This window comes from Larus michahellis, chromosome 3 (assembly GCF_964199755.1).
Source record: "Larus michahellis chromosome 3, bLarMic1.1, whole genome shotgun sequence".
In the NCBI taxonomy this organism is placed as follows: Eukaryota; Metazoa; Chordata; class Aves; order Charadriiformes; family Laridae; genus Larus; species Larus michahellis.
The window spans coordinates 86,194,525-86,266,613 of record NC_133898.1 but is presented as its reverse complement, the minus strand read 5'-3'; the positions used below and the strand labels follow the sequence as shown (position 1 = coordinate 86,266,613).

At 39.4% G+C, this 72,089-nt stretch overlaps 1 protein-coding gene across 1 annotated transcript; it reads right to left on the bottom strand.

Annotated features, from left to right (window-relative positions):
- Positions 1-11,917: 11,917 nt before the first annotated feature.
- On the bottom strand, positions 11,918-47,539 carry MCHR2 (melanin concentrating hormone receptor 2). The gene is made up of 6 exons (XM_074578337.1): positions 47,200-47,539; positions 36,302-36,508; positions 28,664-28,873; positions 17,427-17,621; positions 15,240-15,359; positions 11,918-14,139 (listed from the first exon to the last, which is right to left on the bottom strand). Exons 2-6 carry the CDS (start codon positions 36,481-36,483, stop codon positions 13,815-13,817), a joined length of 1,032 nt encoding a protein of 343 aa, XP_074434438.1. The 5' UTR covers positions 36,484-36,508; positions 47,200-47,539; the 3' UTR covers positions 11,918-13,814.
- Positions 47,540-72,089: the final 24,550 nt, after the last annotated feature.

The following is a 72,089-nucleotide window of genomic DNA, read 5'->3' as shown; positions in this document are numbered from 1 at the left end:
TCTGGAAGCGTATAACTGCTCTTATCACTAGAGAAGAAGAATTTGCTACTCGCTTCATCTTCCTATTAAGCTGTCATCAGGAGAAATTGTTCATTCTTTTTTTCAAATACAGTTTCATTTTCAAAACACATTTCCATATCTAAAAAATTATGAGACTCTTAATGTTAACATTTTTGGCCCTGGGGGTAGTAGGAATGTGAAGTAAATATGCTGTTTTGCTGCAGTTGTTTTCAAGGCAGTCATTCTAGGTTATGGCTACTCTGGCACGTAGCCTGATGGATCCTTTCCCTCAGGCTGTGAAAAAACTCCTCTGTAACTTTGTCAAACTAAGCTGGAAGCAAACAGCTTAAGTGTATGCCACATAGTAAGTAACATTTTGCTTCTTTTGCTTTGTTTTGTTAACATTTTTCATTAAAATAATAATTTCAAGTCTTTTTAAAAAAATTGACAAATGATCTTCAGCCAGCTCTGCAGTGCAAAACTCACACTAGATGAGGTCCTGACATCAAACCCCTCCCTTTTAACATATTTACAACACCTCACAATGTTTTTTTCTCACACTTGTCTCTCTGAAATGCTGATCTGTTCTGCAGAATAATTTTTCAAAAAATGAGTTATTCCAGGGGAATTGATCAGGATTAAGTAGTGTTGAGATCTACCATTTGTCACTAATCACTTGCAGCACTGTTTGTTTGAGGCTAAGGGGCATTACAAATCTCAAAGAACCAGGCCAGGTAAAGCTGTGCCAAGATTTCTGCATCCTTATTAGACTTTATTTTATCCCTATGGAAAACCCTCATCATACAGCTATAACCAGACAAGGTGAGATTTCATTATGACCTTTTAAAAAAAGGAAAGTGCCAGTAAATGCTATTTCTACTGTAGAAGGCATTTTCAGCGTGTGTATTTCTTCCCAAAAAATGTCTGCTCCTGTGCATCTACTCACATAGAACAGGGAGATGAGAACTGGTTTACTTGCTTGAGATTAGACAAACTTCCCTCAAAGGGAATGCCCTAACCGTGAAGTTGTAGCCTGCTTTAGCTGGGTTTGGGTGTGAGGAGGAGAAAATGGAGCTTCAGAAGTAATAAGGTCAGAGGCAAAGAGAAAATGAGCACAAGCACCAAATCTGGTGGCTTCAGAACAGCTTAGGGATGATGTATTTCTAAATCTCTTTAATACAAAATACACTGATAGTCCCAGAAACAGATGCCAGAATCTAAGGTTCTCCTTCCAGTACAGGTCGCTAAACACCCAGCCACATGCTCCTCTTTGGCCAAGGGCAGCTTTAACTATTACATGTACCTGTAGGAGTGATGGAATCAGCCACTTCCTAAACTTTTTTCATATGGAAGTTTCCAGGTGTCTCTTCTGTGCAATGACAGTCCCAGCAGATCAAATTTAGTTAAAGAAGTGGGAGCTGCAATGAGCTTTTGAAAGCGGAATAGCTGTCTTCAATACTCAGTCTGGAATGGGATACTACTATCTGAATCCTGCAAATCTTACTTGGGACATTAATGGAGGCGGTTTGTGCTATTAATAGAGCAGCTGGTTCCCAGCACATCTGTGAAGAAACAGCCTCTGGAAAGCTGCTGCATGTGCTCCTCGGGTCTTGGCTGCCCACATGTCGCAGGTGGCTCCTTTTCTTTCTCCTCACCTGTTGGAAGTCCAATGCCAAAGTCTCAGAGTCAATGCCTGTTCCCACTTGTGCATGGCTTGCTCTCAGAGCCACTTTTGCTTGCTTGAATGAGCCAAGTCTTCCTAAAACAAGACTGTCAGCTATCTTTGAGACCTCTTTTTCCCACCTTAATGATCACATTTTGACATATTAGTTGTTCTGGACTGAAGCTGAATCACTTGAACAAGTTAAGACCTGTCTTTTGTTCATAAGCTCTGGGGTCAGTCCACTCAGCACTGGTGTGCCTGTCACAGTGTTGATAGCAAGGCTCCTTAATAGACCTGTGGCGTACAGAGAAAAACTGACTCATTTTGTAGTACAGCTCACAGTCACTCCAAACAGCATAACCCAGGAAGGGAGAAAGACTTTTTTACTGCTGTAAATCATGTCCATGTGGGGTTTTTGGCAGCTTGGTGGTATGAGTAGGTTAGCTAGTCAAGCTGTGCAGTGGTGTCCTGGGCAGTCATGTACAATACCTTGTTCAGGGTGTAGGAAGCCTTTACTCTTAAAAAGATGGGATTAATCTGCCCTTGAAAACTAGGGCACGCTTTAAATGTATTTACCTCATTTTTTTACAGCATGTCTTGGAATTTTTCTGAGGTAAAACATTTGCCCAAGCTGTTCAGGATGCAAGAGCAATTTTCCTGGGTTCAAATTGCACAAATTATCTTTGTTCCAGACTTGCAGTTTTACAGGGAAAGGATGCCCTGGCCATTTATCATCAAATGTCAAGTTGAAATACTCACATCTAACTGACTTATGACATTCTTGTTCTGCAGATTTGGCTATAGATTTTGGGAAACTCACAGGGCATGATAGCAAATGGACAGCACAAAAAATGGATATGGCAGAAAATGGATATGGCAGAGTGTGACAGTTAAAAAGGAGAAGCACATAATGACCTACACTTTCAGCTGGTGGGCTTTGTCAGGGCTTTCTGCAGAAGGTAGCCCCAGACCTGACCACTTGTTTAGTGACTGGTCATTAAGTGGGATGAAATATAGTGGTGGGTGATCCAGTGTGCAGCGTTCTTTGCAGCTGCAAGACAGGTGTCCCTTGAAGCTTAAGACGCGCAGGGAAGTTTGAATGAGGTTTTTCTATATATGGCATATCCCACTGCCAATAAATATCCTTTTCCTTTTGAATATCTTACAGGTTTATTATAACAATCTGCTCAAATCTAAACGCTCATTTCAAACAGCCATTGAAATCATTACCAGTCTTTTCCAATATTTACTTTCCCATATTTTTTAGGAACACTGAGGTAAGTCTTCTGATCCTCCACAGTGCAAATTGTCTCTTATTCTGACAACGCTTGTTCCATCTGTCTGCGAACACAGTTTGCTTTTCATGAGGTCTGAATTAGCATTAGGATTTCTTTTCACTTCACCAGTCTTACACTTTTCAACTGGTTACTTATATTAGCACAAATTATGTTTTTAAAGTGTCTTTGGGTGATTTGTTTTACCTCATAAATCTGCAATGCTGCACCTCATTTGCCCCGTGGTACAAACAGCTCAGCTCCCTTCATGGAAGTCTAGGTGCTGTGCCTGACCAGCATCACCTGCCAAAGGAGGGAACCCTGCAGAATCTGTGAGCTCTGAAGCACATTGAGCAGCTCCACTGAACTCATATGTGTAACAGTAGGCATATGCTTAAATTCTCTTTTGGAATTGTCCCAGAAAGTTCAGTGCTTTGGAAGACCAAGTCCAGAGCGCTTCAGTTCGCACCACACAAGCAAAGGGGGATGGCTGAGGTGTAGCAGAACGCACGAGCAGTGTCGATCTTGGCTCCTGGAGGCACTTTGCACTTTCTGTAGGAAGGTTGGGTGGAAGACGGAGGGGGGGCAAGCCTTCTCCTTAACCTGCCTGCCAGGTACACAGCATCAGAGATATCGCTGCCATTGCCACCCCTGCAGTTGTGAGAAGGGACCTTAAACTGTGATCTGGCCCTTAAAATGACCTTCTTCAGTATACAAATCTCTTAGTCTACACATAGCTAACTTTTTTTTTTTTTTGGGGTAGGTCCTGACCGATAGCAGAGTCACTTGGAGATCATCATAAATAACAATAAATACTAGTGTAAGTCATCAGCTATTAAAAATCAAGCTATTTTTACTTAGGTAACCACTTAAAAAATGCCTGCCTATTTCTAGGTGTCCAAGTGAAAAGATTGGCATGTGCTTTTTCTCCTGTTACACTTCCATGCGTGAAACTTCATCCAAGCATGTAATAATATATTAAAGAATATTTTTGCATGTATTTCCTAAATTTGTATTTAATTAAATCCATTTTGTCAATTAAAAATAGTTATTTTATGCTAGACAGTAAAGGAGTTCATCTCAACCACTGGATTTTGTATTGGGTAGACTCTTCAAAGCTGATTACTTGGTCTTTTTTATGTGCATGCTGAAATGCATGTGCATGTGTTGTGCATGCAACATTATAAGATTTGCTTCCCCAAGCTTAATTCCAAACCCAGCCTTCAAGGATCAAACATTTCAAACAGATAAGAGGTCAGTTTTTGTCTTTTTGACTGGATTTTTTCAGGACCCAAAAACTTGCTTAAAAAAAATTGAGTCACCATAGACATTTTGTGATCCTAACTGTATACTTAGTATAAATTCTCTTCTACTCTATTCTATTCTATTCTATTCTATTCTATTCTATTCTATTCTATTCTATTCTATTCTATTCTAGATTTCAGTGTCATCAAGATAGCATTTGAATGCTAGTAGTTCAGTAAATGACATAATACTTAGTACATATGGACATTCTATACATGTTCTACTCATAAGTAGACATATTAGGTGTGATTCATTTAATCAAATTCTGTATTTGTGATGCGTGTATCTAACCTGAACAGGCCCTTGCACTCCTTTTATAATCAGTGGAAGAACAGTAAATTGGTATGATTCATCTCATTCTAATACAGATGTCTATAATAAATCATATGAATTGCCGGAGTCATAGATTTTTCCCTCCTTAGCTCTAAAGGTTAGCAGAAGGATGACAAAACCTTATTGCCCATCTCACCACAAATCTTCTACCATAGTGTGTTAAATTACATGTTGGTGAGGGATGAAATAACAAATGGTGACTTGGTTCAAAGTGCAGTGCTGCTTTTCTATATTCGTTAATAGTGATAGGAGCAAACTTATTTTCCAGTGTTACTGACTTTGAGTAGTAGCTTGAATAGACCTTTTAGTATAAATAGGGTCATTCATGCCATACAGTATGAACTGAGTTATGGCCAGCTATTATATCAGGTTACTCATAAAATACCGCTAAGCTGCACTTGAGAATAAGCTACATACTGGCACTCTTTATGGTTGGTTTAGTCACCCTTTTATAGGGGACAACAGCCTCGTTCAAGTCTGCTGTGTAATGGTGGTCACAAGCTAAATATGGCTTTCCCATATGCCCAGGGGAATCTTAGGCATTGAATTAGAAATTCAGGTCTCCTTGGGGGAAATTGTTTAAATAGTGTTTAAACATGAAGTAGAAGAAGCAGACTCCCTTGCACAATCACTTGAGCCCATCACAACAGATCTTCTACCTGTCTGCAGATTGGGATTGCACCAAGGTTTTTCACGGATTTACTGAGTGCTTGTCGCCAGACTGTTCATAATTGTTGCTTGCAGCTTGCACTCACAGTAAATTTCATTACAACTTGTTTCTTTTCCAAGAAACAGAGGGGTTTTTTCAACAGAAGATAATTATCAAAATTTTTGGAACCTGTTATAGTAAAACAGAACTGTTCTTTGAGCTATAGGTACTTTTCACTTTATTGGAGTTTTGAGCTGACTCACTGAAAATACTCTAGTTTTTGAAATGTTTTTATTCATGTTGATTTTTGGAGAAAATGGCTGATAACTTAGAGTGGGGGGTGCACCGTGAGCTTTGCCCACATGAAGGATCCTCCGCTGCAGAAGATGAATACTCAGAAACTTGTAATAACAGTCTCCCTTAAGATGCATAAACGGGGGCTAAACTCACAACATCTAGATCTGCAAAGAATTTCTGAAAATGTATGGTACTGCTTTTCTATTTAGTTACATGCAGCTCTGATAAGTGGCTAGTTATCTTACTAAAGGTGAATTAAATGTACTGCCACAGTGGTTTATTTAAAAAAGCTCATATTTCAGAATTCAGTAATGAAATATTGAAACTTAGAAAAAGGATTACTAGGTCATTTTCATTTGTGCTTTGGTGCTGGAGGTAGTTGGGTAAATTCACAAAGTTTTCCTGTGCTGTTAAATATACAGCGAAAAGGAGGATTTCCTACTGGAATAAAAAAGTCATATGAATTTTGCCCAATATGGTCTATGAGAGAGCTGGTTGTTAAAGTAGTGCAGAGACCCAAAAGGCACAGCAAATATGTTCGGTGAGGACAGCCCATGCTACTACAGCTGGACTAGAGCTGGTATTCACGTTAGTTGTCTCTACTTGTAGTACAAGTTGAACTATAGGCAAAATCTAGCAAATGTGGTGTTCAGCAGGATGTGTGGCAAAATGCCAAGCAGTGTGTACGTTTTTTCAAAAATTTGATTACAATTCAGCAATTAATTTTTTCTCCTCTAAAATCCAATGGAAAAATTGCAAGGTTAAATATTCTGTTGATGCAATTGTAGCTTCATAAGGATTAAAGTCCAAATCCTTACAGGTTTCTTGTACAGAGGAATCCTGAATGAGATATCATTGGAAAAAAGTAAATGTAGTTCTCCATCCGCGTGTATAGTTTTACTTCCAAAGCAAGAATATCACTATTTCAGTAGTTACATTGCTTTTTTCATCCACAAAAATCATAAGGTGTAGAAAGCAGTGCTGAAAAAGCCAGACCCTCCCATCCTCTTATTTTTTTGTGTTCTGCTAATGCTTACTGGATTTTTAGACTATACATATAAACTTTAGAGAAAATGGCTTATGTCCCAGGAATGCAATTGTTAGTTCTCTCTCCAGCTAAAAGCAAGGATTTAATTTAATGTTTTTGGTTTGTGAGACTTTACCCCAATTTATTTAAATAGAGCAGATTATGAGACTATTCAAGTTACTTTTGTTTTCTTTTGCTGCTGGTCTAATGAATGGCAGCAGTTAAAAGCACCACTAATGAAAAAAATGGAAAAAAATCCTCCTCAAGTTTAAATGAATGCATTTGTTATTAATTATTTTCTCTCTGTATTTTCCCTCTTCCTTAGTGAAAATACTTTCAAGAAGATGGTGTTCTGATTCTTCAAATACCAAAGAATTGCATTTTCCTTCTTACTTTGTCTTATCTGCTCTCTCCCATTCCCCTGCCATGATTTTCCGAATCACAGAAAAGGAGAGGGAGATGAATTTTGGGGGCTGCAACTAAAAAGGGAGAGGGCTGAACTGTATGAAAAGGCATTTCTCTGCTCCCTTCCCAGAGCCCAGAGCCCAGAGCCCAATGCCAGCCCAGACCACAAACCCTTCACCGTCCTTCGGTGGCTGGAAGATGTGCTGGTAAGGGCTGTCTGCCTGAAATACCTAATATTGTTGATTCTCACTTGTCCTCCTCTTCCTACCCCTCAGTGACATTGCTTTTAGCTTCTTGACAATGGGTCCTACTTCAAAGTTATCTTTCTCTGCGGTGTTTGTACGTGAAGGAATTAGGAAATCCAGGCTCACAAGCAAGGCTTCCATTTTGATCCCACATCTTAAGCCAGACAAATGGCTTGAATTCCGGTCAGGTGCATCTTTGTTCAAACGTCAGCTTTATCCAACTAATTTGCTGAAGTGATGGGTGCAGGTTTTAGTGTCCTCATTCTTCCCACTTATCTTGTGGCTCCAGAGCTGGCCAAAGCCCCTCCAAATCTCAAACTACGCAGGAGACAAAGCAGTACATCATATCACAAAGCAAAGATAAAGTTTCATTGTCTTCAAGGGGTGATTTACAAAAAGCTGAGGAAATAGCTCTGATATTCTCATTTCTCTACAGGAGACCAGAAGATAGATGTCAAAGCATTCAAACATACTCCTAAATCCAGATGAATTAAGGAGTCAGAAGCAGGTGCGCGAGTATTCTACTATATCAGAGCTGCAACTACAGTATATTTAGAACAGACAATATTTGCAATATACAAAGATCTATTTTTCTAAAGTGACTGTGTCCATGGAAAGGTAAAGGACGTCTCTACACAGTCTGTAACATGATTTATTAAGCATTGAGAATATCCCCCAGCAGAGTTTGTTGCAGTGCTCAAGAAAACAAGGAAGTGCAGAGACATGGTTATACAAATCCCATGCGGAAAGAATTCTTTAAAAAGAAAACCTCATTGAGCCAAAATGTCAAAAACACTTATGATAAAATGAAGAAACCATTACTTTTGTCTTAAAGACTTTATTAAAAATACTTTTACTAAGGCTTTTAGTATTTTTTACTCTCCAGTACAAAAGGCCTAAACAAAACACTATCTAGCCTTTCCATCCCTTCTGTTACATAGAGCATTGTACGAAAATGACATATGGAGCAAGTTTGAAGCTTGAGCTGAGACTGCAGCTATTGGCCCAAACAGTTCATACAGCTATGGCGTCACTTTCAGAGGTGCTTCTTTTCAGTTTGCAGGGTAGGACACCCAATTATAAAATAGGTTTTTTTTTTTTCATGTCTAACCAAACAGAGAAAATTATTATTTTATTTAGCATCAGGAACAGTCCTGGGCCATTGTTAGCAACATGATAAAGATTCAGCAGTATGAAGTCAATCTGCAAAAGGACAAAACTAGAGCTTCCTTCGGTATCAGAAGTCTTTCTGGTGTATATGCTACAGATCTTGGGGATTAATTCCAATGACATCCTTTGAAATGGGAAAGTAGAATGGTAAGTAATGGGCCCGTCAACTTTATCGCCTTCCCTAGAGCAATGGAAAAGGTAGCCACCTATGATAGTGTGGTATGATCCACATTAGAAGGCATCTTCTATCTACCTATCTGGTGAGACAGTTCATACCTGCACACAGTCTGTCCTCTTTCACAGAGTGTGCGCAAAGAGGTCGTGGCACAGCAGTGAGTACAGTGGCAAACAGCATGTGAACAAAATGAGGACTGGCCAGTTCCTCCCGGGTAGGAGGGCAAGAGAGCACTGATAGTTAGAAAAAAGAAAAAAAAGGGAAAAAAACACACAAAAAAATAGTTAGTTTAAGAAACTCACAACCTTTTTGGCATGAACAAACAATTTAAGAAAGCTCGTACAGCCTGTTAGTTCCTTTTATTTTTCCAGTTGTGCCAGTGATGCCATAGAAACTAATTTTCTGTTCCACACAGTCCTGCAAAACTGAAGGTGAAAGATTAAAAGGTCTGACAGGTTTTCATAACACCTCTTAGGAGGGAAGGAGAAAAGGGAGTGTGCATTAGCAGAAGCTGCTCTGAAGTAGTTTGATCCCAAGATCTGTCTGTCAAGCAAATCTCAAGTCTAAGGTTTAAAATAGTAATTATAATGTATGTGCAAGACTGGTTAAATGATTGCAGAAATTGTCATTGTTATTGGATCAACAACACTTCACACAGAGTTTAACTGAACAGTAAACACGCTTTTAGCTTTACATAATACACTTAACTGTGTGGAAAATTTCCCTACAAATATTCAAATGTGCAAGTGTGTTGTAAGCACAAACAGGAAATCACTGCATTACTGAGTTTGCTCTTGATTTGGATGGTGTTGTTTCTCTTTGAAGAGCCACCCGGGTGATTCTGATTTTCTTTCAAGGCAGGAGGGAGCTGACAGACAGCACAAGGGACAGAAGACGCTACTGCTCTACAGCAGCATGGCCACAATAGGGGATCCTGGCCCAAATACACACATGGGTGTGTATAAACTCAGCCCTTTGAAATCCAGCTCCAGGAAAGAACAGTCTTCCTATTGTAATCCTCAGCCAGATCACCTCTGGAATGCTAATTTTATCTGCAACTATTTCCAAAAAGCATACCTGCTAGGGACTGTGCACAGACATCCTCTCTCTCTTCTCCCTCTGCACAGACCTTTAAGTTGAGTATGCCCTGTAAATTCATCTCCAGATGGTAGTGGCGTTTGGAAAGAAGATTTGGGCCCCAGTATGGCAAATCACGTAGTCACGTGCCTACATTGACTTCTGTGAGACTATCTACATGCTTCAAATGCAGTAAGTCTGTTAAGTGTTTTTACTGGATAGGGAATGCTGCATATATCATACCATTACCGACTCCTAAGCTATCCAATTTCACTTAGGCATCCAGTTTGCTCATGCAGGCAGTGTTTTAGACTGGATGATGGGATTACAGTAGTCATCACAATGTGTGTAACAGGTGATATGTTATTAAATCCCGAAGGTTTGACATTTAATTTTCTGGAAGCAGTTTCAGGTCCGTAGTGCCCTGGAGTACATCAGGGTTGGATTCATGATGGTTTGGAAACTCTCAGCTGAAACAATCTGATTTAATGACTGAATATTTTCTCCCTCAAACTATTATCATAAGTTCAAATACAGTAAGAGCTTCAAATGCTGAACTGGATGGAGGTTGCAGCATATTGTTTATAGTCCTGATCAAAAATGCTGAGTTTTAAACAAGTGTTACTTGCAAAATAAATTAAAAAAAATTATCTGAAGGTATGAGTGTACCCCTCACCTGTACACAGATACTACTCACCAGATTGCAAGTAAGTATCTTGAAAGAAATTTTTTGAAATATAGTTTGTGTATAGCTTACAGTTATGTGTGATGGTGCAGTGGCAAAACTACACAGAAAAGCAGGGAATGGAATTGATGTTCCAGTTTGATTCCAGCAATACTTTACCTTTACATGGCCTTCTATGGTTTTTCTTCTATAGCATTCTTCCTTTATATCCAGACTTTCATCATCAGTACTATTTCAACTAAATCACCTACTTTACAAGCTTTCAGAGCTATTTAAAATTCAACAGGATTGCAATATCTTCCTTTCCCCCCCATATCTATAGACTGGTTTTATTTTCCAATTAACTGCTTATTCTCCAAAACATTAAAGAAAAAGAGTTATTTCTATCATATTCCTTTATGAACTTTTGTTAACATAGAGAATTTAGTAACTCGTAAATAAAAATTTTGAATATTTACACAAATCTATTTGAAATACATCCATTTTATTTTCAGATACAGAGAATTAAAGCAATATGGAGAAGGTGAGAAAAACACCAAACTGTAAACTATTTTATTAGTGTCCCACACAAGAGGGCATTCAACGTCCTGTTGAGCTTGCTGTTGGTAGGATAATTTCATGAAGTTGCACTTCTGTGGTTCCATTTCACTGCTATGACCCCAGAAGCACAGGAGCTTTAAAAGTGGAGGTGTGACAGGCAAAAGAGAAAAACACCAAGGCTATTAAAAAGGACTATTTTACCATTCTTATAAGTGTTAAATATCATATCCTGAGTTACCAAGGAACTGATGTAGCTCACTGAACAGTTAAACAAGTTTGAGAAAAGTCTTCTTTGAGGGGAGACCTTGTGCATAGTGATCTACTTTGATTCAAAAGGCCGGGGTGGGGGGGGGGCGGGAAGGAAAATAAAAAGGAAAAGAACTGAAACTCGTAAAGTCACAGTTGTAACTCAGAAGAAAAGGTGGCACATGCAGGCACAGACCAGAACAGCGAGCTAACCAGCTTGCTCTTAGCAAGGCTATGTTTTGGTAATACTTGATAAGCCACCTTGTGTGCAGACTGTTAATTAATTAATTTTTAATGACAAGGCCTGTAGGTGCAGACCAGACTTTTAACAGACTAATTCATAAAGCTTGGAAAAGTCGAAAACCTTTTTCAGATCTGAACAAACTGATCTGTTGAAATCTCATCATTTTGCAGCTGTCTTGGAGAGTTTAATGATATTTCCTCCACTCATAAAGTTTATCTTGAGTATTCCCTTAGGCTACTAAATAACACCATCACAAACGCTTTATGATGCATTTTCTATGTAAAACTTTAGCTTTACACTATGAATAGCTATTTCAAACCCCTTAAAATCCTTTTTCTGTATGTGTGAGACCCTATGGGACTGGCAGGTGCCCCGTGATGGCAGAAGACAGGGCAGTAGCTCAATCCACAGTTTGGGAATGCCCAGCCCAGCCTTCCCCTGGTGAAAGATGTTTTCTTCTTTCCTGTGCCGTGGGTCCTGCAGTGGGCTGGCAGATCATTGTTACGTGCTGGTCCAACTAAATTGGGCCTGGGAGAGGTTCGCAATGATTCCAAGTGTGAAATTAAGACGCAAACGAGGTCAGACGCCGCTCACTGCAGGTTTATTGTTATTCCCCAGCAAAAATCACTAAGACAAGCGATAGAGTAAAGGCAGAAGTAGAGGAAAGGCAGAAAAGAGAAGCAATATTAGGGACTGTAGCAAGAGTATAGTCACCACCACAGGCCTGATGACATCTTGGCAGTCCTCTGGAAGTCCAGTGGCGTCCCGTTGATCTGTGGTTGATGGTGATGGGGGTCTCAGTCCCAATTCCCAAATTGTGGTGGGTCGGCGTGCCAGTTATAGTCCAGGTAGCCCAGGTCAGTCTGTAGCTTGACCAGTCAACGTGACAGTGGCCCTTGCCCAGCTAATTGTCATTTTACACAGTTGCCATATAACCTTTTCCTGTCCCCTTGCTGTTTGGGCAGTGCTTGGCTTCACCAATTTTGGAGTTAAGAACACAGGCTCGGGTGGGCCCCAGGCTAGGCAGGGCCTGGCCACTCTGGTAGCCAGAGGCCTACACCCTCTCCAGCTGTGGGGAGCAACACACCCCTTTTCAGCTGATGGCTATCTTGGGTGGTGACTGGCAAGCAAGAGGATGGTCTGCAGAAGGTGCTAAATAGACACAAGCAAGCTGCTTATCAGCCTGCAAGCCTGCCGTTGATTTGCAGAAGCTTAAGCAAGCTTTGAGACAGTTATTTTAAAGTTCCAGTCTTTCACAATCATGGAGTGGGATCACAAAGCGTGACCTCCACAGGGCTGCAAATAAATTAATAAAAGGCCCACTTGGGATGGGACAACAAGACGGGAGCTAACCTAAGTGTTTCAGATTCATCAGGTCTTCGAATAACAAGAATACTGTAGACATAAAACCTCTGGTCCTAGTGAAATGTTGTCTTCCCCCAGTAAAGTGATAAGTGAAGTCCTGAGGTAAGACAAAGAGAGAACATGATGCAGATAAACTCACAGTGTGGTGAACACCAAAACTGTGAACACTTCTCAAGACATTAGATTTTTCAATAGATTTTTTTTTTCCACCAATTTTCTGTATTAGCTTTAAAGGTGCTAATAATATTACCTGACTACATCCTACTACTAGAAATCTCGTGGATTAAGTGTCGACAACAAGCAGGCATTCTTCTACCCTTCTTGAAACGAGTGAGAGTGCATCCTGGGAAAACACCAAGTTCCTCTCAGCGCTCATAGTGAGATTAACTCTGGGCTCTTTCAGGACTGAACACCCTTCTCGGAGCTGTCTTGGAAGCAGGGATTTTGACAAAAGTGAAGCAATGACATATCCCTGAAACACAAAGCTCTTTTCAAAACTTAGGTTTAATAATTTCCAATGACACACACTGTGAATTCGCTTCTTTGTTTACAAGGGCACAACAAGGTTAATTCAAAGGCAGTTTTCCTCCAAAAGTGCCTTTTATGTCTCTCCCCTGCCTTTAATAGCTGCAGAAACGAGTGTCATATGAGACAGCTGTAGATAGGATAAAAATCAATAGTTACTTCCTTCTGAGTCATCAGTAACCAAGTCTCTTTTGGTCATTAACTTATAGTTTCCATGACTTCACGCACAGCGTCAGATCCCAAATGCTTGCCACAGTCATTCTATCTTCTTACTACTAGAAGAATAGTTTTTTAAAATCCGCTTTTACCTCTATACATTTGTTTCATCTATGTACAAATCATCGTAAAAAAAAAAGCAATGACACAGTAACAAAGAATATTTTTGCAGAGAATCCCTCCTCTAGGAGCTCTAACCTTTCAAACAGCGGTGCAAATCCTCGTCTTACAGCAGCTTGACATTGGTGCAATTCCAGCAACAAAGCCACTTCTGAGTTACACTTTCATGAAGGAAGTAAAATCAGACCCATCTATTGCAACCGATAAAATGTACACATGGATAATGCGTTTTTGTTGGGAGAAGGCCCTCCTTTCAGAAACTTGACTTGAGGGTGTTTTCGATGATGTTGACATCCCGTTCTGCCATCCTGACTTCCGTGTTTGTGCACCGCTGGAGACGCTTCTGGAAGTTCCCACTAAGCAGGATGTAGAGAAAGGGATTAACGCTGCTGCCGGCGTAGCTGAAGCAGATGGAGACGTAGTAGCTCACATAGAAGGTCAGGGTCGGCTGAGAAACCTGAAGATTCATGAGCTGGATCACATGGAACGGGGCAGCGCTTACCACAAACACGCTGACCAGAGCAAGCACCATCTTAGTGAGCCTCATGACTCTCTGCCTGGGGATACGGGTGGTGTAACTGCAAAACAAGGAAGGATCCCTAGCATGGGAAGTCAAGGTGGGAAAATGATGGCATGGATTGAGTGTGCTAATGAATTGCAGTTATTTGAGACCAAATTCACCTACAGTGCGAGCAAAGGCCGTCTCTCAGCAATTTCATTTTTTTGTTGTTTGCACATTATTGTTTCTTCTGCTTAGGTTGAGTTTGATCCTGTGCTACACACATACAGGAGCCACTGTGAAATGTTTACGTGTATTTGATGAAATACTGACAATTATTTTAATTTAAAACGCTTACTCTTTTTCAACATGGGAGCTATATAGCTTTGCATCCCTTTTCATACACAACTACATTTTTTTTTTTTTGCTAACAACTGGAAAAGAAATATCCAGTTAAAACATTATTATTATGAGCTTAATGGAGATTTAGAGAAAAGAAGCAAATGACTCTCCTGCCTGAGGAATTAAAAACCACACTAAAATGGAAACCAATTTCTTTTTTCATAGAAAAATCCAAAGCACATAGTCCTAGAACTAAAACATGCTGACCAGGAGCTGCTGTCACGGAAACCGGGAAATTGTATTTCATTTGTTTCATGTGTCAATTTTCGTTTCTTGCCTAGACTTTCCCAGGCTGTGAACAGCAGCTAGGGATCCTTGTGGGGCCTGGAGTCCCCTTCCTACCAGAGGGGAAATGCAGCCTGGAGGCACCCAGCCCGCAGCTCCCTGGGACACGGCAGGTGGTACCAGACCTGGCACCCACCTTCTCCCAGGGCTTCCTAATCCCTGAACCGAGAGCTTGGACCCACAAAACCTGAATGGACAGGTGCTCTCCTGCAGCCAGAAGCACAGGGTTGGGTTCTGCCTTTTTGTTGACTGAGGACTTCAGCCAAAACTTTCTCCACAATGTTTCCTTCTAACTGGATTATCTTGCTCCCTCCCCTGAGTCCCGTCCCTAGTCTGTTTCCTGGGAACCTAATGCAGTTTGAAGCACTGAAAGTTACGTGATGTAATACCTAAGTGTTGTTTTAGGACTGTTCGTTTTGGCTTGTTACTTATAAAACCTTTGCAGTCTGAGCAGAGCATGTGAAATAGGAGGAAACATGAATAATACTTTACCTTCCTGCTTTCTTGTTTTGCTGATACATCTCCCACGTGTAACATAAAATTAAAATATAGCAAATAAGTATCAGTGGTAAAGGAAAAAAGAAAGTCGTCATAGTAAGATAAAGTGTATACCTGTCAAGCAAAATGAAAAAAGAACAAACAACGTGATTACACAAAGGCAATCTCATAAATGTAAAAAAAATATTAAAAATTTTTCATAACGTGGTCTCTGATTTGCGGTTCTTGATTAGAGGTAGATGGAGCCTGTTTTATGTAGCAGCAAGTACCTACAACTCCAAGTACTTTCAAGTATTAAAGTCTGCATTAGGCAATTCTAGGAATACTGTTGACTGCAAGAAGATAACTACAAATTATACCACTTTGCATTCTAAATTCTGTATGTTTGCACTTTTTCCAGGGCCCGTATAATAAGTGAAAATTCTTACAAGCATTTTTGCAGGATGCAGTCTGCTCAGTCCACTGATATTTTGCTACTCTGATAGTAAACCAGTGATGACCATCTTCTGAGCACAGTTTTTTCAATTATTCTTGCATCATTAGTCTAATCTAATCTACACCATATTTCCTAGTTGGTTTGCTGGTATTTTGTTACAATTTAAATTACTTTGTTTCTAGTTATTCTTTATCAACGGGAGAACTTCCATCAAGGAAGAAAGTTAGGTTGGTTTGTTATAATTTGTTCCTGAGAAACAGACATAGAGTTTTTCTTACCACTTTACAGATTGAGAGCTTAATAATTTGTTAAACTTTATGGTCATTGAAGTTCATTGCTTTTAACTCTATCTACCGGACTCTCCTGTTACTTGTCTTCATACTTCTCTGTGTTAAAGCCTGTAATGTGGAATGAAATGAGCCTCTGACAATTGTTCATGCCATCTGAGAGAGGATGGACTAGACTGAATTCCCCAAATCCTTTCAGCTCTGGTTTTCTCCTATTTTCTCTGATTTCTTTCAGGTTATTGGGGGTGTCATGTCTTTCAAAAGTTCTTGAAAATAATCGGTCATACTTCAGGACTTGTTTTTACTAATATCTTAAGTCTTCAGCAGCGGATTTCATCAAGCTTTGCTGGCATTAAAATATTTAACTTCTGTACTGTTTCATATCTTCCTCTCTTTTTCTGGTGCTCTGGAGTTAGAATTAATTCCATTAAATATCTGGTTGCAATTTAATTGCAAGAGGGGAGAGGGGAAAGGTGCTGGAACAAAAAAATGCTCAAAAACATTCTTTTAGGCTTTGTCTACATTAACATGTAGTACAAATGAGTAGGGAAAATCTGTAGAATGAAGTACGTGGTGCTTGGGACATGACATGTTATACTCATGTTAGGGGGTTTAACTTTGGATTTTCTCTAACTAGATACTGTGGATTGTGGCCTGAATACACAACAGTGGTTTGGAGTCCATTCACTGAGTTCCCGGAGCACTTTTTCCAGTCTGATTTCACCTGAAAAGCACACAGATCACGTGTGCTGAGACTGCTGAATAATGTGAATTCAAGTGTGGTAATTAGAGACAATTCAGATACTCACTCCAAAAATACTTTCCTTATCCAAACAACATGCTAATATAAAACCACCCAGCATCAGCCAAAATTTGCTATCTGTTGCTTAAGGTTTTTAAAATTTTCTCTTATGTCCCTTGCTAGTCATCCCTCAACAAACTAGCTTGAATTTAACAAATAGGCAGGAATCTGCTTGGCCATGAGATACTGGAAAGTCATATATGCAATTACGAGGAGTGTTTGATCTCTTCTGTGATCTATATCTTCCAAACATGACAGTCTGCCTGGTCAGAAAGGGCAATGAGATCCCATTTGTGAACAACAGTTACCTAAATGCAGCAAGAGAAGATAAGGAGAAACAGAAATCTTTCAGTTATGTTTGCTATGTGGGAGCTGTCTTGCTGAATATCATCGCGCTGGGACTGCCTCTGTGTTACCAATACAATCTGAGATGCAATGACTTGAATGATACAAGGCTCAGCTGTAGCTTGAATTCGATTCCTTCCTTCCTTCCTTCCTTCCATCCATCCTTCCATCCATCCATCCATCCATCCATCCATCCATCCATCCATCCATCCATCTGCCTTCCTGCCTGCCGGCCAGGCATGTCAAAGACAAAATGGGTGGCATCCTCAACAGCAGCTTAAGACAAGGTCCCCCAAGCTTTGAAAGCTTACCAGAGAACATCACCAGGTGAGGTTAGATCAAAAGCACAACTTTCCAAACCATCTTTGAACTTTATTACTTTTGAGTAGACCCACACAGGGAACATCAGAATAAGCGATGCTACCCATAAACATAAGTTGACTCGAATTGTCTTTGATCTTGTTCTCAGGTGTGTTAGGCGAAATGGCTGGACAAGAGCGAGGTACCTGTAAAAGCAGATACCAGCAATATAATAGAACAATGATAAAATATTTAGTTTAATATTTTTGATTGCAAAATGAAAATTCTAAGAATAGCCATGGCAAGGTAAGAAAACTGCATTTTTAAAAAGTCGTCTAGTACAACATGCCAGAATGGCTTTTATTCAAGCAATTCCCTTAACATTCAACAAGTATTGCTATAGCTGATCGTGCTTTTGGTCACAATATTATTTAATTAATATGATAAGAGTTTTTAATAAATTTTAGTGGATTAGCATATAGGAGACAGAATTTAAAAACTCAGACATACAAGAAGCAAGTAGAGACAAAATCTGAGATGAAGTTAGTTCTGGAAAAGGACTGGAGATAATTTAGTGCAGACAAGACTTATTTTTAAAAAAATAGAACTTTTTGACATATTTTAGCTCTAGGAGTGCTCAAGTTATAGTTATAATTTAAATGTTTAGTCTCCCCATAACTGAAGATACAACTGAAAGTGTTCACTACCTTAAAAATAACCTTCAGTTAGCAGCGGCTTATGATACAAAACAAATTCAACTTCTCTTTCATGACCTTCATGTTTTGCAAAAGATTGGGGTGAACTTTAATCTATTAGATCAAAATGGATTAAAGCGGTCAACCTTTGAGCCGAAAGCAGAATATTAAATGGAACAATTAACATATAAAAAGAAGGGGAAGTTAAAGGAGGGTGTGTTTTCCCTCTATTTTTTTCAGGAGTGAGTAGGGTAGGTAAAAAGTCCACTGCATTCGGTACGCCTTTGCATTTCCAGATGAGAACAGACTACCTACTAACACTGATTCACAGCTTAGCAACTTGTTTGGGAAGATTGTCAGATCATTTTAGAATAAATTCAACAAAGGTAAACAAAGCTGACAACTAATTTCTTCCTTTTTCTTTCCATTCTTTGCACACACAGAATCTGGCATACTGGGACCATCATAGGCCTGGCCAAAATGTACTGGGTGCAGACAGTATGTAATGGAGGCTGAAAATTCCCATTGCCCTGGGTCTTGGTACTGTTTCATGGCTGTCGAACTCACTGCACTCTGTAAAGCCGTTTGAGGGGCACTGCAGCACGGCCCTGTGATGGCTTAGAAGTGATATAACCACATGAGACAACCAGAAACCTGCATCGACTGACCTCACTTTGGTGCTCCACGGGCAAGCTGCTGCAGATACAGCTCTTGTCAGCGGGGTCTCCTAGTGGAGACCCCAGCAGAGGGATGATTCTTGTCACATAGCTGTCAGCTTAAGGACATGATCAGTTATGATCCCCTCTGATATGTGATGAGAGGTCTGCCACTGAGGTCCTAGCCCTGCTAGTGGCACCTGTATCCATTGCTACCCAGATTGCGGGTGATTGGAGGCTTATGCTTCTGCCTTGGCCCCATGTCCACCAACTCGCTCCCTATGACAGGGAAAAGGGCGGGTGGAAGAACCCAGCCTCTGGCAGCAGGAGCTGGTGGGCGTGTGAGCAACCATAATGCTGAAGAGAAATGGGTGAGATGTAACTTATGGAGAAAACACAGTTCATCCATTTATCATTTATCATAATTCTTAAATTAATAACAAGCGATACAACCAAATGAAAGCTCCTGAATGTCAAAGTTTTACACAAAAAAAGGGGAGAGGAAGCTTTGGGGCATCTTTCTTTTTATGATGAGCCTCTACAAAATGGATTAAAAATTTAATTTTACCCCTTTCAACTATATAATACTTGCTTTTTTTCGTGCATAAAGCTGGAAGAATTTTGGGTAGTAGCAGTGAAAGACACCTCTCTTGTGGGACTTAGATTGACTCAGTTTCTTTTAAAAAGACTGAAAACAGAAACATGGTCACAGAAATCTTTTAAAACTATGATTTTTCTGAAATTAACAGAAAAAGATTTACTAGCTGCTATGAGAAAGACAAATTATATAGAAATTTTAACAACACTTGAAAATAATTTTCTTAGTGATTGGCTGGTATCAACTTCTCTACCTAATTCCTTCCTGATACCTTCATGTGAGGGTATTTAAAACTTGTACAAGTTGAAAGGATAAAACAGAGAAATGTTTAAATACTGGTGAAATTTTCACTGAATTTTAGTTTTTGTAGAGGAGAAAAAAATGACAGCCCAGCAAAAAAACAAGGCAGTTCAAGCAAGCGTAATATGAATGTTAAGATAGCTTCTGGTACTGCCTAAGAGGGCATCTTTTTTCTAAAGGGTTATAATGTGTGTGCGGACTGCCACAGCACTGCTCAGCTAATTAAGGAAGCTGATTCAGAAAGTACATCATTCTTGTAGAAGACTTTTTTTCCCCAGAAAGTAGTATTTTTGGTGTGTTCTGAAGAAGGGCCATTACAGATTAATTTTCTGTCGCTCTCAAGCTATACTGTAGCTAGAAATGAAAAACTATTTCTCAATCAATGCTGAACTACTTATGTTGTTCACAGACCAAGTGAAAAAAATGCAGAAAAAACCACAATAAAAACCTGCAAGGAACAGTCTTCATAGTCATGTAATTCCTTCTTAAAAGTATTTCAGGAAAGCAAAACAGGTGTAGACATTTATTAGGATGATTAAATTATTAGAAATAAAGGAACAGAGTTTAGTGGAGCTATTCTAGATTTACATTGTTAAAAACACAAGAAGCCAGATAGGCGTATATAACACCAACTGCAATGCGTGCAAATTAAATGGTGCATTTTGCTTTCAGATACCATGGTATGCATCTACATTTACTGCTCTAAACCCAGCAACACTGCTGTGAAGTTTCTTCAATGCAGCTGAGAGCAGAAGCTTGGTAAGTGACTGGCTGCTTAAGAATGCCTTCACCAGGCTGAAACCTCAGGTTTAATTAGACTGTGGGTTAACTAGTCCGGTACTGGTATCAGTAAATAACCAGAAATATCATTAATTGTACAGCAGTAACTTTCAATACCTGTCATTCCTTTGCTATATCTGTATTAATACATAGCCATACTTGCACATTCAACACCATGTAAATATCTGACAGAAATGAGAAGATCCTTGTCTGTAGGTGCCGGCAACATGTTTCCTGCAAGACCTTGGACTATTTCTTGGGGTCCTGTATTTGTTTTTCACAGATGAGGTTCACCAGCCTGTCAGAACATTGTGCCTGCGGCACCTCAGTTGCTTGGTATTTACTGCCCTTGGGCCAATGAAGATCAGGAACCAGTGCATAAGATCAAGAAATATTCATATTTCATGTGATAATAAATTATTTTTAGTCTTGCTTGAATATGAGTATGAAAGAGATTTCTTTCATCATTCAAGCTTTGCAACAATCAAGTTCTTTTCTCTAAATAACATTCGAGTAATGGCCATTATTGCTACAACCACAAAAGGCTTTTCTGGCACATGATATCTTAAAAAGCTGTGTCTAATTTCATGCAGTTATTCTCGATCCTTATGATGGTGACAGAAAGAACAGAAATCCTCTACATTTGCAATGGTGGAACTGCTTTCTACCATTCTCAATACAGCTACCTCTCCTATTTCACTGGCGGCTTCATGGAAATAGCTTCTGCCACTGATACTGCTTACAGGATCACTGTAATTGAGAGTAATTTACAGGCTTCTCAAGTTCTTAAAACTTGTGATTACTCCCGCTTTCCACAAAATTTGACCTCTTAGTTGCCGTGTAAGCATACTATGTACGCTTTGAGCTTGCTTTCATTTTTTCAAGTGGTGCAAACAACAACATCTCCATGCAAAGTAAGGGAGCAATAGTGCAACTCTTTTTAAAATTGGCAGCAGAGATGTTTCCAAAGAATGAATACGGAAGAAAATTACAATGGGCATTACAAAAATAAAATTTTAAAAAAATCAGCAAATAAACTGTGAATTGAAGGAAATCTTTGTGAGAAAATGAAAGTGTGTAAGATGGAAATAGGGCGTTGGGGATGCGCAGAGAAGTGACATTAGTAGCTGACATGGAGGAAGAAGTGCACCTAACCAAGCACCCCTCTTCCCGCAGGCTGCAAGGAAGGTGACAGGAAATGATTTTCTATCCTTTTCTGTGCTCTCCATAGACCCCATGAGTCACCTCTTAGACATACACGCTTGCTGCCTGCTGTTAGTGAGAGACTGAACTTTATCTCGTGCCTAAGTTCGATGATATAAAAACACCTTAATGCTTTCATATGCTTCTCCGTGGCAGGGAGGTTTCGGTGAGATCTCCCTTTTGTTTCAAGCTGTTTAAGCTTGAAACAAAGGTTAGGTAAGTTGTGTTAACTTACCTAACCACAAAACATTGGTTATTTCTTATTAGCTCTTTCATTAAGAACTGTGTATCGTACAAAGATTTTTAAGAAAGGTTCACACACATAGAGATTTATTACCATGGTCTGTAGCTGATGGTATATAGTTACTTTAAGGGAAAAATTAAAGTGAAAATAGAGAGTGTGGAAAGGTAAAGCTGTCCTGAGTGGCCAGCTGGGAAGAGAAGCAATAGGGGGTCTCCAGAGAAGCATCCATCTCTGGGCCTCTTCTCCATTGCCATGCATGGTTCTCCCTGCAATGCTCTTTTCCACAGTTTCAACATAGTTTTCATCGGGACTCACTTCTTACCAGTTGCTCCTGCCTATGATGCTGTTGGTGTTGCTGAGATCATGCTTTGCTGAGGCTGCACGCTGACTTGCTGTGAAGTTTGGGGCACGCATGTTTTTGGGTCCACTAATTTCAACCAGAAGCTTTGACCACAGGGTAGGGAAAGGGAGGGGAAGAAGGGGCGATTCCCACGCTGGTGGCAGTCACTTCCCACGAGAACCCACCGTAAACAACGCGGTTGGGTTTGCAGGTGCAAGGCCTGAGGATAACAGCGCAAGATCCACAGCGTGGGAACAAGGGGAAAGAGCTGCCCCAGAGGCTCTGGGAAAGGCTGCTGCGGCAGCTTGGGTGACCGGGTGCAGAGCTGCCAGCAGAAAGCCAGCTACAGAGCTTCAGAGAGAGGGCTGTTAGCAATGCAAAAGGCTGAGGCTCTTAAGGCACCGTGAGACGTGTGGCTTAACGGATGAGGTTGCCTTTGCTCAAAGAACCACGGCCCAGCGCAGCTCAAAACTGGCCAACAGTGAATGTAACATTTCAATAGCAGCTGCAGTCTAGCGGTTGTCAGGCTAACGTAGGTTGTAATAAAACTAACTGTGTTAATGGGCATTGAAGACCATTAAGGGAAGGAATGGCATGTGCAAACGAGCCCTCTAGCCTGGGATGGGTACTGAATCCACATCTTCCCGCTCCAGAGGTTCCCATCACTGCCCAGGTGTTGGCTGATCCTGGCTCCTTTGCGGGGTGGACATTGTTTTCCTGGATGTAGAGCTGAGTTTTCATAGGTTTCTCACAAAACCGTAGGGCAGGTGACTAATGATCCCTTAAAATCTGGCCTGCATATATGTGTATTTCCCTAAGTATTGTAAGATGACTTTTCACACTTCCTGGATCAATGATTTTGCTGGACATTTTCATATACTGATAGGTGACTATAAAGGATAATTTTGCTGGGTTTCTAATTCTCATTTTTAATATTCATCGAGGCAAAGGAAAAAAAAGACATTTAGTGAACTTAAAGATGAAAAGGAAATCATTAGGGTGGATGGAATGAAAACACCACCAGGGGAGGGGAGGGCGGGGGAGATTTAGATTAGATATTAGGAAGAATTACTTTACTGAAAGAGTGGTCAGGCACTGGAACAGCCTGCCCAGGGAGGTGGTTGAGTCACCATCCCCAGAGGTATTTAAGAAACGTCTAGATGTGGCACTTCAGGGCATGCTCTAGTGGCAGAGATTCTAGTTTTTTTTTGTGTGTGTGTGTGGTTGGACTCGATGATCTCAAAGGTCCTTTCCAACAATGAAGATTCTATGATTCTATGATTCTATGAAAAATTCCATTCTTGATAGAACTTAAACTTATTCCAGCCTGCCGGTGTTCTGACTTACTCTTCCCCGGACAATGAGAAATTAATCTCACCCTAAATACTTATCAAGCAGCTTTTGTCTCCATTCTTTTGCAGCAGTGGGTTTCTACTGGTCATTTCAGTTTGGATGTAATTTTCAGTCTTGCCTATTTTCTGATGATAAATTTGTGAAATGAAACATGATTGGTGCATTTGGGGAAACATGCTGTCTTGAAGCTAGGAAGTAACTTCCACTTCAAACAGAGTGGGACATAAAGGCAGACTTGTGCCTCATCTGACTAAGTAATCATCAGCAATAAAAGAGTATTTTGTTGGGAAAAGTCTGAAGAATACTTAACCTGAAACAAACAATAACGGGAGTGTCTGAGTTGTGTCTCTGACACAGAGAGATGGCGAAGGAGGCAGTGATGGAGCCTGCAGAACTCTCAAAAAGCGCAAGGCACCATGTATGTGATGCCTGTTACCCATGCCTATTACAGCATTTCATTTTTTGCCTTTCTGCCAAACTTGCTGTTACAATGCCTGGAGCAATATCTATCAGGCCGACCATCACCAAAGTACACGGTACAATCTTAAAAGCCAAGGTGACACTTTGAAGGAGAAAATATTTCATGGGAGCATGCTCTCCTAGTTAGTTGTAGGTAATTGCATGTCATCTTGTGTGATTTCTGGCAAAGCCATAAGCATGGGGTCATACTGATGTCATGCACATAGGACAAGGAGAGGGGAAACATGTCTTAGAGCTTGGATTTTTCCTCACTTTTTTTCTTCCTGCTTCTGGACATATCTTAACCTATCATATTTGACATTTTATGGTCTAACATTATTACTATGTCATAGTCACAATATAGTATACCGACACTATTATTATGATTGATATAACTAATTATTATAAATTATCTGATTGTTAATTATTAATATATCATCTGGATTGGCTCAAAATGTACTGCTGTTGGGATTGCCCCAAGAGGCAGCAAAGTGTACTACACTCAAAGGCACATGAAGGGCTGCTCAGGAGACTGAGCTTTTAAAAAGCTTTTACCTTTTCCTCTGGCTGGGGTGTTTGTGGCTGCATGTGAAGGGAAGCAAGGAGCGACAGAAGGAGGAGTGTGAAGAATGAGTAAATGGATTAGCCCATGACAAATCAAGTGGTTCTGGTTTTAAATAACTGAAAGCCCACGACTTTCATAGAGATATGGCCCCGTCCTACCAGTGATACTGCCTTGGTAAATATTTCTTTGAGCAACATTACAACAACGGGCAAACCGGGAACACATTTTCTCACGCCTGTCAATCTTGGCTGCTGCAAACACTTGGAACACCTGCCTGTTTCTTCTCAGCCGTCACAGAGCTACTTACTCCAGATTTATCTTCCCAGCTTCACCTCTCCATTTATGTGCCTGAAGCCTTACAGGGATAGGCTAAATAAATATTTATGCAGCCCTCAAAATTGCCTGGCACCCTGTGTAACTCTCAGACTTCAAGAACTTGCTCAGGGAATTTTTCCCATGCACAGAGACACTTTGCAAACAGGATATTCACCAAAAGCAATTATTTATTGGTGATTACAATAGGCAACAGACAGCTAGGGCTTACCACCCCTGTACGGCACCCTTGAGTCTGTGCTGGGCAGTGTCTATGGGAGTAAAGGGGCATAGAATCATAGAATCATAGAATCATAGAATCATAGGGTTGGAAGGGACCTCTGGAGATCATCTAGTCCAACCCCCCTGCCAGAGCAGGGTCACCTAGAGCAGGTTACACAGGAACACGTCCAGGCGGGTCTTGAATGTCTCCAGAGTTGGAGACTCCACCACCTCTCTGGGCAGCCTGTTCCAGTGCTCTGTCACCCTCAGGGTAAAGAAGTTCCTCCTCATGTTTAGGTGGAACTTCCTATGTTCAAGTTTGTGCCCATTGCCTCTTGTCCTGTCCCCGGGCACCACTGAAAAGAGCCTGGCCCCATCCTCCTGACACCCACCCTTTAAGTATTTATAAGCGTTGATAAGGTCACCCCTCAGCCGTCTTTTTTCCAGACTGAAGAGACCCAAATCCCTCAGCCTTTCACTGAAGCCTCAGCATCTTCAGACTCCCTGATTTTTGTTAGTATTTTATGTTTCTTCATGACTGTGTTTCTCTTCTTGAACCTTTGAGCTGCTGTCTCCACCTCAATGATCTTGTCTCTGGCTGCAATCTATCTGACCTTTCTTAGCCATGCATGGTTCTACTCTAGGAACTTTCGCAAAGCTTAGCATTTAGCAGCTTTCTCAGGAGGCTGCAATGAGATTGTATAGCTGTGCCATACCAAAAGTACGCCTCGGATCCCCTATCAAGAGGTTTACACCTTTTCTTATAACCAAAGTTTGCAGAAGTAGGCAGAAGGAAGTGCACTCTGTAAGAAGGGACCCAAACAGTGGCATTTTCCTGTGAGGTGCTCCAGTGGATTCGTGTGACAGGGAAAATGAGATGTGCCTCCCAGCCTTCTGTCACAGGAATAAAGTACGACATAGGTTTTACCAGCTGCATCTTGTGTGCTGTGAAGGAATAAGGAGTGATGTGACTTCTGAATCTGGATTAGTTATTTTGAACGTGTAAGTCTTGGATCTTTTCTTAAAGCGTTCCTTTGCCATTTTAAAGAAGTCACTACCGTCACTAATTGCAATATTAATCTTCATTTAAGTCAAGTGACTTCTTGGAATGTTCCAAGTAACGTTAGTATAGGACATCATACTGTACTTTCTTTTCACCCATCTCTCCTGTCTCACGAGAGACTGTGACATGAGACTATGTCAATATTTGGGCTTGAGGAGATGCTGTCTGCATCATACACAGTTCTGATTTCACTTAGGCCATATTTGCATAGTGATATTTTAATCAAAGAGTCAGATTTACTCTTCGTGTACATGGGAGTAAATTATATTAGGATTGTTGCCTATGCTTGCCTATGTGCATCCAGAGAACAGGTGCTGTGAGTTGCTTCTTACGAAACGTTCTTTTAACCAATAGGCAAAAGTTCTGCTACCAAAGTTTCATCCAGGTTTAATTTAATATCTGCCTGTGGCATAACATGAATCTGTATTAAAAAAGTGTGCTTGATATCAGCTTAGGAAACTTTCTCATAAATTTTAATATGCACACTCAACTGGCATAGTTTTTACAGTTTTCCTTAATGTTTCTTATTTCATATTAAAGTAAGTAATGGAAAGCAAACTTTTCTACATAGTGCCCCTCATAAATTGACCCTTAAAACTCCATGGAGAGAACAGCTGGTTTTAACACTTCTTAAGATCTTCTAAAGAAATTTGATTTGCAAAAAGAAATGCTGAAATAGTAAGGTCTCTGTTGGACCGTTGCGTGACATAGTTCACTCCTATTATGAAATAGAGGATTTCAGTGAATAAAAATGTTATCCAGCAACGCGACAGGTATTAATTTGCGTTTTATTCATCTCATGCTTCTTCTGTAAGTGTCTTCCCTGGTCTGACCTGTTCTTGTCTTCCTTTAGAAGTGCTTTTATTTTTGAGAAATGTGAAAGAGAACATGAAGCTGTCCAATATTACATTAGCCATAGCATTTACTAAGGTGTAATTATGTTTCTTGCGTTTATTGTGAATTTGGGGTGATTTTACAGTGAAACAAAATCTGATAAACTCTGCTGATTTGTTTTTGCAAAATAGCTGATTTAATCCTTTCACTTAATGAAAGCTCCTGGGTGGATTCAGAGGTGCTTTACTGAAACTATCAAGCACTAAACAGTTTGGGAGCTTGTTATCTGAAAAACCTTTGTCTCTCTTTGCTATGGTGTCACAATTGGTATTAGCAGTTATAAAAGAAATAGGAGAGAAGTAATTTGAAGAGCTTTCCCTAGGCAAGCGTATTTGAGATGGGAAAACTTGCCTTAAAATAGAAAAGAAAGCACAGGCTTACCCTCAGTAATTTGAAAAAAACCCACCCAAATGTCTATTTTAAGACATGGCTTTACTTGGGACATAAACTGGTTTTTTATACCAGGTTTTAATATTTTGACTTTCCTCATTAGGATGTCATGTCTTTTTCCTGCCTTAATGCTTACTGTCTTTTGCATAAAATATTTTTCTAAACAGCAAGATTAAAGATACTGCTATGTGTAAATTCTTTAGGAATATAGGAAAAGACTGTCATTTGTCATATTACTCATATGCAAATTAAGAACAGAGCTTTTAACATCGAACTTCAAAGGAACTGATAGTTTCTTGGCTGTTTTTTAACTACATGTCAACCAAATAAGACTTCTAATATCATGCATTAGTGTAGCCTCTTTGTGACAGCCACACTTTATCTATTTCAGAATTATTTCAAACTTTCAATTTTCTACTTTCTGCTTGCTGTTTTCTGATGATTTTTCTCTCCCTCTCTTTAGCAGCTGAATTCCACTTCCATGGAAGCATGCTGTCTCGTATGCTACAAGTTCAATAGCAACCATCCTTCTCATTGGCTCTGTTTATTCTAGCTCATAAGTTCAAAGCTGTCTCTTGAATGTCTTAATGACTGACTAGTGCCTTGTGCTATGCAGGAAAGTTTGTCTTTTTGTTTTCCTTCATGCTCTCTCTGACATATGAAAGAAGACCTCTTTGGTCCAAAGCAGATTTTTCTTTCCTGAGTTTCGTGACTTTTTCCTTAAGGTCAGGAATATACAGATGCTGGTTTTGAAATCTTTAGTTGTGATGAAATCTAAAATTCTTGTTGTACTTTTCCTGTATTTTAATATAGGTTTTAAAAAAACAAATGATACAGTAGGTTTCTGCAGTCAGCCTGGAAGAAAACTTTTTGTCTTCAACAAGAATGGTTAAAACAAATATAGTTTTAGTGACATTAAGCCTTTAGTAGATTCTGCGCCCCTAAAAATAAACCCCAGAAGAGTGGCGATTAGGATCCCTTAAGGCCTTGTTCACAGCATGATGCTATAGCAAGACTTAAAATATCTCCACAAACGTCAGAGAAGAATTCCTGCAGTTTTCAAAAAATCATTAACCATAACTGATGGCATTCCTCATTCTTGAATTACTACAGCTTTGCATAAACACAGGGATTATTGTCCTGGGGTACAGAATTAAAATCTGAAATGACATACCTGTCCAAACTCATTGCTGTCATAATGGCGCTGCATGTAAACTGGTTGCATGTGTCCAGGGAGGTAATGATGGTGCAAAGAGGGCTGCCAAAAACCCACTCGCCTCCACGTGCCCATTGGTGAATGAGAAAGGGCATGCCAATGATATGAACCAAATCTGCTATAGCCAGATTGCAGATGTAGATATCCGGGATAGTTTTCTTCTGAGTTCTGAAATAAATTGGAAGGCATGAAGATGATTACTTGACATAGTTACTGTATTGTTTTCCAAGTATACCGTTGATAACCAGACCTCAAAACTGAACTGGACAGCAATAAGTACACTGTCAGAATGACTATTTCATAGTCAGGGGAAGTTTGTCAACCCACAGATATTTCAAACTAAATATTTTAGGCTCGAGAAAAATATATTGGTCATAATTTTGCTTTCTGGTAAGGCTGAATGAGTTATTTAATTTATTAATACCAGCACAGTTATCCATATTCTCCTTTGAAAACTATAAAGGTTTCAAAATAAACACAGGTCTGATGGACATAGGAACTCCAGAAATAACAGCCTAGCATAAATAGGAGGAGAGAGCAGAGCCTTCCTGTAATGGAGTTGATCCAGGACTGAGTCTTGCTTAAGGATGCAGACAGGATGTTCTCAAGTGCTCAAGGTAAAAAGGGAACTGGTGAAAGAGGAATGATTCTCTGTGGAAAAAAAATAGTATGCAATCAAATGTTTAAAGGTAGTATCATGAAGTTTATACATACATAGGGAACACAACTGAGTTAAAACTGTATACACAGTCTTCATCTAAGTAATGCAAGTTTGGCTTTTCCAATGTCGTAATGTCTATATTGCATAGTTTTTGTGTGATATATATGCTTTTCTAGATTCCTTTACCAAAATGTAATCCTTATCTTAGTATAGCCCCTGATTTAGGCTTGGAGTAATGTTATACGTGCAGTTGAAAGAATTATTGACTAAGTTGCCTTATTCTATACAGATCAAGGAAAGAAGCACAAAGCAGCTTTGAGAACCACTGATATTTGTAAGGTATTTTTTAATTACAGGATCTTTTTAAAAAGGTCCACAATCTCCATATAGAAATCAGCTCACCTAAATTTGCTTACAAATTAGATGTCTAGTCTGAGCTAGTTGTCTGGGTTGCCTCTCAGTATCTCTAACCAATTTTTTTTCCGGTCTACTGCAAAGTACCAGTTTATTTGTCATTCTTATGGGAAGATCCAGAAGAATCTGCAGCTGGGAAAACTTCATCTGGCTGTCCACAATCCATATTCAGAAGTCCAACTCTATGACCATAATTTCCTAAAATGACCTGTGTGAGAAGAGTTCTTGATTTCATATTTTTCATGTTGCCTTCACTGCATGCTACAAACTATGAAATACCTATGTTTCCAAAGAAACAAATCTAAGCTAAAGGGAATGAGACAGACAAAAGTATTTTTTTCAAACATTTTCAATAAATTATGAAGTATGATTCACTGTCATCTGGTTATGATGCTGAAACCAAAGCCAGACATCTATAAAGTGTATCTTCTGGCAGTAATGACCGGAGCTTGTGGAGAGAATGACGCATATGTGATCTTTTTCATCCAGTGCCTTTAGCTTTGTGAATACTGAAGGATGCAAAATCTCCAGGAAAAGAAAAGCCCCAAACTGTGTTTCCTGCAAGGCATCGAATGGTGCCATTATGCTCAAACACACAGGTTTCAAGGCATTTGAAAACTGCCTGCACATGTCATTTTACGAAGAACTTGAAAGGGTCTTTTTCTGCTTTATATCATTCACATTAACAGGATAAATCATACTAAATTAAAAATTACTTTTGGACTCAGAATAAGCATCTCAAATTGTCAGCTCTCACACTTCATGCTAAATCCAATCAAAAAAGAATATACAGTAAAAAGTTGTCCCATGGTTGATGTAAAGGGAAGTGTTGTAATACCCACTGTCTCGTGCTTTACACTGAGGTTCGGAAAACGATGCCTTTTTAGGTCAATGTCCAGAGGCCAGGACACGTATTTTCATATGGACTTTTGTATAGTTTCCTGGGATGGCTTGGAGCCACAATATTTAAATGGTAACTTATGCAATAAACTTTATAATCTCGAATAATTTTGGCCACATTTTATAGTTTATAACTTTCTTATCTTTCATTAAGATGATGGTGCTTGCCTTCTGCTAAAACTATCACTTTACAACAACAACAACAAATCCAGAGAAATAATAGTGATAGACTCAATTTCAAGCTTCTTTCTTTTCGTCCTTTCAGTGATTTCTACCTTCTTGCTACAGTTTCGAAAGTTTCTCAGCAGTTTCTCAAGCCACAGATATTAGCTGGTCAATTCATCCTTCCACCCAAGCCAAGTCAATTTCCATCTCTGAAACACCCTATGAAAAATGTACAAAAGGACAGCCGCTGTTCTGCAAAATCTGTGAATATGTCAAATCTGTGGTTAGTCCTACCTTCTCTTCAATTCTCCTTCTACAGATTAAACTCATTAAAAATGGATTTGAATGATCCCAATCCATTAAAAAAAAGACGTGTTGAGCATACACGACAATGTGATAATCCATACACTGGCTGTCACTCCAGTAACAACTTCAAGGAACATGACAAGTGCATTATGTGTTGTCATCAGTCATTGTTTATCCCCTCTGACTGCATTATGTGCTGTCATCAGTATTTGTTTATACCTTCCTGCACAGAGAGTCTTCATTAACGAGAAGCTTAAGTGTTAATTTGGAAGTGATCTTTCAGGTCAAAGAGAAGATGATTTATAAGTATCACAGATTTAAAAACATAAGCACATACCCTTTCTTCAAATAGGAAAGGTGAAAATAGCATCCCTTATTGGCTAGGTCTGCAATGGCAGGTAGCACCATCTTTAAAGTTATCCTCCTGCCCAGGCCTGTCCACTCCTACAAAATCTAACCATTCCCAGCAAAGCAGCTTGACTTAGAAGCAGCTTTTTTAAATTTCCAGCTCTGACGGTAACCATAGCCCACTTCCCTTCTGCTCTCACTTGGAGTTTATCTAGATCCTCGGTCCCTAAGAAGAAGAGGTCCAACAGCAGCATCCCTACACCTACTTAAGACTATCTTATAGCCCTTTTTTTCTGGTAAGCATGCACCATGCTTCCTCTTGGATCATTTATGTACATGTTGTTTTCTCCTAGTGGCTGAAAAAACATCTCAATATTTATCAGGAAAGACTTAGAGTATCTTTTTCTCCTTTTAATTGAGGGTGGAACACTTCTAAGCTAATTTTATGCTTGAAATTTAGACCTGTAATGTCTCCAAGTGATCTTGGCTCCTATAATCACTGCAGAGAAACAGAACTCTGGGGGCAAGGCAATTAAACCTGTCTTAGATAGGTATATGACAAAGATGATATGTATTACTCTCAGTAGTGCTTCTCCATGGAGAGACCCAGATGACTGGCTTGGGCAATGAAAGGACAAAAAATTTGCTCACATCTGTACAATTGGATAAGACCTATAAAATCTTGTGAGACTGAATCTTGCTCAGTACCCATTATGAAAAACTGCACAAAGAAATTTCTGTTCTACATCTTTGCCTCTGTGCCTTCCCTGATTTAACCATATCTAGCAATGAATTCCAATTAATTCAACTACCTAATTTGTTGCTGGGTAACACAGAAGTTTGTCCAAGATATTCTGGTCCAAAAAACCATTACTGTTTAACTGAATCTCACAGTCAAGCCAGATAACATCACTTAGAGACATGTATCAGTTGCTGTGCAAGATGTCATCATGGGAAGTACCACATTCTAACATTAGCTTGTTTTTTATTTCGGAAACAAATCTAAAACAGAATCATAGAAGTCAGAGTAAACTGACAGCATGCTGTCTCAGTGCAGAGACACTTAGCTTTCCCATATCAGCAAGGAACAAAGAACAGAACAGCCGAGATACGTCGTAGGGCACTGGGTATGTTGGTTAACATGTTTGGGTTTTTTTGCTGGATTTTGGAAATGCAGGAACCTAAAATTGGAAGAGATAACCCTTGTTACAGAACTGAGTCATCAGCTGTCACAGGTAACAAGATCAGAAAAGACCTTCTCATGACAGAGGAGGTCATCTCAGAAATACTGATTTTATTTCCACTACTCTTACTGAAGGCTATCACAGGACATCACTGTTCTAGAAGGTAAAAATCACCTTCTAGTCATCAGCCTTTAACACCTCCTGACTGGGGTCTACCCAATTGCTCTTGTATCCGTTTTGGCCTTTAGTTTAAACAGTCCTTTACCCATTCTGCTGTATTTGATCCTGATTTATAGAGAGCAAGCATAGACATCTGAGCTTTTTTTTTTTAAAAAAAAGCCAATTTAGGTGAATTTTCATAGTTCTCCATTCTTCTGGTTGTAGTAATTGTTCTTTTCTGTTCTTATACCAGTCTGAATATCTTATCTTTCCTGGAAACAGCTGGTGAGAGTTATATTTCAGGCCTTGTTATGAGCCTGGAGAATGGCATTAGCATTTCCCTCTTTCCCTTGGAAAGGCAGAGCCTTACATGTATTACAGCTGTGTGTGCTTCTCACGCAGCTTTAGCTTAATGACAGCCCACAACAATCCCAGGAGCTTTTCCTCTGTTGTTTTCTAACTGACAGCGGTGCTTCCTACTTATTTAAATAAATAAATAAATAAATAAATAAATATGCTATGGCTTTGTGCTATTAAATATTATTGCTTTTCTCTTGCTCTAGTCCTAGTCCCTCCTCTATTCTTTATCTGTTTCATTCTGTGTGATACTCTTACACGCTTTCACATCAGCCACATCTCTCCAGCGTATGTCATTAGTAATACTATTGACGCCCCAGGTCTCTGAGGCACAGTATGAAATCTGCCTGGCCCCCATGATCAGTCCCTGAAAGTTCCACGTTGACCTATTTCTCCTGAAAATCTTTTCTGGCAACTTGTTTCTTATCAACATTGGCTAGTACCATCCCCACTTTAGCTATTTTTTTTTCTCATGTTATAATTCTTGAACTCACTAGATTGTTCTTCAGCCAAGTTAATAACTTCCAACACAATAACATATAAAATCTGATAATATAAAATCTCTGATCTGGATAGGCTAGCTGTATGTAGCGGTTTCAAAAACTTCCTGCTGGTGACTACATTCAGTTGCAAATACACCCTCTCCAGCTGAAGACTCAGAATGCAAGTTTTGTGCCACTTATTTGCAATCCCTGTGTTAGGAAATGCTATTTTTCCACTTGCAATTAGCTGCCTTATTAAAAATCAAGTTAATCTGAAAAGCCATACTTATAGATAATTGAAATTGTATTTGATTCCTTTTTCTCTTCTGTAACATATTCTTCCTTAAAAATATAAAGGCAGACTAATGCAGCTAATTGGAGTAGTCTGGATCACATTTTCCCCCTCCACACAAAAGCATAGCCATTTTCCCACCAGCTGGTCCACCAAAGTCAGTAGATTTACGTAAAATGCTTGCTAGCAGAACTGCAGTTTTGGGGACCAGCTTTTTGAGGTTGCTGGGATGAAGGTTATTGGATACTTCTGGCTGACACTGAACCCTTGCAGCATTTTGTCCACCATTTTCTTTTTCATTAAATAGCAACATATCTCAACTCCCTCTATTATTCCCTAGGGATGAAATTCATTCCCACAAGAAGGGCCAGCCAAAAGTCACTGAGTTACTAATTTTTAAATTAAATCTCAGTATAGGCATATAGTATATGTATATCATGTATAGGCATATAGTATATGTAACTTTCATTAGGACTTCTAGTTATTTTCTCCCAGTAAGCTGCCAATAATATAATTTTAATTCACACTTAAAAATATTTGTCCCTAGCTGGCAGACCTGCAAACAAAACTGGGGAGCTGAAAGTCCAAGGGTCTTTCTTTACCTTATTATACCATTTGCTACTGGAAAATAAGTAACTTTCTAGTTAATTAGAGAGATAATCTAGCTTCTTTCTCTCTTAAAAGAATTGGCTCTGTAATGCTAACAAAATTAAAATGCATGCATGAGAAAACGTGTTCAATACAGAGCGAAGACACAACTCGGAAGAAGAGCCATTGAGTAGAATCCGATCTGTTTAGTGAAAGGTGAGAATTTGACATGGTTATTTTTCAAATACAGATACATTTTAAATGTACATTCATCTACAGAGTCTGAGGTTTGTGGCTGTCATTTTTTGTGTTGGTAACTACCATATTAAATTTTTAACACACTGCTTTCAAATTCTTTTCCTATGTATAAATGTCCATGCCCATAAATTTGAATGCAAATACGGTTTAAATTATATTCTCTTTTTCCAAGTCATTGTCTGTGTCTATTCCTTCTGTCTCTCATATTTTTATTTAAGCTAGACAAAGGCTTTTCACCAGGGACAAAAAAAAATTTTTGTTCCTTCTCAGTTTCCTTCCATTCTATTATTTTAGAGACTCTCGACTAATTTTTAGAAACTCAATGATTTCTTTTTTCCTTTCTATTCATTCATACATTTAGAAAGCCATATTGCCATTATGTTTGCTTCAGACATACTGTTTCTACATGTCTTCTCATCTGCATTCAGATTATGAGCTACAATCTTCTTGAGTGTATCAGGCATTAGATTTATGGTAGTTTCAAGGGAAGTTTACTAAAGGTCAAGGGCTGACAGACACTTAGTTCTAGATTGGCTTTTGGAAATCTTGCCTTTAGCAGCACAGCATGTAGCGGTGGAGTCCATCTATTAATCCTTGTGGAGTGTGACGTCTATTATTTTATGCTGTCATAATTCTTAATGTTAAATTTGCTCTGAAGATAAAAGCCACTTTTTCAAGATACATGCTTATGGATTTCAAGTTTGCGGTAGCATCAGCCACTTGACAGCAAATTCTTTATTGTATAGAAGAAGTAATATCTTGTTAAAATTAAGAGACTAGAAGGTATTTTCTTGCATAAAGGATGGCTGGGTCTGATTTTATGACCCAAAAAATTTTAGCAACTTCAGCAATTTTACCTTCTGAGAATACAACAAAAATACCTTGAGGTATTAATTCCTGTCATGTGAGAATCCTTGACTGGCACTAAGACCCTTGTTGCCAGAAGAAAGGTGCTGCTGGAAAGAAGCAATGAGTTCTAGGAAGCTGCTCTAAATGGACAAAAGTTAGATAGAGTTTTGCTATTAAAATAATATGAGGTAGAAGCGTAGTTTTTAAAGGAGAAAAAGACTATATTTCAACTGATCTTAAAAGCATTTTGTAAAACATTGTAATGCCTGGCTACTACCATAACTACAGTTTGAAGGTCAGTCTAGCTTTTACAAGTGCCCCTGTGGGAATATTGCTACCAGTTATAATGGAAGCCAGGGAAGAAGGCATGTATTTTGGTTTCCTTGAATATGTTTGACATCAATCATACGCTTAAGTGTTTTCTCACAAGAGAAAAGGCTAAGCAGGAGTACATTACTGCTATCTGTAGTCATGATTTAATTTTTTTTTTAATGAGAAGTAAATGTCAATGACTAAACGAAACACGAAATACTTCCTATCCTTGTCTTTGCTGGGCAAATCACTTCCTTAGTTTAGTCATATTTCATTTTTTTCAGCGATAAATCTTATTGCAAAATGTATTCAATTCCATACCTTATTATTGTGAACACAATGAGGATATTTCCAACTAAGCCTGTTGAACAGATTATCCCAATCAGAGAGGGAAGGATGATTGTCTCTGCAGCACTGATCACCTGGTAATGGTGCCACCCACTCCAAGATCTGTTAAACAAGCCTGGTGTACCGTTCTGACAGGAAGGCTGAAATTCACTCATTCTTCAGCGACTTTAGGACTTAGTTCTGTAGTAACAAGAGAAAATAATTTATTCATGGACTAATCATTTGAATACCATTGTTTAAGTTTGTTATCTAAGTGTACATTGCTGTTTAGTGATCATCTGCATTTCATAAAAACCTTTGACCAAAATATTTTATACATTCAGGATTGGATATAAAAGGACTGGGTATTGTTTTTTTCAAAATGAAACCTGTGCTGTAATAACTCCATTATAATTTAAAGAATTTTGTAATCTTCCCAGACACACCATTTTAGAGTCACAGTGCTTATTCTGCTCTCAGAAAGCCCACTGTCCACTTTTTCTCTTGGCTGGGGTGGTCCCGGTAGGCAAGAAGTTGAACACAAGCTGTCAACGTGCCCGTGCAGCAAAGAAGGTCAACAGCACCCAGTGCTGCATTAGGCAGAACATTACCAGCAGGACAACAGAGATGATTCTTCCCCTCTACTTAGGCTTGGTGACACATCTGCAGTGCTGGATCCAGGTCTGGATTCCCAAGTACAAGACAGACAGGGACTTACTGGTGGGCCGTGAAGTTAGTGAAGGGACAGGTGCACCCGGCATATGAGAGCCAGAGAGGGCTGGGCTTGTTCAGCCTGGAGAAGACTCAAGGGGAATCTGAGCAATGTGTGTTAGTACTTGGTTTCAGGGGAGAGAAGATGCAGGAGCCAGACTCTTCTCAGTGGTGCCCAGTGGTAGGACAAGAGGTAATGGGCACAAACTGAAACACAGGAAACTCCACCTGAACACAAGAAAGAAATTTTCCCTGTGCGGATGGTCAAACCCTGGACTCAGATCGCCCTGAGAGATTGTGAAGCCTCCACATACCTCCATCTCTCTGAATATCTCTTAGACATGTTAAAAATCCCCAACTGAATGTCGCCCCAAGCAAACTGCTAGAGAAGACCCAGCTTTGAGAAAGATGTTTGATTAAGTGATCTCCAGAGATCTCTTCCTACCTCACCTGTTCTGTCATTTCTTGAATATGTGAAATATGAGGCAATGGTGTTAAATCTAAGCTTTTTATGCAAAATCACCTCTAATCTCGTGTGTCCATTTTGAGATGCCCGAAGCTACAAGAAACCTATCGTTTTCTCAGCTATATGTTGTACTTGAGGACAAAGCCATTGTTGGAGATGCACATAGGCCATTTCTTCAACAGCTCCAGCTGTTGCAGCAAAACTATCTGTCTTCTACCCAATACAGTCGCTTTCCAAAATACACTGAACAAAATCAGTCTTTACCTTCAAGATTCTTAATTGTCTGGATATGCAATCCTATATTTCCTTAAGTAAAGATGGTATATTTCTCCTTAGATCGCTTTCCCCCACCAGTTCACCCATGCAACTGCAGCCCGAGTCTCTGCTTTATTTGCCTAGTGCAACTTCAGGCTGGCAGGATCTGAACAAATATATAAAGGCACTCTGCTCAAAATAATTTAGTAAGCCCTGCTGAGAGCCCAGCAACTTCAGATAAGGCACTGAAGAACAATACAGCCCTGCAGTTCCACCTGTACCCAACTTTAAAAAACAGTAAATTGAAAGGCAGATCATACTTGCGTATTTTTAATCCTAATTTGAGACAAATTTACATCTGTAGAAAATTTGATGTTTATTTCAGTAAATATGGTATCCTGAAGCAAAATTGCAGCCTCGGATGAAGTAAAAAATTCCTTTATATAATGTAAAATTCCCTTATGCATTTGAGAATAAAATTACCCTTTTAACAGATTTTTAGTCTTTACGGGAGGATGAGTCATTGGTCTTCGATAATATCAAATTAACAGTAGCAGGTTTCTGCTGTTCAAGATACAAGTGACGCAGTGGGTGATAAATCCTTAATTTACTTGCCAAAACCAGGGAGTCTGGGAGGCTACCAGAAATAGGAAAAACTAATAAAAATAAAATGCAGTGACAGATTTTTTTAAAATCTATTTTAAAAACAAGCAGTTTCCTGTTGTTTACAGAGAGGAAACTTACCTGCATCAATATGTTCCCTCAGTACAAATAAGGGAGTAATTTTTACACGCTTATAATGCATTTAAGTCAAAGACCACTAAGAACTTCTTTAGAAGCTTCATGTTTCACAGCAAAGCCATGATGTAGGAAAGTATCTCTTGATGGTGAAGTTTGATCTGTGCCATATGAAGCTGGAGTGAATGGCATGTGGTCACACAGTTACTTGTATTGGTGAAGATAAATGGCTCCCTCAGTGAAAATAATTTCTCTTCACAAATATACTTGAAACCATTCCTTACTAAGGCATTTACAGGATACATTAGAGGTGTGATTATTACCTATATTATAGCAAAATCACATACCTTTCAAGAATTAAAAAAATGGAAAACTCAAAATGGGTTCTGTTATTGGTGTAACCTCCCATTCTCAATGAGCGATTGATCCAATGGTCATTTAATAGTAAAAAGATACACTGGGCTAAAAAGAAAATTGTGCGCATTTAGTGCTTAGTTTCTATGAAGTGAGTGCTACCTTGTTTGTAAAAATGGCACATGAGAATCTTTCAGCCAATAAAAAAATCATATTTCTTTCTGTTTGAAAGTATAAGATCAGCACTTCATGAAAGAATTGGGAAAAGAATAAGCTTTTAGTTTAGTAAATAGAGTGTCAAATATAACAAACCGACTTTAAAGCTAATAAACCCTTCTGTTTTTTTAACTCTCTCATTCGATTTATTAAAGAGCATTATTTTAGTACTTGCCTCCAAAATTATTGTCATCATTCACCCTTTAAATTTCAGCTGGGGAGTAGAAAAAAAGCCTTATAATTTAATTAACATCATCCCTGAAAGGACAGACTGTTCAAAAGTGTATCATCAGCTTTTTTCAGTGACAAAATGTAAAAGCTAAAATATGCTCTCTGAAGCTTCAAGTTTTTAATACATCTGTTAGGTGTCCGCATTTCCTCTGATAAGCTATTACTGTACACAAATGGAGTGCTGAGTCAGTAAGAAAAACATCTTAGCCAACCTAAGTTCAACTATCAAAGCAAAACCCATATAGTCAGCGTTGTGAAGATAAATACAGGGACGTCTTCTCATGGGCCCTAATGATCTAGTAGCATAATTCTTTCTTGTACCTCACTTCCTACAAACTCTGGCAAGGAAATAAACTCTTCCAAGTGTAGCAAGACCTATGATGGGTCTGTAAATCAGGGTAACATACTAAATCATAGAATCATTTTTGTTGGAAAAGACCTTTAAGATCATCGAGTCCAACCATTAACATAACACTGCCAAGTCCACCACTAAATCATGTCCCTAATACAGACGCTTACAACCCATCCTGTCATTCCCCTATGAAATGGCAAGCTACCATCTGCAGCAAAATTAACAAAACTCCGTTACATTAAGAAATAGAATTACAGGGAAAATTCAAACCAGTAACTTTTCACCACTTAAGGTCACAGAAACCAGCTGCACACAAATTCACCATGACAGTGACACAAATTCACAAACCCCAAAAGCTGAGAAAAGAGGAAGCTGGCTCCTTGGTTGCTTAAGTATGGAAGAACAGATATTTAGGACATGGGGTAGGGCTTCTTCTTGAGGTCTGGATCAAACCAGCTAATGGAACTGAGTAAAAAAACTTCCAGGGATGGGGCTTCCACCACCTCTCTGGGCAACCTGTTCCAGTGTCTCACCACCCTCATGGTGAAGAACTTCTTCCTAAAGTCCAATCTGAATCGTCCCAACTCTAGTTTTAATCCATTCCCTCTAGTCCTACCATTACCCGACATCCTAAAAGGTCCCTCACCAGCTTTCTTGTAGGCCCCCTTAAGATACTGGTAGGCCACTATAAGGTCTCCTCAGAGCCTTCTTTTCTCCAGACTGAACAACCCCAACTCTCTCAGTCTGTCCTCAGAGCAGAGGTGCTCCAGCCCTCTGATCATCCTCGTGGCCCTTCTCTGGACATGTTCCAGCATGTCCATATCTTTCTTGTAGTAGGGGCTCCAGAATTGGACGCAGTACTCCAGGTGGGGTCTCACAAGAATGGAATAGAGGGGGACAATCACCTCCCTCGACCTGCGGGCCACACTTCTCCTGATGCAGCCCAGGATATGATTGGCTTTCTGGGCTGCTAGTGCACACTGGCGGCTCATGTTGAGTCTCTTGTCTACCAGCACCCCCAAGTCCTTTTCTTCAGGGCTGCTCTTAAGCCAGTCACTGCCCAGCCTATATTGGTGCTTGGGATTGCCCCAACCCAGATGGAGGACCTTGCACTTGGTCTTGTTGAACTTCATGAGGTTGGCATGGGCCCACCTCTCCAGCCTGTCAAGGTCCCTCTGGATGGCATCCCTTCCCTCCAGCATGTCAGCCACCCCACGCAGCTTGGTGTCGTCGGCAAACTTGCTGAGGGTGCGCTCTATGCCACTGTCCATGTCGCTGATGAAGTTGTTAAACAAGACCGGTCCCAGTACTGATCCTTGAGGGACTCCACTTGTCACTGGCCTCCACTTGGACATGGACCCATTGACAGCCACTCTTTGGGTGCGGCCGTCAAGCCGGTTCTTTATCCACTGAAAGATTTGCATAGAACAGTTGTGATTCTTAACGAGTGTTGTTAAGATTTTTCCTGTATTCATACAGGAAATACATATATTTCATTTCCTGGTTTTGACCAGTTACACTACTGGAGTGTTTATACAAGTTGGCTAATTTAACTTCTTCTATATAGATGTGTTTCTTGTTAAGTATCTTATCTGTTACTAAGCAGTTCGTAGGCTTAAAACAGATGGGATTTATACCATGAATTTCTTCCTCCTCATAACTGCCAGGGACTATTACAGGAGTGAGTACATACTAACCCTGATTTGGTTTTAGTAACACAACACGCTTGTCGTGGTTTAGCCTCAGACGGCAACAAAGAACCACGTGCCGCTCCCTCGCGCCTTCCTAATACAGGAAGAATCGTAAGAAAAGGCAAGACTCTTGGGTTGAGACAAAGGCAGTTTAACAGAACAGCAAAGGGAACAGGCAAACAACAACAACAACACGGATAGGGGAATATACAAACACGATTACGGAACCGCCGGGACGCCCCAGCCCGCTTTTAAGCAGCAACTTCCTGCCCCCTCCCCCGGCAGCTCAGGGTGGGCGTGGCTCACATGGCATGGAATACCAGGAAAAATTAACCCTATCCCCACCGGAACCAGGACAAGGCTTTTACTAGAGGCAAAATCAATGGAGGAGAATAGCTTCTTCTATCTATAATTTATGCATCCTGAAGGAATAATTCTTGGCAACAGCTTAATGAAATAAAAAAGAAAAATAAAATCACATTTTCATTCAGTTCCATCCTGTTACAGACTGACTCCCACGTGGAAAAAGTCACCTGTAGAACTTGACTACTGTTTGACTTAGTGACTATTCTCACTTTCTGTGGTGCCTTTGACATGCTCAGATTTTGTCTGAAGGGCACAGTCACATCTTGCTGTTGCAAGGTTCTGCAGTTCAGCACCGAGTTTAGCATTAAATTGGAATGTTTTGAGTTGTTTAATTAGGGAAAAGCGTATTTCGTCTCATTGCTTTTTGATCCACTGTCTAGAAAAACTAGAAGATGTGGATTTAATTCTTGCTTCTGCCACCAGTTCAGTGCATGACCTCAGGCATGTTTGTTATATCCTTTGTTGCTCAGCTAGTCCATCTGCAAAACACAGATAGTTATGAAGTTTTTCTCACACCTCGGTAAAGTGATAAAAGATCCAGAGGCAGAAGATATTCTCTATACTGGTATTCGATCTACATCTTACCAATATACTATAGTCTCAATTACAGTGTTGCATAGTCATAAGGGCTTTACTAAAGAGTGTGAAAACCTGAGAGTAATGGGTGCAACCTGTGCTTCCACAGCGCAACCATGAGCTCTGCTTGTGGGCACTTTTTTGCCTAGTCATAGACTGCGAGTTCTGAAGTAGTTCTTTGATTTTTATTCCTTATTAAAATAAATAAATGCCTACATGACTATTTATATTATCCTGCTTGATCAAATATCACTTAAAGCTCTGAGTATATTTATATTTCACATTAGGGAATTCATTGATTCTTCTTCATACAGAACTGTAAACTTCCCTTTCTCGTAACTCTAAGCCAATTACTGTTCATTTTGATTACAACATTTATTACTTATGGGACATTTCTGATTATCCATTTCTTAAAAGAAGTGTAAGATTAAATTCCAGCCAGCTTCTAAGGCATTTAGAAGTACCTCAGTATTCTTGAAAATGAGGCCTCCGTGCTTGAACACACAACATTAAAAAGAAGACAAAAGAAGAAACTCTGGTGATTCCTACAGCTCAATTGCGACAACTTCTGGCACAAAAAAAAGCTACTTCCAGGAAAAGACAGAGGTAACCCTACCAGAGAACTCATTAGATTTCTACCAGATATGAATATGTATAAGTAGCTTGTTTTAGTTAATTTCTCTCTTGTGTGGCAGATTGTCTCCTCTCTAGTACATTGTATCTCTATTTACAATTTGAATTGACTCTCTTTAAACCAATATACGACTTGAAAGTATTACCATCAGAGTGTAGAGAAAATAAAAGCTACCCATAGATTGGAAGAGGACAGCCTTTAATTAGATAACAACATATTTGGGACGTTTGGAATTAGGGCAAACTTCTTGACATTCAATATCTTGGATAAGTATCTTGCAAGAATCTATTTAAAACTAGATACTAATTCCAGATGTTCTCTTAGATTTGTTTTCTTTGTTCAACTGTAAAGGACTCATAAGAACTAACACTTTAATATTTATTGGAAAATATGCTTATTGCTTTTAGAGTGACCTCCTCTAGTAATTATTTTTTCTCAGCTAGGAATGATTGTCAGCCATCTGGTAACTTTTGTGAAGTAATACTGTTCGGGAAGTGCAGGATGTTGAGTACAAGTAGATAAAGAATGATATTCAGCATCTTTTGGGAAGCTGGAAATGGAACGTAGTATTCTGGTTTTGAGGCACCCGTTCAAAGCTTGTGGAGTTTACACAATACAAAAGAAAACAAAACTTAAAAGAGAATGAATGAAGAAGAAAGAAGGAAGAGAGAAAGGGGAAAGAAAGGGAAGAGGGAAAGGAAAAGAGCCCTGAGCTGACAAGTCTCAAGAGCAGAAATTTAAAATTTATGCAAAGATTTTGAAGCCATTACATAAGAATGTGGGACATCCAGAAATCCTTGGGTTTCTGAATCTGTTCAGAAGCCTGCTCAAGGGAGCAAGTGAAAACACTGATGATATTTACTATATCCACTTCAAGATGAGATCACTAAACTGACTTCACAAAGGCTTGTTGATGAGGTAATAAAGGTGGATAAAAGTTAACTGGTTATTTGTCTAAGGTTGTTGTCCAAGGAAATGACTGTGATTTGTGCTGAGATATGCTATTCAGCCTACTTTTGATTAACCTTTTCATTATCTACTTCTGAAATATTGAAACACCTTAATTACTTCCCTTCTTATGCTTCCTCTGGCATTTGTGAAGATTTCACTGTTAAAGCTTCCGAAAAAAATCCTGCCTACAAATTGTTTAAAATAAGTATGTTCTGAGCACTGTCTCACCTGGTCATCTTCCACCTAAATAAAACTGTTGCCTTGTATCATAGATCAGTTTAAATAGGTATGCTAGGACTGATGATGATGGGACACTGCTATGTAAATAAGAGTGTCCTGACATGGTTCCCTTGGAAAATTTGCGGACTGTTTGCTGTGAGCAGTGTGCCATATGTTACACAGCAAGGGGTTATTCTTTAAGCAAAATGAACAGCAACTGTGGAATGGGTCAATTTAATTTGCTGATACAAGTGTCAGAGAAATACCAGTTTACCTGTGTATCAACCATGCCCTTCTTGCAAATCATATTTTTCTTCTCTCTAGGAAGAAATGAAATGAAATGAAATGAAACGAAACGAAACGAAACGAAACGAAATGAAATGAAATGAAATGAAATATAAAATAAAATAAAATAAAATAAAATAAAATAAAATAAAATAAAATAAAATAAAATAAAATAAAATGTACGAGATTGTTCACAAAGAGGGCTGGGTTGTACTAACAATTGGGTGAGGGTAGCTGTGTTCAAATGAAGAGCCGAGGACAAGGGAAGTAATTAAGCAGAGATCAGGGAAGTAATTAAGCAGAGATCTACCTACTTGGCCTAAGAACTGAAGAAGAAATTTGGACCACAGAATATCTGCCTCAGTTGTGCAAAGCATCGCTGAGACAGGTCCCTCCACCATCATGCAACAAGCCCATCTGCACCATGATGACAAGACCAGTTGCTGGAAATGCAAGGTAAATGTTACTGCTTAGATTATCCATTTATATCCATGGAGGCTGAAGAATTTGAAGCAGCATATATGTTTAAACAGTTTATATGGCTTTTTATAGGAGTGGATATAGGATACTTCCCAGTACTTGGACATAGTACTAAGTTTCAGAATGAGCGATCAACTGGACACCAAGTTAAATGAGAACGAAGAAACATTAATCTCTGGCCTGCTTAGGGTCTATCCTGCTATTTTAACCCACTGGGATGTTATCATAGAACCGGGAGAATTACTACTTATGCTTCCTCTATATTCCCCTGTTTCATTACACATACAGCTCCACTGTATCTTTGCCCCCACATAACCTATACGATGGATGAAAATTCAAGACCAGGTCATAGCTAAGTGATATCACATTTCCTTGTCAAGTATAATCTTCTTTGGTCTTTCTGTGTGGTGCACTGCCTAACACCAGGAGGGATAAGAAACTTTCTGGCTGTTCTTTCTTTACTTACAACAGACTCTCTTTGCCTTTTCTTGGCTTCCTATGCAGTCTACTGCCCGCATACTTGTATCAGAGATAACTGCAGAAAATCTGGGTTTATACTTTTTCATGAACACTCACCTAAGAGAACAGCTGTTACTTTCCAAACCACTATTGTAATCTTGATGTTGTCACCCAAAATAATAACCCTGGATAAACAAACCACTGTAGTGTAAACAAACTTCTAATCTACCCCTTTGACGGATTCTTTTTTTTTTTTTTTTTTTGTGAGGAGGGACTGTAACAACAGAAACTTAGAAAATACTGAAAATGTTGCTCAGGATGTGACATTTTTGTTGAGTTATAGAATTTTAATGACATCGTAGCAGAAGTTCTGCTTGGAGTTTTCTATGTAAAGCCAACATAAATTCAATAAGAGAACTGCTTCCACAGCATTTTCCAGTAAACTCCTTAGCTGGCATGACAAAGCAGATGTTTATTTCTGTAATTCTGATGAACAAACCTGAGTTAAACTGTTAAGGGAAGGTATCTTTCTTCACATGGTGTGACTTGACTTCACATGAGTCTGATATCGAAATGCAAGAAAAAAAGGCAGAGTGTCAGGAGAAAGACTATTTAAACTCAATAGTCCCATCTGATTTTAACCCTGATTTTAATGCTTGAAGGTTATGTTGCACCATAGCCTTTAAAACCCCCCTCTACATTTCATTTTTGACTCAATTTCTGCTGCAAATGAAAGATATATGTGTCTTCTTCAATAAACATGAGGCAATGAATGACCAGCAGAAAAGGTCATTTTGACTCATTCCAATGAGCAGGAAAGACTGGAAAAATAGAATTCTTTTAAAAAGTTGAACTGCTGACTTAAAACATAGCTGTCATATCACACAAATATTTTCTTAGCCTTCCTATTTTCTTTCTAAAGCCACCATCCAAAGCACTTTGCCTTAAATAATGCCACAGCATCTTTCTCTCCAAGGACTGCTTGGAGAGATACTGAGTTTCTTTGTTCTCCCAGGCAACTCACCTTCTGTGACATTTACTGAAGGCACACGCACACCTTCCCACTGAAGGCAAGCATCAATCCAAAAGTGGAATTTTTAACTTTATTTTTTTTAAATAAAAAAACCCCAAACAAACCAAATACCAAACCAAACAAACCAAAAAAAAAGGGAAAAAGAAAGAAATCCCTCACGGCTGACAGCACACAGAGCATAAAAGTTCAGAAAATTGCAGCATCCTCCGTCCGGCATCTCCCCCCGCCCCGACCGCTCCCCCCCTCAGCCCCGCACCGCGCTCCCCGTGAGAGCGCCTTCCCTCTCCCCGCAACCCCCCTGCGGAGCCGCCCCGCCGCTCGGCACCGGGAGGCGGGAGCAGCGCGCGGAGCCCCGCCGCCCCGCTCCCGCAGCGCCCCGCCACCTGCCTCCCGCAGCGCCCCGCAGCCGCGCTCCCGCGGAGCCCCACGTCCCAGCTCCCGCAGCATCCCGCCATCCCGCTCCCGCAGCCCCCCGCGTCCCGGCTCCCGCGGTGTCCTGCCATCCCTCTCCCGCGGAGCCCCGCTGCCCCTCTGCCGCAGGACCTCGCCACCCCTCTCCCGCAGCACCCCGCCATCCCGCTCCCGCGGAGCCCCGCTGCCCCTCTCCTGCAGCGCCCCACCACCCGGCTCCTGCAGCGCCCCACCATCCCGCTCCCGCAGTTCCCCGTGTCCCGGCTCCGCAGCGCTCCGCCACCCGGCTCCCGCGGAGCCCCGCCGCCCCGCTCCGGCACGGCCCCGCCGCCCCGCTCCCGCGGAGCGCCGCCGCCGCGGTGTCCTGGGGTCCCCGGCTTCTCGCCAGTCCCCCCGCGAAGAGAGCAGCCCGCTGAAGCGGAGGGGTCAGCGCTGCCCCCCGCGTCCCCTGTGGCAGAGCTCACCTGCGGCCCTGCTCCGCTCCCATCCACGTCTGAATCCGGACCCGCCGCTCCGTCACGCAACATTCGGCGGAACACGAGGGAACAGCCTGTTAGACTCAACACATCGCCGGCGGCTGTGCCCGTCTCCAAATGCTTACAGAAATGTTAAAGATATAAAAAAACCCAACCCAACCCAGCACCATAGTTACCCTGGAGAAAACAAACAAACAAACAAACAAACTCCACTCTGAAAGGAGTTTGAAGATCACAGGAAAATATGATGCCTATTTTACCGCCTACTCCGAGTTCCGCAGCACTTACATCTTCACGGTTTTAAAACCCCCTGACTTCTCAGGGAATCCTTAAGAAACAGGAAGGAAGGACAGGGAAATGGCCATCATGTCACAATGATTGTCCAAGAACCCTGGCAGTCGCTGAGCTACATTAAAACAGAAACGGCCAGACAGCTCTGGCTCAGGCTTTTCAAATTATAACATCTGGTTCTGGTTCTGTTATGCAAAGGTAGTGACCTAAAGATATTTTTTTTAATTCCTTGTCTCATATAAGTTTGTGAATATGTGCTTTGTTTTAACTGTATAGTTAGTCCTTTTTTTGGTAGTAAATTTTCATAGTATATATGCAATAAATACCGGAATGAAAGACCTTTGAAAGCAAGACATCACAGCATTGTCGTGTTGACAACAGGTTATTGTCGCAGCTGCCTTTCACACTTAATTTTGGCAAAAATAATTTCAATTTTGGGGGAAATCTATTTTTGCTGAAATGTTCCTGACTTCTCTTACTTCAAAGACCCATCTCAGTTGACTAGGTTCAGAATCCACATCACCATTTCAGCTCCTGTAGACAAAAAACTCACCCCCAAATTCTGAATTATCTTTAAAAACCAGACACTCCCCCTATACCCTCTCTGAGAACTGCAGCTCACATAAGAATATAAGCAACATTAAATGTTTCAGTGGAGAAATGCATGAGAATGCACTAGAGAATAGCATGAGAAAGGCTACTAGAAAAAAAAAAAATCAGTTTGGGAAACACCGCAAAATATAAGTTTTACACCCAAAAGGAAGAGAAAGCCTCAGTGGTGTATTCCTTAGCAATCTTGTCCCTTTCCAGCCCTGTGCTCTGGAAAGGAAAGGTTCTCAGGCTGCCGCCAGCTGCCCTGCCCTGCCCATGGCTGAGCCTTTAGGTACCTTTAGGTGCCCCTGGCGCCCCTACGCCTCCTCAGATGCGCCAACATACATTAGCCTGGTTCTTGTCAAAATGATCGGAGTTAGAAAAGCTTGCTATAAAAAGAGCTTAAATGGATTCCTCTCAATCTGGCAGAACCAGCTGAGAGACTATAATGTGTAATTATACACATTGTACTTGCAGATCTGTGAGAATAGTAACCTCTGGCAAAAAAAAAACCAAACCCAAACAAACCCCAGCACTGGTCAGAGTCCTCTGTGAAGAAAAATCCAAGGAAAACTGGGCAAATGTAAAGTCAGGCAGCCAAAACCGAGGACTGTTGTTCATATTTAGGGAGTGGAGATGTCTGTCTCAGGACATAGTGTCTTCAGAAGGGATTATGGGGGAAGGGGAGAGAGGAACGAGGGGCATCGTCGAAAATCAAATAAACACAGGCTCCCGGGTGCGACAGGGCAGATAAGTGGCTAATACCATCCTTAGATATAGAAACATTAATACCAATAGGAAGGAGAGGAGGAGAGATACTATCTTTATTTGGTACAGGGAGTGCTGTGCCCTGTTCATGCTTTCACAGCACAGCAGAAATCACGGAAGATTTAAAAGCAAGATGAGAATTTCGAGACTGGAAAACCGGCACGTGGAGAGCGACAAGGAGGGGGGATGATTCTCTCTTCTTTAGCAAAGAAACGATTAGAAGCTTTTAATTTCATCAGTTTATAAATATCAACATCAGGAAAACAAAAAGTTTTAGCTGAAAAAGCTCTTTGTCCATCAGATGGCAATACAATTAAACTGACAGTCTGAAAAGTGAATTAGAGAAAAAACCACAGTGGAAATAAGACATCAATTTATAGCTAAGAGCTTGGCGGTTAATAGTCATTGGAACAACTCACCAATTTGAAAGGTAGGTTCTGCAACACTGAAACCATTCTTAAAGCAGTTGAGATATTTTTCTGAAAGAGATATTCTTGCTCAAATGGGAATTAATTGCAAATAGTATGACTTGCAATGTTTTGCAATATTTTTCAGAAGGCAGATGGCCGCTCACAGTTTCTTTACTAGCTTTCTAACCCAAGAGCAAGCTGATGCAGTAGTTAGGAGGTACTTACCCCTTTGGATGCAGCTTTGAGTATGGATTCATATGTTTCGACTTTGCTGATAAAGTGGCAGAATGGAAATCTTTGGACTTGTGACAGTTTGTGATGCCGAGTACCTTAAAGCAAGTGAGGTGGGAGATATGAAAATACCGAGAGGCGAATTGAGGCCAGGCTACCAGACAGCTTCCATGTCTTACCAAAAACTGTTACTGCTTTTCTCTTTTCTTCGGGCATGGTATAACTCAAGCAATTCTAAAAAAGCTATTCCTTTCAAAAGGAAAGCTTAAACCTCCAGAAAATTGCACCAAGATAAAATTAAGATCTGTCATTCTGTAAAGGTAGTAAACACACTGTTGATTGCTTACTGTGATAAAGCTCAAAATCTGGTAGCTTATTTTTCTTTCTGAAAGGCATTTTCTTGCCTTAACCATTATGTGCTCGTACATTACTTCATTTCTTTCTATTCTTAATCTTTAATGGGGACAATTGACAGTTGTTTTTGATTCATAACAACTTGACTCATAATCGGTGACATGCTGCAAAGTTAACAAATCCGTAACTGATCTGAGCTCCACACAAAACTTTGTATCTGGTTTGGGACAAGCAATGAAAAAAAAAGAACGGCTCTCAGATGAATTGGGGGATGTTTACCTGTAACAGAGCCATAACAGGAGTAAGTATTTTGAATTAAGATTTAGCTGCATCAGGGACTGGTACTCTGGACTCTCTACGTACTCATTGTTTCTCTTGCTCTCCTTTTGGTACAGTGAATTTTAATTATTTTGTGAGAACTCTAAGGGCATGAGGAGAAGATGGCAGAGGTCCCTGCTCAGAATACCCACGTGGTTAGGCCATGCTTATCACAAACTCCCTTGGGCAGCACAGATTAATTTATTCCTAGTCTACCAAATCCAGGAATGTTACCCAGCATCTCTGTGATCATAGAAGTAATTTCATGATCATCATCTCTGCTTTCTAAAATAGGCAATTAAACCAGAAATTATTGCGGAGGTGGGGTGGAGGGAGAGCAAGGGATGGTGTTAGGAATATGCTTCATGGGTGGAGGCTGCTGCCTCCCTCACATGGGTGTCTGGAACCTCATTGCCTCAGAGAAGTAGGTGATAAGGCCTTCTCTTTAGCATGTCTGGCTTCTGTAGCTTCTGGTTTTGACACAGAGCTTTCCTCATGTGGTGCATGGAAACCTTATAGGATAGTCTATGAGGGAAGTTGTGACCTTTCTGTGAATAATCCATGTTTTTGTGAATGCACTAGCCTGAGAAATGGTTAAGAAGAAAGTTAATTAAAAAAAAAACAAAGAAGAAAAAAGAATTTGACTTAAAATTTTCCTCATGGCTGAAGTTCAGCTAAAGGCTTCCGCTTTTTCTAAGGTTATCTATTGGTATATTGACAGAACAGCCTCATATTAATTTGTTATAAGCTTTTTCTCCCCCTCGAAGTATTTTCCCTTGAAACAGCCTTTCTTTGAAAGAAAAATGAGTTTCTATGTATACCCTTTGGTTTTGGTCCTAGTCTTTAGGTCTCGCTCACTGGCATTTCAGTAGTCAATGGCAAACGTCACGTATAGTTCGCAGGAGTTTAGCTTGCTTATTTTTTTCTCCCAAGGTGCTGAGATACTCCAGATTTTACTTCTCTGAAAACATCGTACCCTTCTTGGCCAGGATATTTTTATCAGGTTGGAGAAGGGGGCTGAAACATCTGCTTCTTCCTAAGGGACGACATGTTTGACACCCTGTTTCTTTGCAGAGACATTTCTACACAGAAGGAGGCTCCGTCATTTCATAGCACATTCGGTGCAAAGCCTCAAATGCCCGCAATCTGCTTTCCCACTGCCCCACGCAAAGGGACTGCTAAGAGCAGAAACACAACACCCCACTGTTTCCACCTGCTGCCCTGAACACAAGTCCCTTCTTACCCGTGCGACACAGGCAGGATGCTTCACAGGGCTACACCAAATAACTACAAGGAGTCAATGCCACCAGGTGGTGCTGCTAAACGTAGTTTTCCACATCCTTTTTATCCCTGTGCGAAGCAAAGTAGTCTAAAGCTCTACCCGACAGCTACCTTGAGTTTGCTCAGTTGTATGAAGAAGCCATTCTCTTTGGGCAGGAGAGAGCAGGGGAGTGTCATCTCTGCCTGCACACCTGAGAAGAATCAATACCTGAGCCAAACTGCCTGATACGGGAGCTTTTTTGAAAGATGGAAAGCGCACACGCGTTTTAACCGCTGCTCTCCCAGACAAAGTAAACACATTTCACTGTTACTTCTGCCAAGTCCAGCCAGGGTCCAGCCGTTACCTTCTCTTTGACAGTGAGGAGCAGCAATGAGTTTTGAACGCTGAATTTGGAAAAAAGGTTGATAAAATATTTGTTAATAAGTTCCCCCTACCCAGATAGCAGTGTTCCACATAGAACTGATTTAGAGGGAAAACTGGAGGAACTGAGAGTAAAGACAATAGTTGCCACCTCTAGACAAAGTGCAGACTGCACTTTTTTGACTCTGCATTTTTGGGTGATTTCTTTACGTACTCCAATGTGCCTAAGAGTGAAAAAGCAATATAATCCCAGTGTTACAAAATAAATCTCCGTTTTACTCCCCAAGCTCTTTCTATCTGCAAAATATCTAATTGGAGAGAGCTATTATTAGTTCTGAAGTGTATGCTAGTATCATGTGAGATGAGAAGTATTTATTGAAAATACAGTACCAAATGTTAATAAATTCCTCTGTGCCCTTACCTTTTTTTTTTTTTATTAATGAATTGGTACTTCAAAATGTCTTGGCTCATTTGTACATTTCTTGAGGTAATGTTTTCACAGCAAGCAATTGCTTATTGCTTAAATCTGTATTTTTCATATTACCGTTGGCTAAAAGCAAGGGCACATTTTGTAAAAAAATGAATCTTTTCCTAGTGATCTTTTCTCAGAGCAAAGGTTCCAGAGACATTGAAAGATATTTTTATACCATCCTTAATATTTTCAGAGAAATATAAAAGGTCATTCAGGTATTCATTATACTGTTTGGGTTTTTTTTTCTCCTTCAAGTTGAATTTTCTTATTTATGCCTCAGATCATTTATGATCTTGTAGCCAAAGAACTTGCAAGAAAGTGCATGGAAAGTCATGATTTTAGACTTGATGAGGCTATTTTCCTTGCTGACGTGAAGTCAAAGATATATCCTCAGCATTTATTTACATACTTTCCTGCACAGCAGCAGTCATATATAACACAACTTCAGAGCCAAGCACTCTGGTGCTGTGCACAAGAAACTTCATCTCCCCTTTGCCACTTTTCTTTTCTTTTTGGACTCATAAGTTTTTTTCATTATGTCTCTGTCTGGCAGTTTCAGGGAAGTTCCTTCTCAGAAGTTCTTGATTTATTTCTCTCTTTTTTTTCTTTTTAATGTTGGTTTTTATTTAAATTGGCAGTATGCTACTACTTCATGTTAGGCAAATCAGAACATACCTGGAAAATAAACAAGGCTCATGGAAAACAGGTCTGCAGCCTCTAAGAGAACCCCCTAGAGCCAGACCCACTTTATTTAACCATCTGTTCACCAGTTCACACAGTTTATGATCTTGGCTTTGGGGTACAACCTCTGTCTCCCCAGCTGGCTATAGGCTGTGGCAGCAAGTTACCGTCTTCAGGCGAGCACACCGAAAACAACAATGTACAAGCATATTCTACCGGCTCACAAGCCTAACGAGACCCCATCTGCCACCATGACAGTGTTGTTCTGGTGGTAAGAAGGACTGATGAACAGTGCCAGTGTCGGTGCCAATGAGCAAACTCTTTATGAGCATATTTATGATTTGCCCTCTTAATTTTAACCTTTCGCAGCATTGGGACATCTGTGGAGCAGGTGTCAGATGTTCTGTACAGTCAGCCCTTGCCAATGGAAACCAGGGTGACAACTGTTCTGTGCATGTGAACAAGGTCAAAATACGTATTTTTATGGGGGCTGTTACTTGGCTAGGTAAAATGCGCACATAGTTAAGTCTTTTTCATAAAAATAAAAGCAAGTATTTCCCTTCAAAACCCTCAGATATATCCCCGGACACATTATAAAGGAATTATGCTTTGCAGTCACACCAAGGTTTTGACTATGCTGCTGGTAAGTTCTTATCAGTTCCCATGACTGATGTAACAATCACCGACACAGCGGAACTAGTACAGGCTACAAATTCAAACTGGGAAAACTTTCAATTTGAACCAGTAGAGAGGCTAGAAAGCTATGACAATTCAATCTTTTTCAGCTGCATTTGTCTCGCTGAAATGATAAATTCCAGTGTACATCTAGGTCCTCCTTCCAGTGTATGCAGCTGATGTATTTAGAGATGTGTCTTATTAAACACCTGTTCCTAGCTAGAAGTGTATCCTTCTAATTGTCCTGCACTTAGTTTTATCAATCTCTTTCTTCTTCTCCACATTTATCTTAATTATTTTTTTAATGTTGAGCGATCTGAGAGATGCGAAATTTTCCGCCTTGATAAGGGATGTACACATTTCCACTTCTGCCAGCAGAGGTACGTGCATGACTGAGACCTAATATCACCTCTGCAGCTTTCGTTTGTGACATCCAGCTCTTCTCAAGCGAAGGAATAAAGTAAGAATCAGAGTTGCCCAAGAATGCTGGGAGAACAAGGATAAAAGACTAACTCAAAATGAGGTGATAATGCAGGTATCACTCAGAAGGCAAGAGTCCACAAGAAAGCGTGCTCTACTGCCTTATACTGCAGTAGGAGAAGCGGAAGTTGTATACACAAAATTATGTATGTACAAATATGTATGGAGTTTGAATTAGCTAGGCACTTTGTGACATACGTTTTTCTGCACTGAAAATGCAGGAAGGTTCCTGCTCTGAACATTCTAGATCATTGTTGTTCTTCAAAACATCAAGCTACCACTCCTCCTTTAAGTTAGTTTCTAATGGAAGAGAATTGTGTTTGCCTATTGTGAATGACAGCATGAGACTCATATGGCCCCATTAGTTAGAAGAAATAATCAACAGTGTTAGGTACCAGTAGCTATTTTTAAGCACTCTAACAATGGCATCTTCAATCCTAAGGAAAAATTTTGAAAGGGTCTTTTGAATAATGAGAACAGAAAAAGTATTTCTTCATCAGGAAAGCTCAGTACTTGTAGTTGCTGGCAACTACCATCAAAGATAAAATGCAATCATAATCATAATTGCATTTCAAACTTCATCTTGATGTGAGATCTGCAAGTCTTAGCAGTTAATAAGTTTTTAGATTTTTATCTGCAGGAAACCGGAAAGTATTTCTTTTGAGTTCAGTGGATTTCTTCAAACCCATGGTGAAAATTTATTTTAAGAACAGTGAAACAATTTCTAACAAGTAGTACATGCTAGGATAGCTCTGCAGTCATTTAACTTTGCTGATGGATATTAACTTCCTTGATAAGAAATTCAGATTATATATAAATCTGGTAATGATAATTCATATCACTTCTAGGGGAAGGCAATTTATTTCAGTTCAGGAGCAAATTTTTTTCTTTAGACTACTTAAAATACAAATGTTTTGAAGAAATTACACTGTAACTGAAATATTCAGAATAAATAGTTCTCACACCTTCTCAGACTATTCCTAGAGAGTTTAAAGTTTAAAGAGATTTTAACATCCCCATTTCTTTATAACACCTCAGATAAAATATAAGATTTTTTAATACTAATCAGATTATAAAATATAATATATAAGATTTTAATACTAATAAGATTTTTTAATGTTAAAATATAAAGTAAAATGACAATATCACAAGTTCTTTTCAATTATATTTGTATCTTAGGTTGCAATGATTACTTTGGTAAAACATTGAGATTACTAATGACTAATTTTAGTCCTTCATAATACTATTATAACTACTACTGTATTAAAATGGAGCAGAATAAAATAGAAGACAGAAATATGGAGAACAAATGTGGTCATTCAACTATGTAGCTATTTTAGAAGAATATGACAAATACTGGAGGATAAACACCTGTTAAGCCTTAAAGGTACGTAGAACATTTGTACATAGATTTAAAAAGTTACTGAAAAGCAAATTAATTGCTTCAGTAGCTTCCTCTATCTTCTGCAACTATGTGTTTTCCTTATACATTGTGATACCTGCCTCTTGGGAAAATCAGATCTATTGAGAAACCTTTCACGTGTCTACAGAATACTCTCTTTTGTTGGTTGAACAAATTTAGTTCTTTCATTGAACCTTGTTGGCCGTGTTTTCCAAACTTCTTGCGGTTCAATGAATTGCCCCCAATGTGTGCTGTCTCCTTCCTGGCACTGAATGGAGCAGAAAGGGACCACTACTGAGAACAGGAGAAAAAAATACACTGCAAAATACACTATTTGCAGCTATACTAGGGAGACTGTATTTCACCTCTAAGCCAATCTATGATTTTATCAATTTGACACATTTTACTTGCAAAATAACTCAAAATAAACTAGAGCACTTTATTCTAAAATTAAATGCTCCAGTGCTGGCAATTAAGTGAGGTGTAACTGTTCTTCTCTAATCCAAAGAGATATTTAATTTCCAAAGTGAATTATACTAAACTGAATGAGGTCCACTTACACCACAATAAGCACAGCCTATACATGAAGTTAGACACAGTTAATTACAAACAGCTTCCAATTTGGTGAAGCTAAAGTGATTTTTTTGCCATGATGCATGATGTCATCATGATGACTGACCTCTGATTGTCAGGAACAAATGTAAGAAAACAAGGACTGCTAGGATACAAACAATCCCTGGCCATTTTCCTTTGGAGATACACACAAGTTCCTTTGGTAACTAGTTTGATTGGGTAGGACACCAGCACTACAGTAAGGGCTGCTTCATACCGGAGGGATTCTCCTATGACCAGTGTCATTCCGTCCAGTTGAAAAGTAGCAATACTAACCTAATTCTTCCATCAGCCCAAAGGGATCCTGCCCTCAGGAGGATGTAGTATGTGTTCCAGAGATCTGTTTGTTTGTTTACTATTGAAAAGAACAGTCTGCAATACAAGTATCCCTGCAAACTTAAGACAATTTACAGAGTTAAACTTGCTCTCACGCTCTCCTTCAAGACCAAGGGAATACCACAACACAGTTCATGGCGAAACTTCCTCCCTTTCTTCCTCTCTTCTCCTATCCCCTCATATGCCAGGTTAGTCACTAGCAAAGGGTTTGGATGCTCTCATAGACACAGGAGCGATGCACCCTAGTCCCCACAGAAACGTCTTCTGCATTGTGTGGGTGGCTTCCACAGTGTGTGCTTTCATTTCTGGTTCTGATTTGAAAGGAAAAAAAAAGATTATTGGCACATTTTCTGGGGATTTGGAGCCTGTCAGTGTATTAAACATCCATTCTCAGTGAATAATTACAAGATAAGGTGTCTCCAGAAACTTAGTCAGAGGATTAGCTAGCTTTTTGGAGCTTGAGGCGTGTCTGAGCTTGGCCATGAGCTCTTAGACATGTCAAAACTGTAATTTCTGAGTATATTCAGAGTTACAAAGCAAGAGTTTTTAGAAGTTCAAATGGCACCAAATTACAAAAGCATTGATGAGGGAGGATTTTCAGAACTCTGGTTTTAGCTTCAGTAGTCTACATTCTAGTAGTACTCTGAATTTCATTCATTGAACCTCACCCGTACATGTATATTTCAGCAATTCACAGAAAAGAACTGTGAGAATAAAAGAGTATTAAAGAGCATAAGTATTTGCTCATTTAATCTAGTGTCCTGACTTCAGCAATGGCTTAGAACAAGATGACATTTTGAAAGCTATAGTACTCAACCTTTGTAAAGATGTAATCATTTGTTCAGTGCTGTGAATAAACAAGGAAATCTCTCCAGTGGCCATTGAATGAGCTGAAGTATGAGCCTGATGTCTTTTGTTAGCTAACAATAACAGAGCACACCTTGTTTCTCCCTTAATTTTAGATCATCAAAGCTCCAACTATTTACTACCTGGCTTCATTCAAACTTTATGTAGTGGTCACTGATGTGTTTTGTTTGAATGAACTATCATAGCCAAGTTTTGTATAAAACAATATGTTCTCTGCCAGGGAAGGCCAGAGAGCTTAAGAAAAATGGTGAAAAGAATTGTTACACAACAGACATCAGCACTAGAAAGCATTTTTCAAAACCACCAAGTTTTCTTATTGAATACTGAAATGTGTTTATATGCAGATTAGTGCAGCCTGGCCATAACTTATTGCAGTAAATTAATATATTTCGTGACACTAGCTAATTAAGCCAAACCTTGTGACCTTCTCATAATTAGGAATTGCAAAAAGTTCAGTGGTTTATGAACCACTAAACATAGTTACAAAAATCAGGAAAGAGAATCTATTATAGACCTACCATTTGATACATTACAACTTGATGAAGCTTTTAATTGGTGTATTCTAATTTCAGTTGCAAAGCTTAGCGTAATTGTGGTAGCAGAAACTACAATCAATTAATCGCAGCCAGGGCATTGAACATGCTTCAGAAGATACACTTGCCATTTTAGGTCAAATAAGAGCTAGACAGGCAAAATAACAAGATAATTACTGAAAACAGTGTGATGTTTTTTTAATTATCTTAAGAAAAACACAAATGAAAATATCTGATTTTTGAACAACACCACATGTACCATACTATTCATTTAGAAAATGTGTGACGATGTGATGTTTTGTCCCACATTGATTTGATTTATAGTGTAACTTAAAGTATTGTGGCTTTACACAGTCCAAGAAGAATTTGAATATAAGAACAGATGTCATCAATAGAAAAGACAAGAGTACAGCATACTCACATAAGAACTTCGTATGTAGATGATGAGAAAGGACATTCTGATCTTTTTGTTTAGTCTTCTGCAAAACACAGAAGCAGGTTTAGGGGAACAGTTTCTCTGCCATGATTGTGCAGACTGTTTTAAAGGTGTGCAGCCTCCCCAGTCAGCAGAGAGACGAATCTCACTTTAACAGGCCAGATGCAGACATGGGCTACTTTTCACGTATTTTCCAGTGATGCTTTACTGCATAAGCATCTCAACTCATAGTAATGGGATGTTTCACCCTTTTGTACAATGGCATTAACTAAAGCACTTGTCCAGGAAGAGGAAACCTGGGTTCTGAGCATACGTCAAACTTAGCAGGTATATGCCCACATTGCCAGGAAATTGTGCTCATCATCAATGTGCAGATATGTGGAGTGCCCGATGGGCTAGTGCTGCTGTTCAGGTTGAGTCACTCTCTCACCTTGAATACAAGAATCATGAAGCAGGAATGTGGGAAAGAGGACACCGGATTCCTTTGTTTAGACGAGGCAGGTAAGACTTATGGTTTTGCCTACGCCTAGTAAGTTTTTCAAATTTTTTACCTGCAAGCCTTTAGATGGTCCTAAGCTTTCCAATAAAAGCTGTGGAAGTCAAGTGAAAGTTAGGCTCTGTAACTCTTTTAGGCCAAATGCACAGTGACCATCTTCAAGAGATGCAGACTTAATTTAGAGTCCAAAACAGAAGTCTAGAGCACAGGGGTTGCTCCAAGCAGAATGCCATGGGTACTGTGGTGTAGGAGACATTGGTCTTACCTTTGTACCTCATTACCCACAGCTGCAGCTGAGTTCTACACTTCCTAAGTGTAGAACTTCTACACTGGGTTCTTACACTTCCTAAGTAAGTCTTCTAAGTGCAAAGCTATTGAGAAAGTCATAAGGTGCATCACCATCTTCTGTTACCAAAAGAGTTAACCATGCTATGAATTAACACTTAGATATTATTTTAGAATGGGTTAGTACCACTAGATAGCCTGAATCTCATGCAGCTACAGACACTATAGACTTTCATGTAGAATTCAAATACTTCCAAAGGCAAGAGGTAGATGCCTTCATTAAGTGGTTCTGCATCAACTTCCGCAGGTTCTTGACTTTTTCCTAAATGCATTGGCTAAGGGAGTCCACCTTAGATTGCATCTTCTTTGATGGATGGAAGGTATAATAAAAACCTCCTTCATCTCTCCAATGAATATATAAAGACTAACAAGCTCTATCCCTTCCTTTTACCCCAGGGTTATGTATCTGAAATGTAGATTCATTCCTGTCGCATAATATATGCTGTGTGTGGTAAGCATTTTTGGGTAATCTGATTTTCTACTGTTGGGTCAAAAGGAAAAAGACTGTAAAAAAGAAAAGGATTTATAATGTGGTTATTTGACAGCTCAGTCCAAAGACTACTAAAACTCTTGAGGTTTTTCCCATCAACATATTTGGAATTGGGCCATCAATGACTGGGAGGAGGGGAATTTGGAACCTAAGGCTGTTTAGTTGAATTTTATTTGAATCTAAGTAATGTTAGATGTAGATTAGTACTCACTAGTATGTTTGGCTGCTGAAATAAGACTTTGCACCAGGGGAATTTTTTCTATGAAGTGTCCAGTGTACTAAAAGAACGGAGCATACAGAATATAGCTATAAGTGCCTAGTGGGTTAAAGACAGAGAAATATTTGGGAAGAATATGCATGCAGCCATCAGTATGGAATGTCTTTTGATCTCTTCCATAAATTTGGCCTAACTAAAATAAAATAAGAAATCTAATCTTTATATCTCGTCTTCCTTGAGAAAATGCTCTGTGCTCTTTAAAAGAAGTAATATTCTTACATTTAAATCATAACATAACATAGAGCTAAACATAGAGCTCCATTTCAATAAGGGTGTGGGTGTGTGGGTGTGCGTGTGTGGGTGTGCGTTAAGGGGTTCTCTTTTTTCATTTCCATTTTACTAACCACGTAGGGCTCTTAAACAACTTTCTTTTTACATGCTGGCTATGTTTAAGAAATAAATTTTGATTGATCATTTGTTTATTTACTTTCTAATTAACACCATTAAATCTTTGTCATTCTCTTGCACTAAAAAGGACAAAAAGGGAAGAGTGATAATTTTTGTCAATGAGTCGAACCTATCTCATCCCATATGTAATTGCTGTAAAGGTGTAAGACAGTATCTGAACACTTCTTAGGGCTTGAATTTTGTACCCAACCAGTAAAATCTGTATACCGACTATAGCAATGACATAAGGAGCGGAATTCTGAAAGACCATGTGAAATCACAGAGGTGTCATTCTCTTCTGTTTTTCTAAATTGCTATCTTTTTTCTATCAACATTAAGTAGCTGGGTATTTTGTTTCTTTGTTTGTTTATCTGTAGCAAAGGTTTCAGGGCTATGATTTCTATAATAAGCGAATACTGTCAACCCTAACAGTAAGTTTAAGCGCAATACTCAGTCCAACACTGACTACAGAGTTTCAGTCCAGAAATTCAGGAATGGTTTACTATCTTATATTAGATTTTAACAGTACAGGGACTAGTGCGTTGGTAGAATCTGGACTAAATTCACTCTGTTCAGAAGTTATGTGAAGCAATGACAAAAACAAATGAAGGTTATTCTGTGGCAGAAACATTAAATTATACAGAGAAAAGCTACTGTGTGTACTAAGTAGAAAAAAAACCCCACATGAAAAGTGTGTTCTAAGGCTTATGGAAATCTCTCTATCTTCACTGGGGTTTTGACTACCCTCCACAGGGTACATACACCACAGAAAAAGAGAAGCAGCTTAGCTCAGAGACATGCTGTTGTTGCATCAGCTATATGCTCAAGATAAAGCATGCTTGGGCCAGAGGAAGAGGAAAGGTATGCAAACAGTCTGTGACAATCTGGTCACTGGAGTGCAGAGTATGACAATACACCCAGATTTACTACAACTAGCACATAATTCATCCATTATACCCCGTCAGCTGATGAGCCTCCTGCCTACATTGCCATAAATTTGGATTGCTTTCTGGGAACTCCAGATGATTATAAAAGGTAATGTTCTCTCTAGTCACCTGAAAAAAATAGATTCCAGATTTTCTACTTAATCATTTTACTACTTGGCAGTAGATGCTATTTCTGCCGTGCAGGCTATTGCAGAAACACCTAATTGATTCACCACCATCAGTGTGTTACATCATACTCAGCAATAAACAGCTTGATTCCAATCCAAACCAGCTTTTGTAGCCAGTATACCAGAAAAACTTCTGTGAAACCATCTGTGACTGTCAGATCTAATGGGTTAGAGGCATGTGCTGCTAAAGTGAGCAAGAGTCATCATAAGCGAAGGCTGGGAAACTGCATAGTTAAATGCCAGAGTGGATAAATTCTTGCAATTCTATTAGTCCGGCAGGTGACTTTATCCAACTGGTCGCTCATCCTCTTTATCTTTGCAGTGAACTTTGCCTACAGGGACCACTATTAGTGTAAGCTAATATTATTTCATCAATATTGAATGAAAAGGATACTTGAAATTCTCCTTTGCATCCATTATTGATCTTCATGATTAAGTTAAAAAAATGCACAACCAAAGCTGAACTTGTGGCCCTGAAATTCACACATTCTTTCTGATGCCCTCTGTGATATATACAGTCAAATTTTATGATGTCCTTCTGGCCACACCAGTATAGCTCCAGTTCAGAATAAGAACGCCCCCACATACAAAGATTTTTTTTCACTGAGTCAGCTAACATTACATATTTATTCTGTTATTTTTCTGACCAGATCTGGAATTGCCCTTGCATAGTCACTTTTTCAAAGTAGGAAATGCCAGAACAAATTGTGCATGTACACCATAATGAATGCTACACTTTCGGAACAGCCATATTATTGAAAAAGCATTATGAGTGCTTATTTAATGAAACATGCATTTTAATGAATTATGCATTTTTTCAGATGTGTATTGTCAACAATATTTTCAGGAGTCACTGAATTTTGCTACCAGACTCTAAGAACAGAGGTGAGATCAGAGAGTTCAGGAGATGTTCTCTTCAGTTCTTACAGGTGAGATTCAGGGAAAATGAATGCTGTGAGATGGTGTCACTAATAAGATTTTGGCTTTCTTGAATACGTGGTAATATTGTGTTGACCAAGGGTATATTATGCCACATGAGAAAGGAGAAAAGCAACTTTTTGTACCTTTCTGCTGATCTAGTAAGTAATGCTTTAAACTAGAAGCAGAGACCAGCATCTGAAAGTCCACACAACAGTTTGAAGGGAATAAAGTCTAAATCTAGGGGAGATAGATCCACTGCCCTCTTTTTTATGCTTTCTCCCATTGCTCTATCATGATTAAATTCGTCCATAAAGCTTAAAGGCCTGGGTAGTGATGCAAGAAGTGTGAGAAAGAAGCAAGTGACACTGGGATGTTTGATGCACAACCAAAATTATGACTGAATTGGCATTGCAAGAAGGTAGTGAGGTAGCTCTGATAACTGGCTGTTTCATAGAAAATGTATAGCTTGTTCAGAATGACAGGTGAGAGAGAAGGAAATATTAGAGGTTCAAGCACCTCATGTGAGGTACACAATATTGACAGATCTACAGCTGCTGAAGATCCGAATTGGAAAGAAGTGGCTAAGAATCAAAAGGTAAGAGCAGTTTGGGCAACAGAGATGATGAATACGGTAAGAGTTTGTGATTCACAGAAATTGCCAAAAGGAAGAACAGCATTTCAAGAATTAAGAATTAAGTAAACTCAGAATGGGTAACAGGATCTGCTGAAACTACAGTCACTCTTAGCTTGATGTGTCCCGAGACTATTCCCAGAAAAAGCAGCAGTGCACCAATTGGAGCTTCTGTTTTGAGAGCAGGCATATGGACTAACACTTTTCCTTAAGGTTGCTTTTCAACAAATAAAGTTCTTTTCAAGTATACTGTCTTTTGGCCCTTACTACCAATGCATTTTGCAAGCTACCCTCTTGTTCATACATCCTGGTGCAAACTTTGGATTTAATTTCCTTTTTTGTAGCATCATCAGCATAACATTGCAAACGTATGTTCAGCTTGTGAAACACTGTAATCTGCGTATTTTTTCCTAAGTAATGTCCTGGCAGTCATCGTGTCCCCCTGCCCCTTTATATTTAGGTGATTATTATTGCCCATACATGATATTTGATGGAGCACAGGGCAAAAAATATATGCTGAAAATGGAGAAAAATGAACTTTCTTAGTAGAAAGCCCATCTAGAGATAGAACTCTTCTTGAAGCCATGCTTCATGCTTTTACTGCAAAATGGAGGTGAGCTCATCCGTGAACACGTACTGGTGGGCTGAGACACAGGTTGGTCAGTAAGGATGGCAAGCATCCTCTTGGAGCTGTGTATGTACAAGCAGCCATACACAGAAGGGAGAAGCAGCTTCCAAATTTCTGAGTGAAAAATCTAGCCATTCTTGTGTGAGAATGGGATATCTTCTAAGAAGATACATGGCAACAGTTATATTGACCAGATCAGAATAAGCTACAGCCAGAAGCTGACAAATGCTTTTGGGGACTTGCTGTGCTAGTCCTCCAAGAGCAATGATGCGTTGGGTCACCATGAAGCCACTTACAAAACCTGCTTAGACACAAGATAATGTGCCTATCATTTAAAATGCTTAGTGTTCGTCAATAAGGCAGAACATAATTCAAGTGCATAACCTCTGACACTTCTTTTGGCTGTTTTCAGGCAACTGGTTATCCAAAAATGTCCTCAATTCTCTTTTCTACCTTTGGGATCCCATTTTAATGAACTCAAATGTAGGTAATTAGGTGTAGTAGAACAGATGGATCGAGAAAGTATGTAGACAACCTGAACTGGACTGAGAAAAATCTAGGTACATGACCTCAAAAACTTCTTCTGGCCTGTCTTCAGCTGAATGATCTTCTGAAGTTCCCCTCTAATCCATTCACTGTCTGAAGAATCCCATCGTAAATGGCTGCAATGGTTGTAGATTAATGCAGATGAGATGGATTGAGACATGTATTTGAGACGGGTGATCCTTTGGGGCAATATCCTCTTTCATACTAAATTGTGCTCCTTTGTGCAAAACCCAAGAGACCATGGCCAGTCACAACTAAGGTCAGTCAGCACTGAGGTAGTACCTACTTTCTTCCTACAAGATTTTGCCCAAAAGAAATGATAAAATTGTAGCAGGACAAATATCACAATATGATTTACGCTGTTTATTCACTCTTGGGCATTCTACCAGTAGAGGAACATTGTTCATGAATCTTTCCATATTTTAAGTAGAATTAGTTTTCATTAGAAATTCAGCAGAGTGGTTGACAGAAATTATTTCTAGTTGCAATGTGTCTTTTTTTGGCTAAAAGAGAAGTTTAAGTTGGGGTCACTGGACAGTCCCCAAATAATAAATCATGATTCTGGGCTACAAGGAAGTAGGAATGGAGAATAAGTCTTCTTAGCTTGTGGTAGAACATGTCTGGAAATGATTTCCAAGACAGTCAGCAAAGTGGGTAAATTATCTTTGTTGTAAGGACTTTTGCCCAGATTCTAATTGAATGACATCATGTCTTTTTATATAGTGTCTATTTTACATAAGATACACAATCATTTATTTACTAGAGAAGGGACTGAAACTTGAATCTTCCTCTTTCCAGAGGAACACGCTCACCCGTCATGTGCGAAACTGTTTTCTACTATGACAGGATCTCCAAGTGACTACTAATTGCATGACTGGCAGAGACAACCTGCAGTTCCAACTTCCGAAACCACATCTTTCATTTAGCGCCCCACAGGTTCACCACCAGGGAATCTGCTATGATTTGTGGGTACTCTTAGATTAGAGTTTTTGCCCTCCCTGTGCCTCACTTAAATCTCCCTTGTTGCTGTTTGAGCTCATAACTTCTTTCCCAGGAAACAGAGGGCATGGGAAGATCCATCCCAGGCATTAGCTCTCATATCACCTGCTGCACTAGGAGTGTTTAAAGAATGTATGCTGACAGAATAGCCAGAAGCTTTTAGGTGGTGTTGAAGCACACTTGTGCATATGGAGCTGGTTTTTGCCTGAGCAGTGAAAGTATAACAAAGTAACTTGCACCATCATTAGACATCGAGCCCACATTTAAAACGCAAGCATGTATTCTAATAAGGTTATTTTTATTATTTTAAAAGTTTGTGTTAGCAGGAATGAATTCTTAAAACCATTTATTTTTTTGCATCAAAAATTCGAGAGCAATTACTACGCGGTGGAATAGTTATATGAAGAAGCAAAATTATCCCGGGACACATCATATTGAAGATGACCCTACAGGTGCAGCATATATGCAATAACAGAAGAGGCAAAGTCAGAATAATATGACTACTTGATATAATTACCCAAAAGATTTATATTTTGCTCACATTTATGGTTATTAGATAAATGGATATAAATGAACTAATTCCTCCATTTCACAGTTACAAAAAAAGAAAAAATAAATATATATATATTTTATCATGATGGATAACTTGGCAATTATTTAAATCTCTAAAGAATATTCACAGAGTGCACTTTAAAAAATGTGAGCAGTATTAAACGAATTGCCAGCTCCACCATTACAGAGATTAGCTCAGTGTTGTACCTTTACTGACAATTCTATTGTATCCTTTCGCTCCAAAGATTTTATGAGTGAGGCTCCACTCTTGCCATGATCTCACACAGCGAGATCCCACTGTAGGACCACAGCTGCAATTCTTAACTTCCACTTCTCTTGCTTAAGTCGGTTTATCTGTTCAAAGAAATTTTGTTTCTGTGAGAACTGCAGGAAATCAGATATATATCAGCTGCCTCAAAAAGAGTCCTTCTTTATTTTCTGTCATTCTGCAGGACTTGATTGATGACCAAAAATCTTGGAATTCCAGCTACCTGGGGAAAATAAGTACTCAGTGGAGGATACATAATAAAGAGCAGCTAAAAATAAAGTGACAGCAATCACTGTAAAGCCTGATAACTGAATCTCTAGTGTCCAACATAAATACTGGTTTTAGGTGCTTTTTATGCATTTTACAGCAAGAACCAGATGCTTGATATCTAGTACGTGAGTTTATATAAATTAGTTCCTTACTTGGCCAACTTTATGACATCAGTTCATCTTGAATTTATACTTCGCTTTAAAAGGTCACAATTACAAAAAAACCTGCAAACAAAATATTGAGACCTAGCCTTCCTGTTCCTGGCAGTTTTAAATGTATGTCCTGTAAATATTTTGGACTACATACTTGCAGATTTTATGAAATGCTGCAATCTTACTACTGTGTATTATGTAAAATCTCTAGAATATGCCTATGTGACAACGAGTAGCTGAATATTTCCATATGCGTATAAAGGTACACTTGAGTAAGTTATTTTTCTCTCTCCAAATAGCTACAACTTTACTTCCTCAGAAATGTGCAGCCGTTTATTTCATCTAATGAAATCCTGATGATAATAGGGTCTTCAAGTGTACTCATGATTTGAGACAAACGAAAAACCAAATCACATACTATAGGTAGGAGGTGAGACAGCATACATATTACATACAGTATTACACTGAAGAAGAAACTGCAGTGCCCTTTGGCCAAGGCGGCTACATTGTGCAAAGCTGACTATGATTTGATAGGCAGGAGGAACCTACAGGTCAACTGGGTGTCCCATGGCTTAGCAACGCCCCACCGTTCTACTGCCATCTTGTCCTGACTTTTATTTATACCTTCTAAGATGAGCATGCATATATGTAGGCCACCAGCAGTAGGAAAAAAAATTTAAAAGTAACTAATGGGTGATTTTTTTATGCTAGGAAGGGCAGTCTTTTATCCTTAAAATGGTGTGTGGTCTGGGACTGTATGAAGGACAAAGCCTTATGGCACATAGAGTAATAAGAGCTACCACGTTGACAAAGAAATGTATTGTAACAGTAAAATCCCTGCTGAAGTCAGTGGGAATTTTGCCACTGACTTTAATGGGGCCAAGATGTCACCCCACAAATTGGACTCTTTCTGTCACTAAGTTCTAGGACACGTCTACGCAGAGAGCAGGGTTGCAGTTGTGGGAGAACTTACTGTTCTGTGCCTGCATTTGGGCCATAACGCTGTAAGAGTGGAGACGTCAGGATTTATATTCTCCTGCTAAAATATCTGTTTAGAATTGCTGCAATCAGTAAGTAGGCTGGCTGAATAGACACCACACTTAAAATGGCCTTCTACAATATATTATAAATTCCTTATAATTGAAGGTGGCTTGAAAAAGAAAGTGTTATAGAAATTTGGCAATGGTATGAAACCTTGGGAATTAGTAATTGCCAGAGGCTATAAACTAGCTTGAGATGCTGGACTGACCCCATCATGCCCTTAATGTAATGGTATCAGTCTAAATTACAAAAAGAGTCTGAGCATTAAAATACTCAAATTGCCTTGGGAGTGGGGAGATAAACACCAGAACCGTCATACCTGATTTTCTATGAAGTTGGAGGAAAAGGCAACAATCATTAACACAAAGTACAGGCTGTGGAATCGTATCATGGCACTGCACTGGCTAACTTTCAGAGAGGGCTACCATATCTCTAGTTTTCGAGACAGAATTTGAGGACTTGTGGATAACTATCGAGGATTCCGGCTGTGCGGTTGCTGTCGCAGTCTCTGTCAGCCTGTACAATATTCGCAGACCCCAGGTATGTTCCCTCCATTGATGAAGTTCATTAGTCAGCAATGGAGGTGCAGCACGGTACATGCAGCACTTTCCAGGCAGGTACGTGTATCTTGACAGTAAGCAAATATTCAAGGAATTCAATTGGCTCAAGATGTTTTGGACTTCATATCTGAATGGTCTCTATAACCGGCAGATCTATGGCTTCCTAGAGATATAGAAACCCTCTACTCAATGAGTGTCACAGCACTCGAGAATGTATGACAGAGATTGGCAAAGATGCTTGAAAAGGCCAAGCAGAAAAAAAAAAGAATTGTTTTTGCTTCCTCCAAAGCTTTAAAGGCAGATTTTGAAGGCACTCGCAAGATTTATGTCCCTTGTGCCACAGGGGGTTTGTCTGACTCTGGAGTGCAGGCCTTGTTAACAATGACTTGCAGTTTCATAGGCCTTTCTAGAGCTTTTGAATATTGTTTTCTGTAAAACATAATACAACAACAGAAACTTCACTCATTTAACCATAGATTATGGATATTTGGATGCTGTATAAAGTCACTAACGATTTTTTTTTTCAACTGTCTTGACCTGGTTTAGATATGCCCCTTGCAAATCTAAAACTGATTCTTAATACCTCACAAGAAGAGCAAGGGCTTATTCGCCACCTTCCAGGCTTCTGGTGTAAATGATATTTTAATTATATCTTCCTAACACCTCAGAAGTCTGTTTTCAGCACCTCCAAGAATCGTGGCTAAGTGTTTTTTGGGACTGTAGAAACAGTCAAATTCTTAGACCTCTCAAATCACTTCAGACTTCATTTATTCAGGGCAACCATTTTTGAAAGTGTCTCATGAGCGCCAGGTGGTGTTCTCATTTCTAAAGAAATCTTTTCCCTTTAAATACAGTGCCAACCCCAGTCAGGTCACTGGAATGGTCTCTTTCACAAAGCTTTTGGAATTTTTTTCACCTGTGTCTGTATCAGGTAGAATGATGCTGCAATTACATGTCCGATTGCAAGACGCACAAGCACACCTGAGGAAGCTTTAACTGCACCAGATAACAAGTGACGTGATGGATTACAGACTTCAGCTAAAGTAAATTACATTGAAAACTTGTACAGGTAGACTGTCTGTCACCTTGCCTAATTCTCACCAGCTGAAAATTAGGGATCTAGTTGAAGCTTGTTATCCACATGAAATTTCTCTGAAAGTGCCTATCTTAGATACCAGTTTTATGATTAGATGAGATACCCTACAGGGATGCTCCCCTTAACTCCCTGTCTCTCCCTGACTGTTGCAAGAGCTGAACCTACTTAGACAAGATAACTGACTTCGCAATGGCTTGTGTCCTAATATTACCTTCTCTGCCATCTCCTCTGCCATCTCCTCTTCATTGCTGTAATGACACAAACCACCTAGATAATGGCCAACTTAATAACGTCTGGCATGCCAAGGTCACAGCTCCTGACTGCAGACTGGAATGATCACAGTAATAGTCAGCAATCTCATACTTACCTTCCTTTGAGCAGAGCACATTTTTGTTGCTTTTTCTTCTCATATTGCAGGAGGTGGGTCAAACAGAGTTACCATGAAATAAGTTACAGTTTTGTTAGTGTCGAGAAGGACACATACTATGTGGTACCTTCAATTGCCAAGATTTGCGGAAGTATACTTCAGAATCTAAAAACCATGAACTTGCATTTAAAAAGATCTATTTTTTTAGCTTGCTTTTTGATCTGTCATGGTAGAAACCAACAGCAGCAGCAACAGGAAGCAAACTGGGAGTTCTTTTGTATAACTCTATAAGCTCATACTTAATGATAGGACATATATCCAACACATCTTTCATACAAATTGTCAGGAATGTATATGTTACAACACTTCTCAGGAAGAACTATAGTGTGCGTATGGATTAAATTTCAGAGACTTTTTGCTTTGTTTTGCAACCATTTTTCTCTAAACACACCAAAATAACTTCTTTCACCCTCTCTCCTCAGTTTGGATAAACAATTCTCTCATGCGTCCAGCCACCTCCTTGTGTTGTGTGAGCTCCTCCTCTTAGTTCTACTTCATCTATCAAGATGTATTTGGACTTTTTTTTTTTGTACAGATGCTCTATTTCATTTCACTAGGAGAGGAATATGGAAGGCAGGAGATGAAAAGCAGCTGAAAAACACTTTGTCGTAGGATAAATGAATAGATTTTACCAACTATTCTCACAAACACACACTCCAAATCTTTGAACTGACAATAAGCATTGGAAATTTCATCCAAAAGGTGTTTTTCATCTGGCAGTACTAAGCCTCTGAAAATGGGGTTTTACAACACTGCTGCTCAGTCATACCTCTTTCTTCTAAAAGATTTGGAATTTAAGTTGAAATTGTTTGATGGCTTTGCATTACATGCTGTCTGAATAAAACATACTTGATTCCTTGTGCACACTGGATGACCAGGTAAGCTGCACATTACCTATTTGGTCCCTTCTGAATTACTTTTCTTTTGCAGCTCAAAGTGACTGGCAGCAACACGAAGGCTAAGTGTTCCAGAAGAGCAGAGACTGCATTTATATATTGCTGACTACTGCATCGGTAGGAAAAGAAAAGCCTCCCAGTGAAGCAATAATTACTCTGAAAGAAGAGGGCATTTCCAAGTCTTCCATACTGAAGACAGAAAATAGGCTATATGGAAAATGTTTCAGTGGACTGAATGCCTCCACATACATTTCCACATAAATTCTTCTGCGTATATGGGATGTGTTTTATAAGCAGTACCTTTCTTAGATTTCCTTTTTCTTTCTTTTTAAAATAACTTTTTTCATGTCATTCTGCATCAGGAAATCCATTCAGAAAACAATGAGTAGAAAAAGTACCAGCACCCAGATTTCAGATATATACGACTTCACGCCTAACTCTTGAGAAAGTGGTTAAATGTTACTGCTTGAAAAAAATTACTTTTGTCTTGGTATTTGCTCAAAGGATGCTAATCATAATTTCTGTGCTTAAGAAACTAACTTCTTACAGTAAGTTTAGGAATAGATTAACTTTTTTACTCAGAAGGATAAATTTGCTTTTAATTATTGATTTAGATCTGGCATTCTATTATCTACAATTCTTCCTTAGCAGCTCAGACTAGTGCCTTAAAGGTATTCTGTAACTGATCGCATTTTTCTGTATTTTACTACAGGGAAGTAGTAATTTTCTGAAATTTTCTGAATAAATTGAATAATTTTCCGAAAAAAAATTGTAGTTTTAATATAAAGATATCATTTAAATGTTAAACTGAATTAGATTCTATTCAAACCAAAAACTTTCCATTAGAAGCAAAGATTAACATGGAAAAGATTCCACCTGAATCCATCTTTATCTGATAACCTAAGTTATCAGATACTATACTGGAACTAGCAACATTGCCGCTTCCATAGAGGGATGGATTTTCCTGGATACCATAAAAGCAAACGGAAGACAACTTGTATCTCTCTTTTTCTCCTAAAAATACTGAAAACTAAGACTACCCAAGTAGAAATAAAGAATGTGAATTGCACTTATAGTTAATGTTCTCCTGGAAGAAGAGAACTGTCCTGTCAAGATGAAATATTGAAACTCCAAAAAACCTATGGAGTTTAGCTGGCTTTAGGATTAGGCCATAGAGTTTTCAAGATCATGATCTGGGCTGAGGCACCACTGTTTGCTTAGATCTTACTTTACTTTCCTGGAGGATTTTTTGGAAATGGTCTTAAAGTTTGAATACCTTTACATGATGCAGTGTGTATGTGAGAAATAAGCACCTGGGATCAATTTATGCAACTGGAATTCTAAAGAAAATACATTTTTGTCTCTTGAATTGCCATTTTTGCTCTGCCTGACTGAATGGGAAGCTGTAGAATAATCCCGAATCAATACATCTCAATCTCTTAAGAAGAAACAGACAAGCCGTGATCAACATTCATATTCTCTTGTAAGCTCATGTTATGACAGCAAGAGATTTATTGTCTTTTGTCATGACCTAAGAGAAAAGCCTCACGTGCTTATGGCTTCTTTTTATTAGTTAGCTTACTTAGGTATTAGTTTTATTAGCTATTTTGTTCTTTCTTTTACATTACAGTAGTATCTAGCAGGCCAAAGTCAGATCATGGTTCTGACATAAGAAATATAATA

Coding starts and splice junctions, on each gene's coding strand:
- MCHR2 (XM_074578337.1), bottom strand. CDS start 36,483: ATGAGTGAATTTCAGCCTTCCTGTCAGAACGGTACACCAGGCTTGTTT. Junction 28,874..36,301: donor ATTGTGTTCACAATAATAAG/GTATGGAATTGA, acceptor AATTTATTTCAG/AACTCAGAAGAAAACTATCC. Junction 14,140..15,239: donor CAAAACAAGAAAGCAGGAAG/GTAAAGTATTAT, acceptor CTTGTTTTGCAG/TTACACCACCCGTATCCCCA.